Source organism: Rhinoraja longicauda, chromosome 24 (genome assembly GCF_053455715.1).
Source record: "Rhinoraja longicauda isolate Sanriku21f chromosome 24, sRhiLon1.1, whole genome shotgun sequence".
NCBI lineage: Eukaryota > Metazoa > Chordata > Chondrichthyes > Rajiformes > Arhynchobatidae > Rhinoraja > Rhinoraja longicauda.
This window is the reverse complement of record NC_135976.1, coordinates 13,334,808-13,406,896: the sequence shown is the minus strand read 5'-3', so window position 1 is coordinate 13,406,896 and position 72,089 is coordinate 13,334,808. Positions and strand designations below refer to the sequence as shown.

Here is a 72,089-nt window from a genome sequence, read left to right as displayed (position 1 = left end):
GAATGGCGGTGCTGGCTCGGAGGGCCGAATGGCCTACTCCTGCACTTATTTGCCTATTGTCTATTGTCTATCCATCAGCTGCCAACATGTTGGAAGGTTAAAATCAAGCCTTTGGCAAAGTTACGAAAAATAGCTTTGCAGCTTTTCAGTTTCATTACACTGAAGGATTACTGTTACAACTTGCAACCAAGGATTGGCCTGAATAATTGACATATCACAAGTTGCACTTGAATGCTTCTCAATTGACCTGCAGCAAACAAACACAATAACAATGCAATAGTTAAAGGCTGGGGAGAGTGGAAAATGGATTCACTGAGTCATGTACACTCCCTTTTCATGTGACTCTACCAACTACACCAGAGTGCTACAACAAAAAAAGGGTTGCACAGGTCAGCATAACCTATTCACACTAGTTGCACGATATCCCGCTTTCTCATCCACTCCCTACACACTAGGAGCAATTTACAGAGGCCAATTAACCTACAAACCCGAAGGTTTTTGGGATGTGGGAGGAAACCGGAACACCTAGAGAAAACCTACACGGTTACTAGGAGAACGTGCAAACTCCACACAGGCGGCATGACAGGGTCAGGTTCTAATTCTGGTCTCGAGTGCATGAGGCAGCAGCTCTACCGGTCTTCCTTAATGAAAATGTTTCATGTTGCAAAGGTTCAGTCATGTCTGGTCTACCCCAACAGCTGCTGACCGCTGCACCTTAGAGAGCATCCTAACACATGGCATCCCTGAGTGGTACCTCAGCTGCACGGAGGCAGAGAGGAAAGCTCTTCAGCGGGTTGTCCATTGAGCTCAGAGGACCATCGGAACACAGCTACCAGCCTCGGAGGGCATCTACAACACACGATGCCTCAGAAAAGCCACCAGCATCCACAAAGACTCTTCACACCCCTGCAACAGTCTGTTCGAACTCCTTCCATCGGGAACTCCTATTCCTTCTACGCCCGCACCTCCAGACTCAGGAACAGCTTCATCCCCAGGGCCATAGCTGCTATGAACCGGTCCTGCTGAGCCGGATGGTCACATCGCACAGTGATCCGGCACAGATCTACTTGCACTTTATTCTGTTTTAAAACTGTTACAATTTGTTTCATTGGGTTGTTTAAATGAATACTGACTAGCTAATTAAATTATTGCATCGTATGGGAGGCGCATTCCCAATTTCGTTGTACCCCTGTACAATGACAATAAAGATATATTGCATTGTATTGTATTGTATGATATATTAAACAGAATTCTTGCCCTTCTAACTGATTCTTAATGATAAAATGAGTACAATTTTCAAAAAGTTACCCAAAAAGGCAAATCAGTAGAGTTATAGACAAAGGCTTCTACATGTACCCATGGTTCTTGTAATTGCGTGCATATACTCTGTTGAAAACAAATTAAATTATATTTGAAATGAAAGAGAGCCTTTGAATACCAGTGTAAAGAATTTAAAGTTGCAACTGTTGACAAATGCATGCCTGTAATCAATTGAGTTCTTATTAACAAGAACTCTTGCACAGTGGCACAGTGCAGTGGCAGGCACAGTGGTGCAGCAGTAGAATTGCTGCCTTACAGCGCCAGAGACCCGGGTTCGTTCCTGACCATGGGTGTTGTCTGTATGGAGTTTGCGCGTTCTCCCTGTGACCGTGTGGGTTTTCTCCGGGTGCTCGGGCTTCCTCCCGCATTCCAAAGACGTGCGGGTTTGTAGGTAGATTGGCTTCTGTGTGCGGGATGGAACTTAGTGTGTAGGATGGAACTAGTGTGCGGGGGATTGTTGGTTGGCATGAACTCGGTGGGCCGAAGGGCGCTGCTTCTGCGCTGTATCTCCAAACTAAAAACTCATGTTCATTTGATTTAGTTACAGTTTAGAATCACTTTCCGTACAGAATGAAAATTAAAACAAGTTCTTTTGCTCGTTACCTTTTGGAACTTTGTCTCAAACAGAGCTATCAATGCCCTGCACAGCGAACAACCCAAACTTACAAAATAGAAAGAAATCAGCAGAACACACCCAAAGGGTGGAGCTACACTGGCATGCATCCAAACTGACTACTTTGGACATTTGCCAACCTTTAAGAATAGGAATGAATCACATCACTGGGAGCATTCACTTGAAAAGCCGCCACAGCATTGTGTAGGCCAAGGCGTTGGTCAGGGAAGTATTCTCAATACAGGAATTCCTGAGAGTGGTGGAGTCGGAGCAAGGGATAACATTTTACTGACCAGGTCACACACCCCCCTAGATTGGCAGGGGGTTGGGATCTCATGCCGGACAGAGGCATGTGAGAGGCTAGAAGTTGGTATGGAGGGTGGTGTGGGAAAAGTTAGTGGACGGAATAGGCAGGTGAAAGGTGGAGAGCGAGGAAGGAGGGTTGGTTGAAACTGCATGTATTTTAACGCAAGAGGCCTGACGGGTAAGGCAGATGAGCTTAGGGCATGGATAGGTACGAGTGACTGGGATGTTGTAGCCATGACTGAAACCTGGTTAAGGGAGGGGCAGGACTGGCAGCCCAATGTTCCAGGGTACAGGAGCTTCAGGAGAGACAGGGGTGAGGGAAAAAGAGGAGGGGGGTTGCATTGTTGGTTAAGGAGGATGGCACGGCTGTATTCAGAGGTGACATTACAGATGGTTCATCTAGTGAGGCTATATGAATGGAGCTGAGGAACAAGAAAGGGATTGTTGGGGGTGTACTACAGACCCCCGAATAGTCAACGGGAATTAGAAGAACAAATGTGCCGGGAGATGGCAGACAGCTGCAGGTCAAATAAGGTTGTTGTAGTAGGGGATTTTAACTTTCCCAAAATGAACTGGGAAAATCATAGTGTGAAGGGTTTAGATGGGGTGCAATTCCTCAAAAGTGTTCAGGATAGTTTTCTTAAGCAGTATGGGGAGGCCCCCACGCATGAAAGCGCTATGCTGAATGTAGTATTGGGAAATTGGGAAATTAATGAAGTGTGTGTGGAGTAGCCTTTTGGGACCAGTGACCACTGTTCGATTAGGTTTAAGGTAGTTATGGATAGGGACGGAGAGGGCCCACATGTTAAAATGCTCAACTCGGGTAAGGCCAACTTTGAGGGTATGAGAGAAGGTCTCGCTCAAGTTGACTGGAGCAGGTTTTTTTGAGGGGAAAGGAACATCGGCCAAGTGGGATGTTTTTAAAAGTGTACAGAAGAAAGCTCAGGATGCGTATGTCCCCGTTAGAGTGAAGGGCAAAGCAGGCAAACGTAACGAAGCTTGGCTGACGAGGGAAATTGAGGCGTTAGTCAAAAACAAGAAGGATGCATGGGACAGGTATAGGCAGCTGGGATCAAGTGCATCCTTGGAGAAGTTTTGGGAACTAAGGAGTAAACTAAAAAAGGGAAATCAGAAGGGCAAAAAGGGGTCAGGGGATAGCATTAGAGACAATCCCAAAAGATTTTATAAACACATAAGGGGGAAAAGGGTAACCAGAGAGAGAGCGGGACCTCTCAGGAATCAAAGCGGTCACCTCCGTGTGGAACCACCATAGATGGGCAAGGTCCTCAATGAGCATTTCTCCTCATTATTTACTGAGGGGAAAGAGTAGGATGGAGGAAATTGGAGCAGTCACTGGAAGTGTCTTGAGAGCAGTCAGGGTTACTATCAAAGCAGTACTGAAGTTACTGTCATATTTGAAGATAGACAAATCTCCGGGGCCAGATCAGATATAGCCGAGGACATTGCAAGAAACTAGAGAGGAAATTGCGGGAGCCCTGGTTGAAATTTACGAGTCGTCCTTAAATACAGGAGAGGTGCTGGAAGACTGGAGGGTGGCAAATGTTATGCCTCTTGTCAAGAAGGGCTACAGGAAAATGCTGGGAACTATAAGCTTAACATCTGTAGTTGGTAAGTTACTGGAGAGAATTCTGAGGGATAGGTTATACAGGCATTTGGATGGGCAAGGGCTGATTAGGGATAGTCAGCATGGTTTTGTACGTGGGAGGACGTGTCTCACAAACCTGATTGATTTTTTGGAAGACGTGACCAAAAAGGTCGATGAGGGCACAGCTGTAGATGTTGTGTACATGGACTTCAGTAAGGCATTCGACAAGGTTCTGCATGGTAGACTGGAAGGTTAGATCACATGGGGTCGAAGGAGAGATAGCTGAATGGATACCAAATTGACTCTATGGAAGGAAGCAGAGGGTGATGGTGGAAGGTAGCATCTCAGACTGGAGGCCTGTGACAAGTGGCATGCCTCAGGGTTCGGTACTGGGAGATAATGAAGATGGTTGTGAAAGATTGCAACAGGATCTGGATCGATTGGCCAGGTGGGCGGAGGAATGGTTGATGGAATTTAATACAGAAAAGTGTGAGGTGTTGCATTTTGGGACGTCAAACAAGGGCAGGACCTACACAGTGAATGGTAGGCCTCTGGGTAGCGTTGTATAGCAGTGGGATCGAGGAGTATAGGTGCATGGTTCCGTGAAGGTTGAGTCGCAGGTAGATTAGGTGGTCAAAAAGGCTTTTGCCCCTTTGGCCTTCATCAGTCAGAGTATTGAATATAGAAGGTGGGATGTCATGTTGCAATAAGATGTTGGTGAGACTGCATTTAGAATATTGTGTTCAGTTCTGGGCACCATGTTATAGGAAAGATATTGCCAAGTTTGAAAGGGTTCAGAAAAGATTTACTCCAACATTTTGTGTCTATCTTCGGTGTAAACCAGCATCTGCAGTTCCTACCTACACATTAGATCAAGTATGCAGAACAGGATTGAGGGACTGTACGTCATATTCATACAGCTTAATCTTATCTTATATTTTGTTTGGATGTGTCCCAACCACAATTTGCTTTATTTAATGACCTTTATCAGCAATAAAAATAACCCAAGAATATCTAACACCATAGTTCTTAAAATAATGCATTAAACTGCATACAGTTAAGATACCCAAGGAAATTTCCCTTGGGAAAAAATAATCTTTAATCATAAGTAGAATTATCAAGTCAATAGACAATAGACAATAGGTGCAGGAGTAGGCCATTCGGCCCTTCGAACCAGAACCGCCATTCAATGTGATCATGGCTGATCATCCACAATCAGTACCCCGTTCCTGCCCTCTCGCCATACCCTCTGACTCCACCATCATTAAGAGCTCTATCTAATTCTCTCTTTAAAGCATCCAGAGAATTGGCCTCCACTGCCTTCTGAAGCAGAGAATTCCACAGATTTACAACTCTCTGAGTGAAAAAGTTTTTCCTCATCTCCGTTCTAAATGGCCTACCCCTTATTCTTAAACTGTTGCCCCTGGTTCTGGTCGTATACATTCATGTTGTTTCAGTTGTGCTATTGACACAATGCAAATTCTATTTTATAATACACATACCTATACAAATAGTCCTCAAATTAAAGTGGCTAGCTTTGTTGTTGAAGCAGACACTGGCCATATATTTCAGATTGCATTGATTTAAAGTTAATGTATAATGAAGGATTGTCACAAAAGATGCTGAAACAATGGCAACAATGTTCATTTTGCATTTTAAGATATGGTAGATGCATTAATAAATGATTGATTTTTTTGGGAAGAAAGGGATTGAATTAGCCTGCCCTCTGCACTTATGCAAAGTTGGGCTTATGCAAAGTTTTTGATGATCTACTGCAGCATGAGTGAACATCACTATCAAGTAGTGTAAAGGTCATGGAGAAGATACCCTCATGAGAGCCACGTACTAGGATACCCTGGAGAAAACCCATGCGGTCACAGGGAGAATGTACAAACTTTGTACAGACAGCACCACATTAGGCAGGAAATGGTTTTGGGTAGACTGATGGAACTGAAGGCTGATAAATCCCCAGGGCCTGATGGTCTGCATCCCAGGGTACTTAAGGAGGTGGCTCTAGAAATAGTGGAAGCATTGGAGATCATTTTTCAATGTTCTATAGATTCAGGATCAGTTCCTGTGGATTGGAGGATAGCAAATGTTATCCCACTTTTTAAGAAAGGAGGGAGAGAGAAAACGGGTAATTATAGACCAGTTAGTCTGACATCAGTGGTGGGGAAGATGCTGGAGTCAATTATAAAAGACGAAATTGCTGAGCATTTGGATAGCGGTAACAGGATCATTCCGAGTCAGCATGGATTTACGAAGGGGAAATCATGCTTGACAAATCTACTGGAATTTTTTGAGGATGTAACTAGGAAAATTGACAGGGGAGAGTCAATGGATGTGGTGTACCTCGACTTTCAGAAAGCCTTCGACAAGGTCCCACATAGAAGATTAGTGGGCAAAATTAGAGCACATGGTATTGGGGGTAGGGTACTGACATGGATAGAAAATTGGTTGACAGACAGAAAGCAAAGAGTGGGGATAAATGGGTCCCTTTCGGAATGGCAGGCAGTGACCAGTGGGGTACCGCAAGGTTCGGTGCTGGGACCCCAGCTATTTACGATATACATTAATGACTTAGATGAAGGGATTAAAAGTACCATTAGCAAATTTGCAGATGATACTAAGCTGGGGGGTAGTGTGAATTGTGAGGAAGATGCAATAAGGCTGCAGGGTGACTTGGACAGGTTGTGTGAGTGGGCGGATACATGGCAGATGCAGTTTAATGTAGATAAGTGTGAGGTTATTCACTTTGGAAGTAAGAATAGAAAGGCAGATTATTATCTGAATGGTGTCAAGTTAGGAAGAGGGGATGTTCAACGAGATCTGGGTGTCCTAGTGCATCAGTCACTGAAAGGAAGCATGCAGGTACAGCAGGCAGTGAAGAAAGCCAATGGAATGTTGGCCTTCGTAACAAGAGGAGTTGAGTATAGGAGCAAAGAGGTCCTTCTACAGTTGTACCGGGCCCTGGTGAGACCGCACCTGGAGTACTGTGTGCAGTTTTGGTCTCCAAATTTGAGGAAGGATATTCTTGCTATTGAGGGCGTGCAGCGTAGGTTCACTAGGTTGATTCCTGGAATGGCGGGACTGTCGTATGTTGAAAGGCTGGAGCAATTAGGCTTGTATACACTGGAATTTAGAAGGATGAGGGGGGATCTTATTGAAACGTATAAGATAATTAGGGGATTGGACACATTAGAGGCAGGAAACATGTTTCCAATGTTGGGGGAGTCCAGAACAAGGGGCCACAGTTTAAGAATAAGGGGTAGGCCATTTAGAACGGAGATGAGGAAGAACTTTTTCAGTCAGAGAGTGGTGAAGGTGTGGAATTCTCTGCCTCAGAAGGCAGTGGAGGCCAGTTCGTTGGATGCTTTCAAGAGAGAGCTGGATAGAGCTCTTAAGGATAGCGGAGTGAGGGGATATGGGGAGAAGGCAGGAACGGGGTACTGATTGAGAGTGATCAGCCATGATTGCATTGAATGGCGGTGCTGGCTCGAAGGGCTGAATGGCCTACTCCTGCACCTATTGTCTATTGTCTATTGTCACCCAGAGTCAGAATTGAACCCAGGTTTCTGGCGCTTTAAGGCAGCAACTCTACTGCTGCACCACTGTGCTGCCCCGAACATGCTATCCAAACAGATCAGACATACTATACCTAAATACAAACTCAAGGGAGAAAAGATGAGGTACGAGGGTAAATTAGCCAATAATATAAAGGAGGATAGTAAAAGCTTTTTTAGGTATGTGAAGAGGAAAAAAATAGTCAAGGCAAATGTGGGTCCCTTGAAGACAGAAGCAGGGGAATTTATTATGGGGAACAAGGAAATGGCAGACGAGTTGAACCGGTACTTTGGATCTGTCTTCACTAATGAAGATACAAACAATCTCCCAGATGTTCTAGTGGCCAGAGATCCTAGGATGACGGAGGAACTGGAAGAAATCCACATTAGGCAGGAAATTTTTTGGGGTAGACTGATGGGACTGAAGGCTGATAAATCCCCAGGGCCTGATGGTCTGCATCACAGGGTACTTAAGGAGGTGGCTCTAGAAATTGTGGACGCATTGGAGATCATTTTCCAATGTTCTATAGATTCAGGGTTAGTTCCTGTGGATTGGAGGGTAGCTAATGTTATCCCACTTTTTAAGAAAGGAGGGAGAGAGAAAACGGGAAATTATAGACCAGTTAGTCTGACATCAGTGGTGGGGAAGATGTTGGAGTCAATTATAAAAGACAAAATATTAAGGGTATTGGAGAAGTCAATGCAGCGCCGGAGACTCAGGTTCGATCCTGACTACGGGTGCTGTCTGTACGGAGTTTGCAAGTTCTCCCCGTGACCTGCGTGGGTTTTCTCCGAGATCTTCGGTTTCCTCCCACACTCCAAAGACGTACAGGTATGTAGGTTAATTGACTGGGTAAATGTAAAAATTGTCCCTAGTGTGTGTAGGATAGTGGTAATGTGCGGTGATCGCTGGGCGGCGCGGTCTCGGTGGGCCGAAGGGCCTGTTTCCGCACTGTATCTCTAAAAATATATATATCATTTTTCATTTGATTGGCAAATCATTCAGGTTCAGTCTGTGATTGTAGATTGTAAGAATGTACTTACTCTGCATGCCTCAGCAGTATACATGTGCATAGCTTGCTGACAGCTAGATTGGGGATAAAGGTTGAGATAGAACAGAACAAGGGAGTCATTTCAATGGAATCTAAGCTCAGCTATTTCAGTAAGTAGCTGACACAGTGTTAGAGAGACCAAAGACATGAGGATAACAAGGATTGCGGTGATTTATTTGACTCTTAATAAAATAAATTAAGGCTGGATATTTTGAAGACTGTATTTTAATACCATGAACGGAAGTTTACATGACTAATGATTTAAATTTTTATTTGATAAAATACTTCTTAGAGCTACTAAGTAATTGTGCTAAATAGTAGCAGTTACTATTGCCAAGAAGTGACTGTAAATACTAATAAATCCATGCATCTATTGGCAGAGAGATTGACGTCTTAAAAGCAACTGAATGATCCATGTCATAAAATCTTGATTCTGGTAGAGCTGCTATCTGTGTGGAGTTTGCATGTTCTTCCTGTGACCACAATCCCAAAATGGCGGTGCTGCCCTAGCAGCTGCGGCTTCCCTGCGGTCCGTTTGTCTTTGTGTTTTGTTGTTTTTTTTGTCTTAATTGTAGTTGTGATGTCGTGTTTTTGTGGTTGTGTACTATGTGTGTGTGTGTGTGTGTGTGTGTGTGTGTGTGTGGGGGGGAACTGTAAAATTGTAAATGTGTCCCTTCCTGAACGGAGACCCGACCTTTGTTTTCTGGGTCGGGTCTCCGTTCCTGCTGCGGCCTACCATCGGCCCAACTCCTGGAGCTGGCGGCCTCCAGGGCTCTGGTTCGCAGAGCCCGCGGACCGGACTCACTATCAGCGGAACTGGCCGTCCTCGGAGGCTGCGGGAGCGGCTGCGATTCGCCTTAGGCTCGGGCCGCGTGGATGCCGACATCAGGAGCTCCGGCAGCGGCAGCGTGTTTGCCCGCCCCGGATCGCGGGGCTTGGGTCGGCCCACCGCGGACATTTCACCGTCCCGCGCGGCCTGAAATAGGCCGCGGGATTTTTCTCTGCTCAGCGGGGGGTTCAATGTCGGGAGCCATGACCGCCCCAACGTGCAGCAACAGCGGCAGCATGGATTTACCAAAGGCAAATCATGTCTGACGAATCTTATAGAATTTTTCGAGGATGTAACTAGAAGAGTGGATAAGAGAGAACCAGTCGATGTGTTATATCTGGACTTTCAGAAGGCCTTCGACAAGGTCCCACATAGGAGATTGGTGTACAAACTTAAAGCACACGGTATTGAGGGTTCAGTTTTGAGGTGGATAGAAAATTGGTTGGCGGACAGGAAGCAAAGAGTAGGAAAAAACGGGTCCTTTTCGGAATGGCAGGCAGTGACTAGTGGGGTACCGCAAGGCTCAGTGCTGGGACCCCAGTTATTTACAGTGTATATTAATGATTTGGACGAGGGAATTGAATGCAACATCTCTAAGTTTGCGGATGACACGAAGCTGGGTGGCAGTGTTAGCTGCGAGGAGGATGCTAGGAGGCTGCAGAGTGACTTGGATAGATTAGGCGAGTGGGCAAATGCATGGCAGATGCAATATAATGTGGATAAATGTGAGGTTATCCACTTTGGCGGCAAGAACAGGAAAGCAGAGTATTACCTGAATGGTGACCGATTGGGAGAAGGGGAGATGCAACGTGACCTGGGTGTCATGGTGCACCAGTCATTGAAAGCAAGCATGCAGGTGCAGCAGGCAGTGAAGAAAGCGAATGGTATGTTCGCATTCATAGCAAGAGGTTTTGAGTTTAGGAGCAGGGAGGTTCTGCTGCAGTTGTACAGGGCCTTGGTGAGACCGCACCTGGAGTATTGTGTGCAGTTTTGGTCTCCTAACCTGAGGAAAGACGTTCTTGCCTTAGAGGGAGTACAGAGAAGGTTCACCAGATTAATCCCTGGGATGGCGGGACTTGCATATGAGGAAAGACTGGATAGACTGGGCTTGTACTCGCTGGAATTTAGAAGACTGAGGGGGGATCTTATAGAAACATATAAAATTCTTAAGGGGTTGGAGAGGCTAGATGTGGGAAGATTGTTCCCGATGTTGGGGGAGTCCAGAACCAGGGGTCACAGCTTAAGGATAAGGGGGAAGTCTTTTAGGACCGAGATGAGAAGACATTTCTTCACACAGAGAGTGGTGAGTCTGTGGAATTCTCTGCCAGGAACGTGGCAACGACAACGGCCTGACCGTGGGAGAAGACGGCAGGCGAAGGGAAAAGACATTCTGGCCTTCCATCACAGTGAGGAGGTGACTGGAGGAGACTCACTGTGATGGATGTTTCTTTTTTTTGTGTGTGTTGGTTGGGGTTGTGTAATTTGCTTATTTTATTGCTTTTATTGTTGGACTGTGGGTGACTAAATTTCGTCCAAAAAACTTGTTTTTTGGATGACAAATAAAGATATCTTGAATCTTGAATCTCTTGAATGGATTTACAAGACATTTGGACAGGTACATGGACAGGAAAGGTTTAGAGGGATATGGGTCAAGTGCAGGCAGTTAGGACTAGTGTAGCACATTGGCCAGCATGGGCAAGTTGGGCCAAATTGCCTGTTTCCGTGTTGTATGACTGTATAACTCCATGATCCTATTTCCTCCGGGTGCTCTGAGTTCCTCCCACCTCCCATGGACGCGAGGGTTTGTAGGTTAATTGGCTTCTGTAAATTGCCCCTTGTTTGAGGGCAGGAGATGCAAAAGTGGGATAACATAGAAATAGTGTGAGTGGGTGATCGATGGTCGGTGTGGACTCGGTAGGCCTGTTTCCATGCTGTGTCTTTCAATCTATCATATTAACACTGCAGTATTTTCCAGTGAAGATAGACACAAAATGTTGGAGTAACTCAGTAAAACAGGCAGCATCTCTAGATAGAAGGAATGGGTGGCGTTTCGGGTCGAGACCCTTCGTCACACAGTAATTTCCAGTGTTTTGATCCTATGGACCCAACTGAGATTAAACACAAAATGCTGTAGTCACTCAGCGGGACAGGCAGCATCTCCGAAGAGAAGGAATGGGTGACGCTTGGGTCGAGACCCTTCTTCAGACTGATGTCAGGGGAGAGGGAGACACATAGATAAGGAACTGTAAGGTGTGAAAACAGGACAACGGGAATGGAGATCAAGGAAACTGTAGAATAGATCATTGTTAGCTGGGAGAAGCTAACAGAAGAAAGCAAACAGAGATAAGACCTGCTGAGTTACTCCAGCATTTTGTGAATAAAGAGATAAAATGTAGTTGGAGACAGGTCGGAGGACTAAGTTCTTGGCTTTCTTTATTTGCTGACATGATGCATTAGTGTTTTGTATTAATCTTTATTAAAAAAAAGCCGCCATTAGGAAATAACCTTCATTAGTCTGGGAATGACTGAAATCTTTAAAAATCTGCCAACCACACCAATTTTTTTTTTGCTCCACCCGCCCTCTTGGTACAGGGCTGGGCGGGGCTGGGCAGGGCTGGGCGGGGCGGGGCAGGGCGGGGCAGGGCGAGACCAGAGCTGCTACGAAGCGCAAGGCAAAAGCTGGTGAAAGAGTTGTTGTGAAGCAGCGGAGAATTTGCAAAGAAGACGCTGTGACCCAAAAATGGCTTATCTCCGGACTGTGACAGCGGGCCAAACATTCAACAAACAGGACAACTCCACGCTGGCTCTGCCGCCGGCCAACAAGTTGAGCACCTTGGGCCGGGTGGACAGTGAGAAGCGAGTTAACAGCCAAGTACGACTGATGATGCAGAATAAGCACGAGACAATCAGAAGAGGTAACGCGACCGCTCCCTCCCCCTTGTCCCCTTTGTGATAAACCATTCGTATCCCCTCTGACTGAGAAATGCACTTGGGAAACTGAAGTTTACCTTTAAATTAAGCTGTCGCTGTTTAAAACATCACGGGTGATATTGTAATCAATACCAACACATTATAATACCTGAGATCAATTGCAGCACGTTCCTATTTTAATTTGAGACGCAAAATGTGTGTTGGCAATTAAAGCTTGTCGTGTGTGCTTAAACATTTTAATTTCAGTCATTTTGCCTATTTAATTAATTCGCAGGAAACGTGCTTGATAAAAGGGATCCGTTTCTTAGTTGCAGGTTACGTGTGTGTATTTGACATCTTCCATTAGTATAAGAAAATAACTGCAGATGTTGGTACAAATCGATTTATTCACAAAATTACATCTACCATTATTGTACTGCTCCATAAAACTAGTGTTACAATAAAGTAAATATTGACTGACTGAACACATATAAAATGAAAAACTTCAAATGCTTTTCAAAATATTGATTAACTTTATTTTGTTCAAAGAACCATTAAGGAAATATGCATGCCAATAGTACTTTAAAAAAAAAAAGTGATGTATTTAGTTTAGATATGATTTTAGATTTAGTTTGTTTTAGATTTTACAGGATTTGGGCCATTAATATAATTCCCTAAATGTACCCATTAGTTTAACAGACTATTAATTATAATATTCATTATCTAACTGCTCTGGTTTGGATCTTATGATTTGCAAAAATCCGGTGCCCCATGAATTGATAATGGAATGCAGATTAGTAATTTTTCTAATGTGGAATAACATTTGAGAATAATGCATTGAAAAAGTCTGTTCTCTGGTATTTTCTGTTATGTAGACACATCAAAAGATCAATGGAACACCAACCAACAAGACATTTTCAACCTTGGAAATAGAATACAAAATATGTCCATGGGGAGCCATGGGTCTCGGAGGCATAAGGTAATAGTTTTGAAATATATACTTTTTTTTTGTTTTGTTGACAAGCTTTTATAAACTAAATTGGTGATATGGATTGGGGTTAAAAATCAGTCTATGTTGCAGCCCTAATGTGAATAGAATCCACAACAGAATATTAATCAACTGTACCATTACAAAAAAATACTTTGGTTTGTTAGTAACAAGGAACTGCAGGTGCTGGTTAATAGACAAAGTGCTGGAGTAACTCAGCAGGTCAGACAGCATCCCGGGGTGAAGTTTCAAGTCGAGACCCTTCTTTAGACTGGGTCTGAAGAAGGGTCTCAACACAAAACATCACTCATCTATGCTCTCCAGAAATGCTGCCTGACCTGCTGTGTTACTCCAGCATTTTGTATACTTTTGGTTTATGACTTTCAATAAAATAAACATTCAAAATACTCTTCACTATTATAGTTAAATACATTAAGTTTAGGTTAATTAAGTTTATTGTCATGCGTACCGAGGTACAGTGAAAGGCTTTTTTGTTGCGTGCTATCCAGTCAGTGGAAAGACTAGACATGATTACAATCAAGCCGTCCACAGTGTACAGATATGGGATAAAGGGAATATTGTTCAGTGCAAGATAAAATCCAGTAAAGGCAGATTAAAGATAATCCGAGGGTGTCTAATGAGTAGAGGTTTAAAAGAGTGGAGTGATGGTAATGAACGATTGCAGATCCACTTCTGAGACCAGCATGCTGAGATCCGCCTGGCTTGGGCGCCATAAGCAGAAATTCAAGTGATTTGTTTGATGAAATAAACTATTTGGGTAATTCAAGGGGTGGAGTATGGAACTATGATGGTAAAATAATAAATTGAGCAGCTTTGTGGTGAACCATGCAGATCAAGGCAATGAAGCTTGCTATCACAAGATCCGTAGGAGGTAATAGGAAAGTTTATTCTTGAACTGTTGAGTTTGTTTTGTGATGAAGTTTTCGGTTGTGGGGGATAGATTTGTATTTTCATGGTCGCTTGTGAAATATAACTACTATTCTTCCTGCAAAGGCAATAACTAATTCGCACAGAACAAGCTCCTGCAAAAAGACATGATGTATCATCATTTGGTTTTGCTCATAGGAGGAAAATTGGCCATGTTCCCTTAAAGTTGCAGTTATTCCAATTTGTATCTGACGCATATGATAAACCAACACACTTGACTTGAATACATGGATACCTTTTCCAATTGTGCAGTGGAATTTTTACTATTCACTAGGAAACCGTCAGATTGGGTATCTGTCTTGAAAGATGGAAACTTTGAAAATGCTGCAGTTTTCTGTCAGAGAGAAGTGTCAGTTTAGTTTAGTTTATTATTGTCACATGCACCAAGATACAGTGAAAAGCTTTTTTGTTGCGTGCTGTCCAGTCAGCTGAAAGGCTTTGCTTGGTTACAATGAAGCTGTCCACAGTGTACAGATACAGTATAAAGGGAATAACATTTAGTGCAAGAGAAAGTTCGATCAAAGATAGTCTGTGGGTCTCCAATGAGGTAGAAACATAGAAAATAAGAAAATAGGTGTAGGAGGAGGCCATTCGGCCCTTTGAGCCTGCACCGCCATTCAATATGATCATGTCTGATCATCCAACTCAGTATCCCGTACCTGCCTTTTCTCCATTCCCCCTGATCCCTTTAGCCACAAGGGCCACATCTAACTCCCTCTTAAATATAGCCAATGAACTGGCCTCAACTACCTTCTGTGGCAGAGAATTCCACAGATTCACCACTCTCTGTGTGAAAAAAAACTTTCTCATCTCGGCCCTAAAAGACTTCCCCCTTATCCTTAAACTGTGACCCCTTGTTCTGGACTTCCCCAACATCGGGAACAATCTTCCTGCATCTAGCCTGTCCAACCCCTTAAGATGGTAGGACAGGGCTGGTCTCCAGCTAGTGGTAGGATGGTTCAGTTGTCTGATCACAGCTGGGAAGAAACTGTCCCTGAATCCAGAGGTACGCAGTTTCAAACTTCTGTACCTTTTTGCCTGATGGGAGCGGGAAGATGAGGGAGTGACTGGGGTGAGATTGGTTCTCGGTTATGCTGGTGCCCTTGCCAAAGTGGTGAAGTGTAGATGGTGCCAATGGAAGCAAATTTGGTTTGCCTGATGAATGTAATGAATAATAGCCTTTTGCCGATCATGTTGCAGGATATCCTCTGCACTACTGCCTCTTTATCAACAGAAATGATTAAAATGACCATGTATTCTCCATTCTTTCTGAAGCTGCTCATCCTTGCAACTTGTAGTCAACCTTAAATGCAACTTCATGGTTCCTCGTATTCCTTTTGGTGACTTTATTTAAATTGCACAATTTAAGCTGCTTTACAAGTTGAATGTTTAACAAACAGAAATGACTTTGAATGAATGTTATATGGCAGCCATTTACGCAGTTTCAACAATAGAATATAACTGGTTGAAGTATTTTAAGTGACAAGCTAAATCAAAATGGAACAGTAACACTCGGCCTACCAAATTCATCGCTTTCCTTCATTTAATGAGTTTTACCTAAAGTCCGAAGAAGGGTCCCATCCCGAAACGTCACCAGAGATTGCTGCCTGACCCGCTGAGTTACTTCAGCACTTTGTATCTGTTCTTATGAGTTACTCTTGATCACAATATTGGAATTCACAACATCACCCAATAATTGTTACTTAATTTTTGCTTTCCTCGCTACTTACTCTGAATGAAACCCATATCAAAATGGTTTGCTCATGATAAAGATAACTAAAATCTATTAGTTATTGGTGAGTTTGATACCAGTAACAAACTCTGTCCATTAAAAATGATAGATTTTGCTTTATCCAGTTCTAAGTTAAAGGAAATTCTCCCGTTGGCTATTTCTGCTTTGTTTAGTGTCCAGTTTTAATATTCCCTCATGGCAGCATGTACTGTAAACATAAAACTTTATTAATAATGCAAAAGCAGAACATTCTTGTTGATGCTATTCGGAAACAGGTCAGTCACAAGCTGTTTTTTTTTCCATTCTCATGTTAACTAGCATCTGGATTTGGCTGCATGATAACACAAGATATTTTCAAAATATCAAATGGTCAATCTCTTTCATAATGTTTGAGTTTTTGAAAGTAAGATACTTTTACCTTAAAACAGCACTCGCAACTCTAATTATGGACGCATCTTAAGCTAATGAGATGCGTTAGTAAATTGGTATGTGTTAGTATGTTGGTAAATTGCATCATATACCCCTGACATGAATATTAGATGGAATAAGTTGTAAGAGCTTTAATCATTTAAAACTGTTTTCTTATCTGGTGAATTGATTCCCACATTTTATATTCACAAAGACTATGAACAATTAATAGTGGAAACAGCATTTAGACTTACTTTAGCCGTTAAAATTCAGAGAAACAGCTCGGAAACAGGCCCTTTGGCCCACTGAGTCCACACTGACCAGCAAACACCCCATATATTAGCACTATCCTTCGCACTAGGGACAATTTACAAATCGCAGAAGCTAATCAACCCACAAACCAGCATGTCTTTGGAGTGCAGGAAGAAAAGGGAGCACCTGGAGAAAACCACCCAGTCACAGGGGGGGGACGTACAAACTTCATACAGACAGCACCCAGAGTCAGGATTGACTCCGGCAGCATAAGGCAGCAACTCTACCACTGTGCTGTCCTAAACTATATATTTTTTACTTATCAAAACAAGTGTTGAAAACATCCTGAAAAGCACAAATAATGAGAGATAATGAATAATAGGCTTTTATTAAATGTGCTCTGATACTGGAGTTTGATCTATCTCAACTTCTTTCCTGTACTATCCCTATATTATTTGATTTTCCGTGAGTCTTTAATTTTTACTGATGGTTGTAGCTGTCATCGACAAACTTTAGTTTCCTTTATTAATACCATTTATTATAGATGGTGATTCACCTTCTTAATCCTCTGAAGTCTGTGCGATAGGGTTACTCCCACGGTGGTAATACACAACTTTCAAGGATCCTCAGCCTATGTCAGCTGAGGATAGGACATGGAAAGGGCGGTGGATGATGCATCGGTTCTTAATGGTAGAGACTGCAAACTTAAGTGCTTTCATAAGAGCGTTGGCAAATCTGTGCAGTGTGCTTGTTTAGTTTAGAGATACAGCACATAAACGGCCCACCAAGTCAGTGCCAACCAGCGATCTCCGTACACTAGCACTATCCTACGTATAAGGAACAATTTACAATTTTTACCAAAGCCAATTAACCTACAAACCTGTACGTCTTTCGAATCTGGGAGGAAACCGGTGCACCACGGAGAAAACCCATGCGGTCACGGGGAAAATGTGCGAACTCCGTACAGACAGTAACCGCAGTCAGGATCGAGCCCGGGTTCCTGGCGCTGTAAGGCAGCAGTTCTGCCACTGCGCCGCCCTCGTGAATGACGAAATGCATATTTAGAAGTTTTTAGATTTAGATTTAGAGATGCAGTGCGGAAACAGGCCCTTCGGCCCACCGGGTCCGTGCCGCCCAGTGATCCCCGCACATTAACACCATCCTACACCCACTAGGGACAATTTTTACATTTACCCAGTCAATTAACCTACATACCTGTACGTCTTTGGAGTGTGGGAGGAAACCGAAGATCTCGGAGAAAACCCATGCAGGCCACGGGGAGAACGTACAAACTCCGTACAGACGGCGCCCGTAGTCAGGATCGATCCTGAGTCTCTGGCGCTGTATTCGCTGTAAGGCAGCAACTCTACCGCTGTGCCACAAGTTAGAGAGTGTTCCAGTCTTGCAGGCCACTATATCCAGGATGATGTTGGATTGTTCATTCAAGCTGTTGGAAAGTATTTCATCACACTTGTGACATATCTTTCGAGAAGTTGGAAAAACATTGGGAATCATTCAGTGCATCATTACGCAGAGTAGGTGCAATTTCTATTCTTGTAAGCAAGGCCCCCACCACCCATCAACTCCATGTACACTTCACACTACTTTGCAAAAGCAGCTAAGACAATCTAAGATTGTCAATCTGAAGACCAGTCGTGGCCCAAAATGTTGCCTATCCATGTCCCCAATAAATGCTGCCTGACCTGCTGAATTACTCCAGCATTTTGTGTTTTATTCAAGATTCCACATCTGCAGTTCCTCGTGTCACTGTTTTCATCCTGGTCATTCCCTCTTCTCCTCTCCTATCCAGCAGAAGGTACAACAGCTTGAAAGCACGTTCTACCTGAGTCAGGAACGGCTTCTTCCCCACTGTTACCAGACCACTGAATGATCCTTCCATAAGCTCATGTGTAGTCCCGATCTCCCACCCTACCACATCATGGACCTTGCACTTTTGTAATTGCAGTATCTCTGCAACCATAACACTATAATTCTATAGCACTATATTCTGCACTCTATTTTATCTTGTGGATGACTTGATTATACTTGTCTATAGTTTGATACTAGACCAAGTGGACCCGTTGGGCCCAAACCTCTCCTGCATTGGTGCAGCACCCTCTTCTCCCCCCCCCTCTCCCCCCCCCTCTCCCCCCCCCTCTCCCCCCCCTCTCCCCCCCTCTCCCCCCCCTCTCCCCCCCCTCTCCCCCCCCTCTCCCCCCCCTCTCCCCCCCCTCTCCCCCCCCTCTCCCCCCTCTCCCCCCTCTCCCCCCCCTCTCCCCCCCCTCTCCCCCCCCTCTCCCCCCCCTCTCCCCCCCCTCTCCCCCCCCTCTCCCCCCCCTCTCCCCCCCCTCTCCCCCCCTCTCCCCCCCCTCTCCCCCCCCTCTCCCCCCCCTCTCCCCCCCCTCTCCCCCCCCTCTCCCCCCCCTCTCCCCCCCCTCTCCCCCCCCTCTCCCCCCCCTCTCCCCCCCCTCTCCCCCCCCCTCTCTCCCCCCCCTCTCCCCCCCCTCTCCCCCCCCTCTCCCCCCCCTCTCCCCCCCTCTCCCCCCCTCTCCCCCCCTCTCCCCCCCCTCTCCCCCCCCTCTCCCCCCCCTCTCCCCCCCCTCTCCCCCCCTCTCCCCCCCTCTCCCCCCCCTCTCCCCCCCCTCTCCCCCCCCTCTCCCCCCCCTCTCCCCCCCCTCTCCCCCCCCTCTCCCCCCCCTCTCCCCCCCCCTCTCCCCCCCCTCTCCCCCCCCCTCTCCCCCCCCCCTCCCCCCCCCCCTCTCCCCCCCCTCTCCCCCCCCTCTCCCCCCCCTCTCCCCCCCCCTCTCCCCCCCCCTCTCCCCCCCCCTCTCCCCCCCCCTCTCCCCCCCCCTCTCCCCCCCTCTCCCCCCCTCTCCCCCCCTCTCCCCCCCTCTCCCCCCCTCTCCCCCCCTCTCCCCCCCCTCTCCCCCCCCCTCTCCCCCCCCCCTCCCCCCCCTCTCCCCCCCCTCTCCCCCCCCTCTCCCCCCCCTCTCCCCCCCCTCTCCCCCCCCTCTCCCCCCCCTCTCCCCCCCCCTCTCCCCCCCCTCTCCCCCCCCCTCTCCCCCCCCTCTCCCCCCCCCTCTCCCCCCCCTCTCCCCCCCCTCTCCCCCCCCTCTCCCCCCCCTCTCCCCCCCCCTCTCCCCCCCCCTCTCCCCCCCCTCTCCCCCCCCTCTCCCCCCCCTCTCCCCCCCCCTCTCCCCCCCCTCTCCCCCCCCTCTCCCCCCCCTCTCCCCCCCCTCTCCCCCCCCTCTCCCCCCCCTCTCCCCCCCCTCTCCCCCCCCTCTCCCCCCCCTCTCCCCCCCCTCTCCCCCCCCTCTCCCCCCCCTCTCCCCCCCCTCTCCCCCCCTCTCCCCCCCCTCTCCCCCCCCTCTCCCCCCCTCTCCCCCCCTCTCCCCCCCTCTCCCCCCCTCTCCCCCCCTCTCCCCCCCCTCTCCTCCCCCTCTTCTCCCCCTCCCCCCTTCCCCTCCCCCCCACTCCTTCCCCCCAACCCCCCTTATCCTCCTTCCTCCTCCCCCTCCCTCCCTCCCCTCCCTTCCCCTCCCTCCCTCCCTAGGAGATAGATTTAAACAAATATGAACTTAAAAAATATAGCACCAATTTCAATAAAACTGCCATTTTTACCATTAAAGTGACGATGGTGAGTAAGGTGGGCCTAAAACTGTCGCGCTATTGTGTGCGGTTTTGGCTGAAGTTCAGTCACAAACAAGATAACAAACGAGAGCTTTAGTATATAGATGACTAAGAGGGCACAGAGAGAGCTCTTTCTGTTGCCAGTACACATGACAACAATAAACCAATACCAATATTTGTGTGACAGGCCCATTTCAGTTTCCAGTCAACAATAGTCTATGATGATGTATCATATAGCTCGAGGTTAGTGTCAGCATTTTTATTTCCCCAGCTCTATCTAGACTCTTGGTTTCAAAATAATTTTGGAGTGATTTTGTGCCCTTGACTTTAAAAGCAGATGGAACAAAATGTTTTACTGCACTCTTACTTTCTTATGCTTTTTTTTGAGTTAGCATGTCCTCTTGCACGCCAAGGGAATATTCCTTCTACCTTTATTACATCTGTTCTCCACCCACTTCTTGGGCGTAACATTTATTAAGAATGTGATCCATCTTCTATTGTCATGTAACTAGTTTTGCAAGAAATCAGTTGAATGCATTTAGCTTTCATTCATAGCGAGGAATTTCAAACTTTTTCTTCGGATAACTGTTGACTGTGTGTCTAAAGATATGTGTATCATAATGCAGAGGTGGAAGGCCATTATATCCATCAATTTGCACTGGCTCTTTAAAAGAGCAGATTCATTTTACTCCCTTGCATTGTCTTTCCCAATAGTGCCTTCAGATTTTATTTCCACTGGGTTGTTCTTGAAAGGAATTCAGTAAATACAACTTTTCGTATTGATTGATTGAGAGATACAGAATGGAAAGAGGTATCACAAAATGCTGGAGTAACTCAGCGGGTCAGGCAACATCTCAGGAGAGAAGGAATGGGTGACTTTTCGGGTTGAGACCCTTCTTCAGACTGATGTCAGGGGAGGGACAAAGAAAGGATGTAGTTGGAGACAGGAAGACTGGGAGAACTGGGAAGGGGAGGGGAAAGAGAGGGACAGAGGAGGTATCTGAAGTTGGAGAAGTCAATGTTCATACTGCTGGGGTGCAAGCTGCCCAAGCGAAATAGGAGATGCTGTTCCTCCAATTTACAGTGGGCCTCAATATGACAATGGAGGAGGCCCATGAGAGAAAGGATCGAACTCGGGTCTCTGGTGTTGTGAAGCAGCAGCTTTGTTTTTAGTTTAGTGTAGAGATTCAGTGTGCAAACAAACACTTTGGCCCACCAAGTCTGCATCCATCAACAATCAATCATACACTAGCTCTATCCGACACACTAGGGGCAATTTACAAAAGCCAATTAACCTACAAACTTGCATGTCTTTGGAATGTGGGTGGAAACCAGAGCACCCAGAGAAACCCACGCGGTCCCGGGGAGAACGTTACAAACTCTGTACAGACAGTGGTAAGGTGGCAGTTCTACCATTGAGCTACTGTGCCGCCACCACTACGCCACTAAGCCAATCCTTGACAGGCAGACGCTTCCATAGGTGAAGTTGTCCCTGGCCGTTGGATTGGGGAGTGTGTTGCTATTGCCATTGATCATTTTGTGGCATTGGTGTCTGTCCTCCATGGTCTTCAACCACATGCTGTCACTGTGTTTCATACCTGCCTGGAGGTCCTTTCTCCACTTCCTCCCATCCTCAGCAGCCATTTCCCAGTTGTCAGTACCAATGTTAAAGTTTGTTATGTCTCTTTGGATTGTAATGTTAAAATTGTTCATGTCTCTTTTAATCATCTAAGATCTATTGAGGACAAATCAAAGGTTTCAAAGGTCTTTTTATTGTCACGTTTACCAATTAAGGTACAGTAATAGTCGTATTACCATACAGCCATACTAAAAAAAGCAACAAGACACCCAACTGCATAAAAGTCACCATAAACATCCACCACAGCGGATTCCCCACATTCCTCACTGTGATGAAAGGCAATAAAGTCTAATCTTCCCTCATTTTTCTCCCATGGTCGGGGCAGTCGAACCATCCGTTGTAGTGATCGAAGCTCCCGTGTTGGGGCGGTCGAAGCTCCCGCGTTGAGGCGGCCAAAGCTCCTGTGGCTTGGAGTTCCCGAAGTTGGTCTCTAACCAGAGACCGCGAGCTCCACGACGTTAAAGTCTGCAGGCACCCGCAGTTGGAGCTGAGAGGTCGATCTCTGGCAAAGGGATCACGCGCTCCGTGATGTTAAATCTGCAGGCTCCCGCGCTGGAGCTCTCGAAGTCGGTCTCCAGCAAAGGCTGCCAACACCTCGATGTTAGGCCGCAGTGCGGACGGAGATACGATACAGAAAAAACATCGCATCTCCGTCGAGGTAAGAGATTAGAAAAAGTTTCCCCGCAACCCCCTCCCCCACCCCCCACATCAAACAAGCTAAAGAACACTAAAGACATACATTTAACACATATTAAAAAACAAGGAAGAAGGAAGGGGCGGACAGACTGTTGCCGAGGCAGCATTGTTGAAATGTTTTTGAGGTTCCTTGTCTGTAAAGTGCCTTGTGATCTTTTGCAATAAAGTCCTCTCTTTCCCTTTAATTACAGTTTTATTGCTTCCTGATTTTGAATGGCTATCACATTTCCTCATTGCCAATTTCCATGCTTTATATTCTTAAGGAAATGAAAATGATCAAATATTTGCCTTTTCACCATTTTGACCTTGGAAGGAATATGCCTAAAATGAAGATACTCAAAAAAAGCTGGAGTAATTCAGAGGGTTGAGCAGCATCTCTGGAGAAAAAGAATAGGTGATGTTTCGGGTCCAGACCTTTCTTAAGACTCTGCCTAAAATGAAGCCTGTCCAATTTTCTAATCCGCTGTATAAGAAAATAACTGCAGATGCTGGTACAAATCGATTTATTCACAAAATGCTGGAGTAACTCAGCAGGTCAGGCAGCATCTCGGGAGAGAAGGAATGGGTGACGTTTCGGGTCGAGACCCTTCTTCAGACTGATGTCGGGGGTGGGACAAAGGAAGGATATAGGTGGAGACAGGAAGATAGAGGGAGATCTGGGAAGGAGGAGGGGAAGGGAGGGACAGAGGAGCTATCTGAAGTTGGAGAAGTCAACGTTCATACCACCGGGCCGCAAACTGCCCAGGCGAAATATGAGGTGCTGCTCCTCCAATTTCCGGCGGGCCTCACTATGGCACTGGAGGAGGCCCATGACAGAGAGGTCAGACTGGGAATGGGAGGGGGAGTTGAAGTGCTGGGCCACCGGGAGATCAGTTGCGTTAATGCGGACCGAGCGCAGGTGTTCAGCGAAGCGATCGCCGAGCCTGCGCTTGGTTTCGCCGATATAGATGAGTTGACATCTAGAGCAGCGGATGCAATAGATGAGGTTGGAGGAGGTGCAGGTGAACCTCTGTTTCTAATCCGCTGGTTCAACGCAATTAAAATAGGGAATGATTTGTCAAGGATAAATGATTCAGGCTGTCTAACCAGAATTCTTATTTTATAATGAGGAGGTGTAACTGAAACATTAGACTTTATATTTCAACTGTTTCATTTCTTCGTTACTTGTATTTAACTTTGAACAAGTCTAGAAATAATGATTCTATGCAAGCACGGAGATTGCAAGACATGCAAGATCTTTGTATCTTCTCAAGCAACAAGCGAGATCTTAGAGAACTTGAGAATAGCCAATGTTGTTCCTTTGTTTAAGGAAAAAAAGTAATAATCCACTAAATTATAGGCCGCTGAGCCTTGTTCATTTGCGTGGAATTGTAGAGGGTTCTTCCAAGTAGGATTTCATCCCAGGCAGAAATCTTTGGGTGCATGGCACTCAGAAAGTGGCAACGCAAGTAGATAGGGTGGTGGCGAAGGCATATGGTATGCTTCCCTTCAACGTTCAGGACCTGGAGTACCAGTGTTGGGAAGTCATGATGCAGCTTATAGGACTTTGGGCCTGTTTCTGTCCTGTATGACCCTTACTATTATTAGCCCGAGTGCGGTAAGCTCGGGCTAATTTTCTTAATATTAGTTTTATTATTGAGTATGGCAAAATTAGGATCTGATATGCTTCTCCAGATCATCTATTCCTATGGGGTAATTCAGCATCTGCAGGTGTTTTCTGTTGTGTGGGAACTTGGCTCTGACTTGTGAACTGCTTGGGTTATGCATAGTTCTCGGGAGTGGAAACTTGCTATACATGGGGAGGATCTGTTTCTGAAAGTTTGTTAAAGCACCATTTTTACACAATCAAACAGTGTCATGGTACATCTTTGCCACCAAATAACACTAAGAGAAATGAAAAATATTGAATTGGTTGACAATTTATTCTAAAATTTAAGACTGAGAAAGCTTTGAACACACAGCAGGTCAGGCAGCGTCGATGAAAAGAGAAACGGTTAATCTTTCAGGTCAATGGTCTTTCATCAGAAAAGTCAAATTTCTGTTGAAATGTCATTGACACAAAATGTCTGACCTACTAAATATTCCCATTTTCTTCTATTTTGCTTCAAATTTCCAGTATCTGCAGTGATTTATCTTTGGATAAGTGGGATACATTTTGGCACATTGACATTTACTGAACTGAAAGATATGTAGCATTAAAAGATCATCAACTTCAGCCGAATGCGTGTTGTGGGATTTCAATTGTAATTGTAAACTCGCACTGATCCAAAACCCACACCAATTCCCAATCTAGTCTAATAATGAGGGCATTAGGTTTACGTTTGTGCCTGTTTTTTATTTGTCTGGCGAAATCAAGCATTGTAATGGACTGCAGCAGGGAATTTTATTGTGAAAGATATAAAGAGAGCAATTGTTCACTTTGCCAGGTGAAAGGGGAATGAATGATACATGAGACGTGACCTTTTAATGTTAAGCAGCCTCCTATTTCACGGAGAGAATTTGAGACACGTGGAGTACAGGGAACAAATTTTACTTTAAATCTAACATGGGTGATGGGAGTAATCTGAGCCCTTGAAGACTACACTATTTATTTTACCAACAGCACTTGTTTTGGAGTCTCCTAGTGTGCATTGCTATGCAGGAAACCTGAACAGTAGGAATTCGGTACGAAGGAAGATGGTTTAAACCGAAGATTGACACAAAATAATGGAATAACTCAGCAAGACCGGCAGCATCTCTGTAGGAATGGGTGACGTTCTAGGTTGAGATCCTTCTTCAGAGTCTGAGGAAGGGTCTCGACCCAAAACATCACCCGTTCCTTCTCTCCAAAGATGCTGCCTGTCCCCCTGAGTTACTCTGGCATTTTGTATCTGTCTTCAATTGGAATCTGGTGCGTGTTACTGCCCTCTGCCATTATGCCCGTAGCAAAGTCACAGTACAGTGAGGTTGCTTCTGACAGCTGGTATGGGGCAGGCAGGGAAGAAACGTCAGAAGCTTTCCCCCCCCCCCCCCCCCCCTCCTCATGTGGAAATGTCAAAGATTAGAGGACATAGTGTTAAGGTGAGAGGGGCAGGGTTTGTAGGAGATGAAACTGGAAAAGTATTTTTTACACAGAGTAAGTGATAAGTGCCTGGAGCTTGCCCCATCTACTCAAGTCCCGTGCTTGGCCCGTTACCGTCTAAACCTATCCTACCCATGTACCTGGTCAAACGTCTCTTAAATGTTTTGATAGTAATAATTGTAATAATTATATTTATAGAGTTTTTTAAAAAAAAATCAATATTGAAGGCTTAACGTGCTCAACTTATTTTCTCAGAGTATTCAATTTAATGGTATTACGAATGGGTTTTCCCTAAAGGAAGACGGCCAGAATTATGGACCGGGAATCACAAGAGGGACACGGCAACGGAACGTATTCAGTACGTACAGTATGAAGGGGAACCGATCGATCAGCACCCCGTCCTATCGCAAATACTCTGGCCCAACGAGTCCGCAGGGTGACGACGTCGATTTTCACGGCATTTCGACCAGCCGCAGTGAGCCGGACCTCGTAAACGTGGGGACTCTACCGGTAAAGAGGCGGGTGAGAAACAAGAGCCGAACTGTAAGCCGGACCAAGAGTCTTTTTGTGAGAAGACCCGGGTCATTTCACCCTCGTCAGCTTTCAGATAGGAGAAGCCCTGCTAATGTAAAGTTGGTAGGACATTCTCAAACTTGGAAGAAGGTTGGTGCCCAGAACCCAACAGAGGGAGTGCGGTGAGTTTTATTATGAGTTTGTTTTGATAAGATTTTGGACTCTAGAGATACAGCATGAAAAAACGGGCCCTAAGGCCCACCAGGGCTGCCCCGACCAGCGAGCACCCCTTGCACTAGTACTGTCCTACACTTCAGGGACAATTTGCAGAAGCCAATTAAGCAACAAACCTCTACGACTTTGGGATGTGGGAGAAAGCCCACGTGGTCGCAGGGAGAACGCACAAAACTCCATACTGACAGTGCCCGTAGTTTGGATCGAACCCGGGTCTCGCGCACTATAAGGCTGCAACTTTACCGCTGCACTACTGTGCCGCCCTTGATACTCAGGGATTTTCACTTAGAAAGAAGGAAGCCATTTGTTTCATCAAGCCAGTTTTGGGTGTCTGCAAGGGCAATGTAGTTTGTGTCATTTTTCCTGCAGCACTGGTTTTATTTTTCTAGATTAGTCCTGAAATTAGTGATTTAAAGGGCTTTCACCTCCCTCTCATGCCGTGAATTCCAGATACAAACTAACCTCCCTTGCATTAAGTCCTTCTACACCACGCCACCACGGCAAGGCCACCAGCATAATCAAGGACCTGTCCCACCCTGGAGATAGACACAAAATGCTGGAGTAACTCAGCGGGACATGCAGCATCTCTGGAGAGAAGGAATGGGTGACGTTTTGGGTCGAGACCCTTCTTCAAACTTTCATGTCGAGACCCTTTTTCACCCTGGAGACTCCCTCTTCTCCACTCTCCCATCAGACAAGAGGTTCAGATATGTGAAAATACACATACCTCCAGATTCAGGGACAGTACTTCCGAGCTGTTCTCGGTCTACTGAACCATCCCATCACCAACGAGACAGCGGTCCTGACCTACCATCTGTCTGGAGAAAGGTCCCGACCCGAAATCTCACCCATTCCTTCTCTCCAGAGATGCGGCCCGTCCAGCTGGGTTACTCCAGCTTTTTGTGTCTGTCTACCTTCTACCTCATTGCAGATCCTTGCACCATCTTTAATCAGACTATACTGGACTTTATCTTGCACTAAACAACACTCCCTTTCTCCTGCATCTACAGTGTGGATGGCTTGATTGTCATGATGTATAGTGTTTTCACTGACTGAACACAACAAAAAAAGCTTTTCACTGTAACTCGGTATGCTTGACAACAATAACAGACACTATAAGTGTAATGATAGCATTACGGAAGCTTTTGGGGCGATTTATGAGGTTCTTGTTAGAAATGGAGAACGTCACTTTACAGTTATGAGGAAAGGTTGATTAGGTTTGGAATGCTTTCTTTAAAACGCTGAAGGCTGAGGGGACATTTAAATGGTTTGCATAAAATGGCGAGAAACCTAGACAGCTTGATTGTAATCATGCATAGTCTTTCTGCATGCAACAGAAAAGATTTTCATTGTACCTCGCTCGGTACACATCACAATAAACTAAATTAAACTGAAATGTTCCTTAGCAGCATCCACCTATATTTCTGCCTAGCCATCAGAGTTGGCACTGGGCACAGCAAATATATTCAAGCACCTTTCTGGACAGGTGAATGAGTGATAGTGAAATATGGATCTTTACAGCAATGAGGGGACTTTAAGCATCCCACTTGTCTCCATTCATAACAGAATCAGTTTCTCCCAAGTTTAAGAGTACGTTGATTGCTAGTGATCAGATGTTATCATCTAAGGGGTTGGAGGTTTATGTTTTAAAAACCATTCTGCTGGGTGCTGCGATTGTGTGCTGGTATTTTGAACGAGCAATATGGCGACAATAATTAAAATTCCATTCATCTTCTCAATCAAGGGTCATTGTGTAATGTACAGAACCAAGACCAGAAATCCAGGATTTTATCAATCTAATTTGAATGTAGCATCCAAAGCTGTATCATGTGAAGGCTTGCCACTTTGAAGAAATCCTCTTGATTTCAATCCTAACTTTCAATCTTGTTAGAGTCGTAGTCATAGAGTGACACAGTATGGAAACCGGCCCAACATGCCCACACCGGCCAAAATGTCCCAGCTACACAAGTCCCACCTGCCCGCGTTTGGTCCATCTCCCTCCAAACCTGTCCTATGCATGTACATGTCTAAATGTTTCTTAAATGTTGGGGTAGTCCCTGCCCCAACTACCTCCTGTGGCAGCTTGTTCCATACACCCACCACCCATTGTGTGAAAATCAGAACCATTTGTTCCTAGTGTTTCGATCAAAGAAACAGTCTTCCCCATACCTACTCTGTAGAGCTCTCTGCACATTAATGCCTTGGTGAAGTTACCTATCATTCTTAACTTTTGACAATCAAGGCCTCATCTCCTTTAATGTGAATTAATATAGTGAATCTTTGCTCTATTTCTTCCGCAATCTATATTGCACAAGGAGTCCTGGTCTATGTAATGCTCTCTATAATTGTACCATGGCATCCTACCTCTTGTATTCAAAGCCTCTTACAATAAATCCCAATATACCATTTCCTCGCTTGATTGCCTGCAGTACCATATTAACATTCAATGACATGTGCACAAAGATAACTAACTCTCTGAGGATCAAATAGATTCCAATTGCTCACAGTTTTTTAAACACACAAACTCAATATTTGTATTTACAGCACAAGATAGAGCATGGAAACGGCCCCTTCAACCCGCGGAACCCACGCTGTCTATTAATCACGCATTCACACTAGATTCACACAGGGCGGCACGGTAGCGCAGCGGTAGAGTTGCTGCTTTACAGCGAATGCAGCGCCGGAGACTCAGGTTAGATCCTGACTATGGGTGCTGTACTGTAAGGAGTTTGTACGTTCTCCCCGTGACCTGCGTGGGTTTTCTCCGAGATCTTCGGTTTCCTCCCACACTCCAAAGACGTACAGGTATGTAGGTTAATTGGCTGGGTAAATGTAAAAATTGTCCCTAGTGTGTGTAGGATAGTGTTAGTGTGCGGGGATCGCTGGGCGGCGCGGACTTGGTGGGCCGAAAAGGCCTGTTTCCGCGCTGTATATATATGATATGATATGATATTCCAAGTTATCTCACTTTCGCACCCACTCCCGAAACCCAATTGCCAACTTCCAGCCAATTAACCTACAAGCCCACGCGTCTTTTGGGATGTGGGAGGAAACCGAAGCACCCAGTGGAAACCCATGTGGTCACAGGGAGAACGTGCAAACTCCACGCAGTCAGGATTCATTGGCGCTCTGAGGCAGCGACATTACCAGCTGCACCACCATGCCACACCACCATGCCACCTGTGCCAATAATCTCTCAGTTTCCCACATTGCGATGTTGCTGTCAGTCACTCAGCTCGCCTTTACACCTTTGAAACCTCAGCTTCTTCACTGCTCGCTTAGATTTTGCCTCATTGACAAACTTGGAAAAGCTACATTTGGTTTTCTTGGTTAAACAATCACTGTTGATTGGGAGAGCTGGGACTCAAGGACTAATTCTGATGGGACTATCCTTATCTCAGCCTGCAATCCTGTGAAGAGTCTGTCCACCTCTTGTGTGGAACCTGAATGAAAGCCTTCCAAAAGTCCACAAACAGCACATCTACTGGTTATCCCTCATTCCATAAAGATTAGTTGAATGTGATTTGACCCTTTCACAAACGTAGACACAAAGAGCTGCAGATGCTCGTTTCCAAAAAAGAGACAAAGTGCTGGAGTAACTCAGCTGGCCAGGTGGTATTCCGTGATGATATGGGCCAAACGCAGGCAGGTGGGGGACTGGTGTAGGTGAGGCATCTTAGTCGGCAGGGGCAAGTTGGGCCACAGTTTAAGAATAAGGGGTAGGCCATTTAGAACTGAGACGAGGAAAAACATTTTCAGTCAGAGAGTTGTGAATCTGTGGAATTCTCTGCCTCAGAAGGCAGTGGAGGCCAATTCTCTGAATGCATTCAAGAGAGAGCTAGATACAGCTCTTAAGGATAGCGGAGTCAGGGGGTATGGGGAGAAGGCAGGAACGGGGTACTGATTGAGAATGATCAGCCATGATCACATTGAATGGCGGTGCTGGCTTGAAGGGCCGAATGGCCTCCTCCTGCACCTATTGTCCATTGAAGGGTCTGTTTCCATGGTGTTTGATTCCATGACCGCGGAGCATCTGCATTCAGTGAGCAAATAGACCTCAGAGCTTCCTGATGCCCGCAACATTCATCCTCCATGTCATCTAAGCTACCTGTGGCTTTCTGTCACCTATAACAAGGTCCACCATAAATGTAAGGGGCAACACTCCTCCTTTTGTTTTACAATTTGACCGAAACCAATTAACCTCCAAACCTATAGGTCTTTGGAGTGTGGGAGGAAACCAGGGCACCCGGAGAAAACCCACGCGGTCACAGGGAGAATGTACAAATTCCATGCAGACAGTACCAGTAGTCAGGATCGAACTCGGGTCTCTAGCGCTGTAAGGCAGCAACTCTACCGCTGCGCCATTGTGCTGCCCTCACTCTGCAGTATTTTTTCACACATTTGCACCTCTGTCAGTAACTACTGCTGCAAATCCAATTACCTTCACATAGTCCCTTTGTTTTATCTATCTGCTCCACCTTCCTGGAGCACCCAAAGGAGGCCCACGTGATCAAAGGGAGAATGTGCAAACTTGCGCATACACAGGCAAGATCGAACCCGGGTCTCCGGTATTGTGAGGCAGCAGCTCTACCAGCTGTGCCACTGTGCCACCCTAGATTTGTTGAATCATATTGGAGATCAGGATCAGAGAGATCCCAGGCAACCAGCTAGGAGGAACAAGTGGTCAAAACCGAAGTGTTCTGCAAACCTCTTAACCTAACCGTATTTAGACTTCCAGGCATAGGAACCAACGACATACACAGCAATTGCACTTCTAATCATATACACAGACCTTAAACATTAGCTTGTTTCTCTGTGATTAGTTTTTAGGTTTAGAGATACAGCGTGGAAACAGGCCCTTCGACCCACCAAGTCCACGCTGATCAACCGTTTGCACTCGTTCTATCCTAGACACTAGGGACAATTTACAGAAGCCAATTAACCTACAAGCCTCTACGTCTTTAGAATGTGGGAGGAAATCGGAGCACCCTGAGAAAACCCACGCAGTCACAGGGAGAAATTACAAACTCCACACAAATAGCACCTGGAGTCAGGATCGAACCTGGGTGTCTGGCACTCTGAGGCGGCAACCCTCTCGCTGCATCACTGTGCCATCCGTTGTTTACTAGCAGCTAACATTATGTTACTGTTTATCTGGAAAGTAGCTAGCCTTGAGTAGGGGAGAGATGGGGAGAAGGCAGGAACGGGGTACTGATTGAGAATGATCAGCCATGATCACATTGAATGGCGGTGCTGGCTCGAAGGGCCGAATGGCCTCCTCCTGCACCTATTGTCTATTGTCTATAATACTTTATATCAAAAAAATAAACACTTGTATGTTCAGCTAAATACATTGCTAAGTAAAATCATGCATTGCAAAAGACACAAATTAAAGCTGCATATGTCAAAATTATATTTTAATTGCATTAATCTTTTATGATCTGTTGCAGCGAACTGGTTGAAGATATGAACCTAAGGAAAGCAGTGGGTCTTTTAAGCAACCAAGATCCCAATATTTTGGTCTATGCTTCTTCCTACATCCAACATGATTGCTTTAAAGAGGATAGTGCTAAAGTAGCGGTAAAGTATAACATTGCAATCATTTCTGGACAGAAGCTGCATTTAATGAACTAAGTAGAATGTTTTGCAGAAAAGAAATAAAGTCCACCTATTGCATAGTTTTCATTTTGCCAACAGTAAAAATTTTGGCTGTATGTTGTCCACTTTTAAATCTTTCTCTTCACTGATTGAACCGTTTGGTGGTAAGGCATGTTTGTTTTTAAGACAAGCTTGAGCAGGATTCCACTCCCTACACAAAAAGAAGAATATCTTCATTCCAGACCTTGTCAAGACATTATCCAGGATCAATACAGCAAGATAGTGCGTGCATACATTCAATAATGGATAGAAAATAGACACAAAGTGCTGGAGTAACTTGGCGGATAAGGCAGCATCTCTGGAGAACACGAATAGGTGATGTTTCGAGTCGGAACCGTTCTTCGGACTGAAGAAGGTTCCTGACCCAAAATGTCACCTAACCATGTTCACCGGAGATGCTGTCTGACCTGCTGCGTTACTCCAGCACTTCGTGTCTTTTTTTTGTAAAAACAAGCATCCGCAGTAAACTTGTGTCTTCAATAATAGGTGGATGTATTTTTACCTGATCATGTGTGATGAAGCAGGATTAATCAGTCTGAAGAAGGGTCTCGACTCGAAAGAAGTCACCCATTCCTTCTCTCCTGAGATGCTGAAGAAATCAGTCTGAAGAAGGGTCTCAACCCGAAACTTCTCCTGAGATGCTGCCTGACCCGCTGAGTTACTCCAGCATTTGTGTCTACCTTCGATTTAAATCAGCATCTTCAGTTATTTTCCTACACATAAGCAGGATTAATTGATAATCCCACTATACGGAATACTTTGGGAAGACTGATAATAATATGGTAACATTTCTTGTAGTAATATGGTACAGTTTGAGAGTGACAAGAGTTTTAGATTTGAGTTTACATGTAAAGGTAATTGTATGGGGATAAAAGGTGATTTGTCTAAAATAGAGGCTGAAGATATATTGAATGATATGATGGAAGATTTGCTGTGGCTGACATTTAAACAAATTTAGTTTAGTTCAGATATATCTAGCGCAGAAACAGGCCCTTCAGCCCACAGAGTCCACACTGACCAGCGATCCCTGCACATTAACACTATCCTACACGAGGGACAATTTATACATTTATACCTAGCAAATTAACCCACAAACCTGTATGTCTTTGGAGTGCGTGAGGAAATCGGAGCACCCGGAGAAAACCCACGCAGGTCACGGGGAGAGCGTACAAACTCTTTACAGACAAGCAAGCTCCCATAGCCCGGATCAAACCCGAGTCTTGGGTACATAACTTTGGAGTATTCGTTTAAATAATTTGATTTGTTATGTTACTGCTAGAGACATACAAATATCTGGATTAATTCAGTTAGAATTAGGGTGGCTGAGTGGCACAGCTGGTACAGCTGCTGCCTCACGATGCCAGAGACCCAGGTTTGATCCTGACATCGGGTGCTGTCTGTGTGGAATTTACACGTCTCTCTGTGACCGCGTGGGATTCCTCTGGGTGCTCCGGTTTCCTCCCATGCCCCAAAGTCGAGTGGGTTTGCACGTTAATTGGCCTCTGTAAATTGCCCGTGTCTACAGGGAGCGGATGCGAAAGTGGGATAATATAGAAATGGTGTTAATGGGCGGTCGACGGTCGGCTTGGACTCGGTGGGCCAAGTGCATGTTTCCATGTTGTATATTTAAACTAATCTAAAGCTAATATGTCGTCCAATCAAATTTAATAAATGTTTATTGGTTTTATTTCAGATTTACCAAATGGGTGCGATCCCTCAACTGATTAACCTTTTGAGAACCAAAGATGTAAATGTTCAGCAGTCTGCATGTGCAGCCCTTAGAAATGCAGTGTATAAGAACGTCATCAATAAAGTGGAAGTGAAGAGGAATGATGGGATCAAGCAAGTACTTCAGCTCCTGAGAGAGACAAGGGATCCCGAAACAAAGAAGCAAATAACTGGTACAAACTTCTGTACAATTTTAGTGTTTTTATTGTTGTGGGTTTCCATTCCCCAAACATTTACATTACCCGGCTTCCTTCCTTTTTTAAAAATTTTTATTTAAATTTTTTTTAAATTTATTTATAGTATTTTCAATAGGAATACAAAAATACATAAGTGGATAAATATAAGGGAATACATAAGCATAAGCAATGGCAATGTATAACATAAATATCCCCAGGTTGTGTAAAATAAATTGTTATCTATACCTAGAAGATATGTCGGTATATATATGAAAAAGATAAGGATAAAAGAAAAACGAAAAGAGAGAGAAAAAGAGGAAAAAAAAAAAGAGAGGAAAAAAAAAACAAACAAAAAAAAAACAGACTGTACCAGGTGGTTAACGAAAACATAGTAGTGTCGCCCGCTCCAATCCCCTCTACCTGCATAAAGCAATATCAAGAAGAACGAAAAAGGTTGGAATAAGGTCACATTACATGATATGAAAATATTGAATAAATGGCCTCCAAGTCTGCTCAAAGTTGATCGAAGGTTCGTAAACAGTACTTCTAATCTTTTCCAAATTTAAACATGAAATAGTTTGAGAAAACCAATGAAATAAAGTAGGAGGATTGATTTCTTTCCAATTCAACAAAATAGATCTTCTGGCCATTAATGTAAGAAAAGCAATCATCCGACAGATGGGGGGAGATAAACAAGTAGAGTCTATCATTGGTAAACCAAAAATTGCAGTAATGGGATGGGGGCTTCCTTCCTTTATCTCTCGTTCTCAAACTCCATCTTGTAAGCCTCCTGCAAACATCCACCCTGAAAGTAATGTTATTATCTGTTCAAAAAAATGAATTGGTGTTGAGGCATGGGCAAGAGTTGACATTGGATACCATAGAACACTACTGCATTTAGTCAAGTCAACTTTATTTGTCACATACACATACAAAATGGGCAATGAAATGAAAGGTCACCCACAGTCCAGCAATAGAACGATAAAAATAAACAATTTCACACACAATCACAACCAACGCAAAACAAAAAAAAGAAACATCCATCACAGTGAGTCTCCTCCAGTCACCTCCTCACTGTGATTGATGGAAGGCCAGAATGTCTTTTCTCTTCCCCTGCCGTCTTCTCCCGCGGTCAGGCTATTGACGTTGCCACGTTCCAGGCCACGCCGGGCGGTGAAAGGTCCACGGCGGGCCGACCCAAGCCCCGTGATTCGGGGCGGGCGAAGACGCTGCTGCTGCCGGAGCTCCCGTTGTCGGCCCCCACCCAGGGGGCTGTGAGCTTCCGACGTCCAGATGGTAGGTCCGGTCCGCGGGCTCTGCCAACCAGAGCCCAGGTGGTCCCAGCTGGAGGCCGCCAGCTCCAGGTGTTTGGCCGATGGTAGGCCGCAGCGGGAACGGGAGACACGACCCAGAAAAAGGTTGCGTCTCTGTTCGGAAGAGACAATTTTACAGTCCCCCCCCCCCCCCCCCCCTCATAGTACACAACCACAAAGAAACACTACATCACATCTAAACTCTACAATCAAGACAAAAAAAAACCCATAAAACACAAAGACTGACGGACTGCAGGTGAGCCGTAGCTGCTAGGCTCTTGCAAACGCTAGTACAGGGTTCCAACCCGAAACGTCACTGATTCCTTTTCTTCAGAGATGCTACCTGACCCACTCCAGCATTTTGTGTCATAGGGTCTTACAGCATGGAAGTAGGCCCTTCGGCCCAACTTGCCCACACCGGGCAACATCTACACTAATCCCACCTACCTGCGTTTGGGCCATATCCCGCTAAACCCGTCCTATCCATGTACCCATCTAAGTGTTTCTTAAACGTTGTGATAGTATACGCCTCAACTACTGCCTCTGACCGCTCGTTCCTTGCACCCACCACTCCTTCTGCTACCCCTCAAGTTCTTAAATCTCTCCTGTCCATCTTCTTTGATCAGAGATTGATTGTGCGAATGATATCCAAGTTGGGGTGGTTTGAGGTATGGTTGTGGTGAAGAGAAAGATCAGGAGATCAAATGACATGGGAAGGGAGCTTCAAATGATTGCCTGACCTATTGGCACACAAAGCAATCTGTTGGGTCAAGGGATGCGAACTCTTCTGCAAAGTTCCCCCTTAAAGAAGTGTGGTCGAAGGAATCCTTTTTTTGGGGAGGGGGGGGGGGGGGGGGGGGGGGAAGAAGGGGTGCGTTGATGAGGATAGAAAGAAATGAATGCTTCAAATAAATGTTTTTTTCTTCAATGTGTTCCATATTTAATATGGCAATTGTTTTACATTGTATTAGGACTTCTGTGGAACCTTTCATCATGTGATGATCTAAAGGAGGACCTGATCAATGATGCTTTGCCCGTGCTGACTGAATACACAATCATTCCCCACACTTCACAAGGACTTAAAAGTCTAGAGACCCTGGATTCAGATACCTTTCACAATGCTACAGGGTGCCTGAGGTATGGGGACCCCCTTCCATGCTGTTCGCGGAACAAATCTTGGACATTTCTGTGGAAAGTTAAACAAAAAATTAACATTTAGGAAGAAAGACCCTTTGTGAGCTTTCTGATAAATGGTCCTTCGCTTGAAGCGTTAACTCTGTTCTTCTTTCCACCACCATTGCCTGATCGGTGGAGTATTTTCAACTCTTACTTTAGACAATAGGTGCAGGAGGAGGCCATTCAGCCCTTCGAGACAGCACCGCCATTCAATGTGATCATGGCTGATCATTCTCAATCAGTACACCGTTCCTGCCTTCTCCCCATACCCCCTGACTCCCCTATCCTTAAGAGCTCTATCTAGCTCTCTCTTGAATGCATTCATTTAGTGGCATTTCATTGATTTCAAAATGTTTGTGTAAATGATTGTGTGTAACCTATTGCATTGGGAGCATTCACCTGTTCCATATAAAACATCTCATCTCCCTTTCTAGTGAGCAGTTTTCTGACAATGTTTACTATTAAGATCTTGGGTTTGCAGTCTGCCCAACAAGAAGGGTCTCGACCCGAAACATCACCCATTCCTTCCCTCCAGAGATGCTGCCTGTCCCGCTGAGTTACTCCAGCTTTTTGTGTCTATCTAATGCTCTGTGACTGGCAGTGAGAGACTTTTCCAATGCATTTACAGTCAATCCCTGTGTTGGAAGTATCTGGAGTGGCTAATTGCATTCTTGAATATAGAAGTCAAAGTGGAGTGCGATTTATGCACCACTGTTATTGTGTATTTATTGATAAAGGAGTAAGATGGTGTGATGGTTTTGTTTTATCATTGTGCATGCTTTACAGTTTTGGTTGATCTTTGTTTAAATGGTGTACATCACATGAGAAACTATTAAAGTTTGTGATGCAAGCAGGACAATTGTGGAGGAAGCAGGGTGTGATCATTGTGATCAGCTTGATCGCTCCACTTTGCTCTGCTCCCGCTCCGCCCCACCCTCACTCCCTCCACCCTGCCTTCCTTGGGACTGGTCCTGATCCATCCCTGTGTAGGAAGGAACTGCAGACGCTGGTTTAAACCTAAGATAGACACAAAAAAAACTGGAGTAACTCAGCGGGACAGGCAGCATCTGTGGAGAGAAAGAATGGGTGACGTTTCGGGTCGAGACCCTTCTTCAGACTCGTGGATTCCATTTCGGGCCGAGACCCTTCTGAAGAAGGGTCTCGACCCGAAACGACACCCATTCCTTCTCTCCAGATGTGTTGCCTGTCCTGCTGAGTTACTCCAGCTTTTTGTGTCTATCTCTGATCCATCCCTGTCTCCTCTCTGACCCTGTCGTGTGTGCTTTCTCTTCAGGAACCTGAGCTCGGCCGGGGAGAGTGGTCGGCAGCGGATGCGGAACTCTCCTGGTTTCATCGATTCTCTCATGTCTCATGTTCAAACATGTCTCGCTGCAAACCAAGCCGATGAAAAGGTAACAGTTAATCCAGATCATTTAACTTTAGTGTGGAGTTGGTAAGGACGCATATATTCTACATATAAGCATATCTGGTAGGACTTTAGTAGAGATAGTAACGTGCAATAAGCTATATATATAATATAAGGCATATAATAATGACACACAGACCATTTAATTAACATGTTGATCGGGATTCTTATATAATGCATGTAAGTCTATCTAATAAGTTTTGTATGTAATATATCATATACAATAGGTTTTAAATATAATATGTAACATACTGCATATGCATACACATTGTATAAGGATGCATATAAAATTCAGATCATTTAAATATAATGTGATGAGGATACTTAATTGTCTAGAATTAATCTAAATCATTTAAATACTATGTTGATAAGGATGTGTATATGTGTGTGTGTGTGTATACACAAACACTATCAAGTTACAAAAAATGAGGTACAACTTAATATCTTTGTTCCAGAAGCTTTTAGCACTTGTGTGAGATATTCATATTATTTGGGCTTTCTGCAATGGGATGACAGATTTCTTATCCTAGTTATCCGAAGTGGTGTTGTTTGCTGGGGGAAAAAAGTCTTATATGCTATGAAAATTCCTTTCTGTCCAGTTCTCCATTTGATTTAACCTGTCAGGCAATGCTAAGGTCAGGAAGAAGACAAAAAAATACCGAAGGCTCTGTATCAAATTATCTGTTATTAAATGCATCTGTTATCTTTTGGGGTGGCACAGCGGTAAAGTTCCTGCCTTACAGCGCCAGAGATCCAGATTCAATCCTGATAACTGGTCCTTCTGTATGAACTTTGTATGTACTCCCCCTGACCTATGTGGTGCTCCAGTTTCCACCCACACTCCAAAGACGTACAGGTTTGTAGGTTAATTGGCTTGGTTAAATTGTCCCTAGAGGGTGTAGGGTAATGTTAGTATACGGGAATAGTTGGTCGACGTGGACTCGGTGGGCCGAAGGGGCCTGTTTCCGCCTTGTATCTCTAAGCTAAACTGAATCTAGAAAATATGTCCTATTTTGGCTGTCACAAAGAAGTACCAAGCCTTTTAATGAGCAATGATGCAGGATTTTTTTTTGTTATGACTTGTTTTGTTTTTGAAGTAAATGCAACTTAATGTGTTTTGAAAGGTAACTCTTGGTATCCACTCTTCAGCTTGAGCATGGTGCTCTTGATTGCGACAGAAAATGTTGAACATAGAACTGGACATAATGCTAAACCAGACTGTGGATTCTTTTATACAATGCATATACTAGTTTAGTATAAACCTACTGTATTTTAATAGATGGGTGGCACAATGGCACAACGGTAGAGTTGCTGCATTACAGTGCCAGAGACCCGGGTTCATTGCTGATTAAGGGTGCTGCAGGGCCGTCTTTACAGCATTATGGGCCCCGGGCAAAGCAGTGTACTGGGGCCCCTCCCCAATCCCACTCTGCCTCCTCCCATCCCCACTCTCTCCACCTCCCACCCTCCCCGTCGCCCCCACCGTTACTCTCCCCACCCCCCTTTCCCTACCAGCCCCCCCCTGTCGTGCCGGCGAAAAGCACTTACCGAAAAGCACTTAGCGATGGAATTAGGGTGCTACATTGTTGTGAAAAGCACTTACAGATCGCTGTGAGAAGCACTTGGGGATGGAAAATGTTGCGAAAAAAGCACTTATTGAACCTACATTTTTAAAGTAGTATTTAATTATTGCAAGTCACTTAACTTACACACACAGATCAGCATGGGGCCCCGGGCAAGTGCCCATCAGGCCCATGCGTTAAGACGGCCCTGGGGTGCTGTCTGTACAGAGTTTGTACATTCTTCTTGTGACCACGTGGGTTTTCTCGGGGTGCTTCGTTTCCTCCCACGTTCCAAAGACTTGCAGGTTTGTAGGTTAATTGGCTTCCGTAAATTGTAAAATTGTCCCTAGTATGTAGGATAGTGCCAGTGTATGGGGTGATAGCTAGTCAGTGCGGACTCGGTGGGCCAAAGGGCCTGTTTCCACTATATCTCTAAAGTCTAATCTTTCTTTGGGTTTTCTCATTTAGTCAGATCATTGCTGTTCATACCTCAGCATTGTGTGTTTCTTTGGTTCATAAAGTGTGCTCGCTTGCTTCAAAGAATCATTTTACAGCATTATGTTAAGACTGTGGTTATTGATTTACAATATAGTTCACCAGCTAATCTTGGATTACCTACAATTTGATGATGATAGCGATATAATATTTTAATATTGTGATATAATTGAACTAACATTTAGGTGACATCCTTATTATTGATGAGTCACCAGCTTGAACGTCAAAGGAAATGTTCCCTTTATGTTAACTCTGTACTGTCTCGATTTCTCCCAGTCTATTGAAAACTGTGTCTGCATCCTCCACAACCTATCGTACCACTTGGACTCGGAAGTGCCAAGTGCCTTTGCCCACATAAACGAGAATGGAAATTCGCAGCAAACGAAAAAAATGTCAAAGAGGTCTTCTGCGGGCTGTTTTAGTCCAGGAACAGATCACTTAGAGGAGGTAACTAGACCTGTAATCCACTTAACAAAATGGCACATTTGTTTGGATGGCGACAGTAAATACTGTATGTGAATGAATCTTGCCTCTTGATGTTACTTGCCTCTGGAATATTTGGTTCTATTAACTTCAATGGAATGTCCAGAGTGTTATTAGTGCACACTTTGAACAGTGGTGATCAAAGAAAAATGTGTCTCTTGGTGTTTTATTTTATTCATATTTCAGCTAATTATGAATTGCTTTAAGGTATCATGGTGTTGAACTAGGACTGAAATGAGGAAGAACTTCTTCACCCAGATGGTGGTGAATCTTGTGGTTTCTTGATCTTGGAGGGTTTCAGTCAGGGTTAATTTAGTCATTCAGCACGGTAACAGGTTCTTCGGTCCAACTCATCCATAGCAACCAAGATCTAAGTTAGTCCCATTTGCTGCGTTTGGCATATATCCCTCTAATGCTATCCTATCCATGTACCTGTCCAAGTGCCTTTTAGATGCTGTTATAGTACCTGCCACATCTACCTCCTCTGGCAGCTTGTTCCATATACCCGCCACCATCAGAGTGATAATGTTGTCCTCGGTTTTGTGTTAAATCTCAACTTTCTGAGGAGACTAAGGAAATTTGGCATTTCTCCAATGCAAAGGTCGACAAATGCACCTCGGAAAGCACACTGTCTGGTTGCATCGCAACTTGGTCTGGGAACAGCTCTGCCCAACACCACAAGAAATTGCAGAGAGTTGTGGATGTAGCCCACTCCATCGCACAGGCCAGACCTCCCACCATTGATTCCATCTACACTCATGCTGCTTCGGAAAAGCAGCCAACATCGTCAAGGATTTGTCCCACTCTGGTCATTCATCCTTCTCCCTGTTCCCATCCAGCAGAAGGCACAAAAGCTTAAGTCTGCTCCACCAGTCTGCAGATAAGCCACTTCCCCTCTGTTATCAGGCTTCTGAATAGTCCTTCCATAAACTAGGGTCCTGTCCAATTCATTGTGGACATTGGACTTTGTCCATGAAACTAATCTGCTACAATGCTGAGAACTATATTCTGCACTCTCTCTCTTCCATTTTGCTCTATCGTACTTGAGTTTAACTTGATTGTATTCGTGTAATTTGTTGGTAGTATATCTGATAGGTTGGAATAGCATGCAAACAAAGATTTTCATTCTACCTTGGTACATGTGACAATAATAAACCTAAACCTAAATGCTCTCACCTTGAACTTGTGTCCTTTGGTTCCTGGGTAAAAGACTGTGCATTCACCCTATATGTTAAAACAGATGGATATATTCATGGTTATTAAGGGAATGGGGAGATATGGTAATAATGCAGGAAAGTGGTTTTGATCTCTATTAGTTATTTATTCACAAAATGCTGGAGTAACTCGAGAGAGAGAAGGAATGGGCGACGTTTCGGGTCAAGACCCTTCTGGGACCCTTCTGGGTCTCGACCCGAAACGTCGCTCATTCCTTCTCTCCCGAGATGCTGCCTGACCTGCTGAGTTACTCCAGCATTTTGTGAATAAATACCTTCGATTTGTACCAGCATCTGCAGTTATTTTCTTATATTTATTCTTAAATCAGTTGTCTTGTGATGTTCACCTTTGTTGCCCATGTGTCTAATGTTCGATCTCGGGAGAGAAGGAATGGGCGACGTTTTGGGTCGAGACCCTTCTTCAGACTTGATCTTTATGAATTCAGTATTTGTTTAAAGAAGAGAATACTTTGTGCCACAAAATCGACAAGCCCCCTTTTGGAGTATTGTGTTCAGTTTTGATCACCCTGCTTTCAGAAAGGGATTGTTAAGCTGGAAAGGTGGCAGAGAAGATTTATGAGGATGGAAAGACATTCTAGCCTTAGAGGGAGTACAGAGAAGGTTCACCAGATTGATCCCTGGGATGGCAGGACTTTCATATGAAGAAAGACTGGATAGACTAGGCTTATACTTGCTGGAATTTAGAAGACTGAGGGGGGATCTTATTGAAACATATAAAATTCTTAAGGGGTTGGAGAGGCTAGATGCGGGAAGATTGTTCCCGATGTTGGGGAAGTCCAGAACCAGGGGTCACAGCTTAAGGATAAGGGGGAAGCCTTTTAGGACCGAGATGAGAAAACATTTCTTCACACAGAGAGTGGTGAGTCTGTGGAATTTCTGCCACAGCAGGTAGTTGAGGCCAGTTCATTGGCTATATTTAAGAGGGAGTTAGATGTGGCCCTTGTGGCTAAAGGGATCAGGGGGTATGGAGAGAAGGCAGGTACAGGTTACTGAGCTGGATGATCAGCCATGATCATATCGAATTGCGGTGCAGGCTCGAAGGGCCGAATGGCCTACTCCTGCACCTATTTTCTATGTTTTCTATGTCACCAGGACTTGGGGGCCCGAGTTATAGGAAATGGTTGGGCAGCCAAGGACTTTATTCCTTGAAGTGTACGGGGACGAGGGGAGACCTTATAGAGGTGGATAAGACCATGAGAGGAATAGGTGCACAGAGTCTTTTACCCAGAGGAGGGGAATCGAGGACCAGAGGATATAGGGTTGTGAGAAGGGAAAGATGTAATAGGAACCTGAGGAGTAACTTCCTTACACATAGGCTAGTGCGTATATGGAACGAGTTGTCAGAGGGAGTAGTTGGGACAGGTACTCTAACGGCATTTAAAAGATATTTGGACAGGTACAAGGATATGAAACGGTGAGACGGATATGGACCAAATGCTGGCAGGTGGGACTAGCGTAGATAGGGGACTTTTGTTGGCATGGGCAAGTTGGGCTGAAGGGACTGTTTCCATGCTATATGACTCTGACTCTATGACTCCTCTGAAATGATAAATAATAATAATAATAATAATACATTACATTTATATAGCGCTTTTCATATACTCAAAGACGCTTTACAGGGATTTGGAGAACATAGGGAAGTGAATAAATAGATAAATAAGTAAACGAACAGAGAAAGGAGACAGAGGGTGGGGTGACCTTCAGTGGTTGAAGGCAGTACTGAATAGGTGAGTCTTCAGTGATGTTTTGAATGTGGTGAGTGTGGAGGAGTCTGACGGTTTGAGGTAGTGAGTTCCATAGGGTGGGAGCAGCGATGGAGAAAGCCCTGTCCCCCCAGGATCTGAGTTTGGTCCGGATGTGGGGGGATAGGAGATTGGCAGCAGCAGAGCGGAGGGTGCAGGTGGGAGTGTGCCTGTGGAGGAGGTCGGTCAGGTAGGATGGGGCCAGGTTATGGAGGGCTTTGTAGGTCATGAGGAGGATTTTGTACTGGATTCTCTGGGGGATGGGGAGCCAGTGGAGTTTGTAAAGGACGGGGGTGATATGGTCACGGATCGGGGTGTGGGTGAGTAGACGGGCAGCGGAGTTTTGAATGTATTGAAGTTTACTGATGATTTTTGAGGGTGCGCCATAGAGGAGGCTGTTGCAGTAGTCCAGACGGGAGGTGATGAAGGCGTGGATGAGGGTTTCTGCAGCTGTGGAGGAGAGGCATGGACGGAGACGGGCAATGTTTTTGAGGTGGAAGAAGGCTGTCTTTGTGATGTGTTTGATGTGTTTGTCGAAAGAGAGGGTTTGATCAAAGATGATTCCAAGATTCCGGATGTGAGGGGAGGTGGATACTGGGAGACCATCAATGTTGAGGATGAAGTTTTCGGTGGATTTGGTGAGCGTTTTTGGACCAATGATGATGATTTCAGATTTGTTGCAATTGAGTTTGAGGAAATTTGATTGAAGCCAAGATTTTATTTCAGTAATGCAGTTTGTCAGTGTAGAGTGTGTGGTGGGGGAGATTGACTTGGTGGAGATGAGGAGCTGGATATCATCGGCGAAGCAGTGGAGGTTGAGACCATGACGGCGGATTAATTGACCAAGGGGGAACAGGTAGAGGATGAAGAGGAGGGGGCCAAGGACTGAGCCTTGGGGGACACCTTGGGGGAGGGGAGCGGTGGGGGATTTACAGTTGTTAATGGAGATGAACTGGTGTCTGTCAGAGAGGTAAGATTTGAACCAGGATAGGGCTGTGCCGGTGATGTTAAAGGAGGTTTCAAGTCGGGTGAGGAGAATGGAGTGATTTATGGTGTCAATACTGCCCTTTTATCTATTTTCAAGTATCCGCCATGGTAGAAAGCAGGATAATCTGTGTTTTCAGTACATTTTATACTGGAATAAAATGATGTTTACAGTAAACCCTTGCATTTACGGGCCTCTTTATAATGGGTTTTGGTTATAACAGACTGACCCCTACCGAGGCCTACCCAAGGTCACTTCCAGCTCGCGCCACCTGCCCTTCTACTTACAATGCTAGCTTCCCACAGCACTCCCAGCTCACCACTACTTGTACAAAGATAATACCTTACGCCGTTACAATTGGCAATAACGGACACCATCTCCCCCACCCCATGGTCTGTTTCAACGAGGATTTACTGTACTTAGTTTCTTGTAACATTTTTACTGTAACTCGGTTTAAATTTATTTCCAATTCCAATATTAGCAGCCGCCAACTCTTCTAAATACAGAGGTGTTGGAGAATAATTTTCACATTTAGTGTGGGTATTGTTAATATTTGCAGTTCAGATTTTTGTCATAAATCTCAGTTGACGTGTGGTTTCTATTGGCTTCAACGGAACTAAAAGCCCTCAAACCTCAGCAAATAGTTGCTCCCTTTTCAATTGTTAACAATTAACTTTTAGAATTGAAGTATTTTCTTTTTGTTTCACAGGCTGATTTATCGAACTTGTATTTCTCTCAAGAGGAAAATAATCCCAAAGGTGTTAACAACCTCTTCCACTCGAAAGCCGTCAAAATGTACTCAACTCTTTTGGAGAAATCCAAGTGTGATGCCACGTTGGAAGCGTCCGCTGGAGCCCTGCAGAATCTCACAGCCGGCAACAAAGTGGTACGGCATGTTTTTAGACGGAAGCGGGAGAGATTTTTACCCGTTTGGTTCCCCATCTTCTACTCTCAATACCAATTTCCTTCACCAGTGGTGCAGGGTGACTGCAGTGTGCACTGTCTACCAGTGGCGGCGCCAGTCGAGTTGCCGCCTCTCAGTGCCGGAGACCCAGGCTCAATCCTGATCTTGGCAGCTGTCTGTGTGGAGTATGCATGTTCCCCCTGTGACTGCGTGGGTTTACTCCCACATCCCGAAGATACGCAGGGTTTGTAGGTTAATTGGACATCTGCTGCAGGCACTCCGTAAAAAGCATTTTATCGGGATGCGCCACAGCATGGTTTGGGAAATGGCTCCGTCCAACGCTGCAAGAAATTGCAGACAATTGTGTACGCAGCCCAGACTATCGCACAAACCAACCTTCCTTTCATTGACTCCATCTACACTTCACGCTGCCTCGACAAGGCTACCAGCATAATCAAGGACCAGTCTCATCCTCTTCTCCCCTCTCCCATCAGGCAAGAGGCACAGAAATGTGCAAGTGCACATCTCCAGATTCAGGGATAGTTTCTTCCCAGCTGTTATCAGGCAACTGAACCATCCTACAAAACAACTACAGGGCGGTCCTTAGATGCTGATTGGAGACCTTCGGACTATCTTTAATTGGACTTTACTGGGCTTTATCGTGCATTAAACGTTGTTCCCTTTATCGGGTATCCGTACCCTGTGGACGGCTCAATTTTAATCATGTACAGCCTTTCCACTGACTGGATGGCGTGCAACAAAAAGCTTTTCATTGTACCTTGGTACACGAGAAAATAAACTAAACTGCCACAAGTGCGTAAAAGTGGGACAACACAGAACTAGTGTGAACGGGTAATCAATGGTTGGCGCGGACTGGATGGGCTGAAAGGTCAAAATTCGATTCCAAATGTTTTTCTTGTCTTTTCCAGTCATCGTATCTGATGAGTTCAGCATTGGTGGACAAGGATAGGGCAATTCCCCAAGTGGCAAAGCTTCTACTCTCCACCAATCCGGATGTACAGAAAACAGCTGTTTCATTGTTGAACAACGTGTCAAGGCACAGTAATCTTCAGCCACAATTAGGTAAGGCAGATGCTTATCAAACTGTCTCCCAAAAAGGCAACTGACTCTCCAGTCAATTGACTGTACCTACCAAAACTGCGGTAATGTTCCTCCACAGATGATTCCAACTATTTAATCTGCATTTAATCTACAAACCTGTATGTCTTTGGATTGTGGGAGGAAACTGGAGCTCCCAGAGAAATCCCGCGCATGTCATGGGGAGAGCATACAAACTCCGTACACACAGCGCCCATACCCAGGTTCGAACCTGGGTCTCTGTAGTTGTAAGGCAGCAACTCTACCACTGCACCACCCTGTTGTCCTTATTGAAATTGAAATAATGTTATTTTAAGTGACGCAGTGGAATGCCGATTAGCATTGAGAAGCTGCAGAAATTGTGCTTGATACTGACTTTGGGAGTGTGGAGTCTGTACGTTCTGTGATCGCATGGGTTCTCCATGCATAGTTTCCTCCATGCATGCTTACGGTTTTGCTGATTGGTAAATTAATTGGCTACAATCAATGTGAGGTTATCCACTTTGGTGGAAAGAACAGGAAGGCAGATTATTATCTGAATGGTGTCAAGTTAGGAAATGGGCTGGGTGTCCTTGTTCAAAGTGGACCATGCAGGTACAGCAGACAGTGAAGAAACCTAATGGTATGTTGGCCTTTATGACAAGAGGAGTTGAGTATAGGAGCAACAAGGTCCTTCTGCAGTTGTACAAGGCCCTAGTGAGACGGCACCTGGAGTACTGTATGCAGTTTTGGTCTCCAAATTTGAGGAAGGATATTCTTGCTATTGAGGGCATGCAGCGTAGGTTCACTAGGTTAATTCCCAGAATGGCGGGACTGTCGTACATTGAAAGACTGGGGCGACTAGGGTTGTATACGCTGGAATTTAGGATGAGAGGGGATCTTATTGAAACATCAACAACCAACAAACATCAACAAAACTTTATTGTCACTCGGCACAACACCGAACAAAATTTCAGTAGTCACACAAAACACAGCAAAAAAGAAAAGAACACAGGACACCCGACCCCAACACAAACATCCATCACAGTGACTCCAAACACCCCCTCACTGTGATGGAGGCAACAAAACTTCCCCTCTCCTCCCCCCGCACCCACGGACAGACAGCTCGACCCCCACCGATGCAACCGACACGCACAGCCCCTGCAAGGGCACGGAAGGCCCCCCGGCCGAGCCGCACCGGGCACCGAAACGTCCCGCAGCCGCACCGGGCGATGTTAAGTCCAGCGGCCGAGCCGCACCGGGCACTGAAACGTCCCGCGGCCGAGCCGCGCCGGCGATGTTAAGTCCCGCAGCCGAGCCGCACCGGGCACTGAAACGTCCCGCGGCCGAGCCGCGCCGGCGATGTTAAGTCCCGCAGCCGCGCCGGGCACTGAAACGTCCCGCAGCCGAGCCGCACCGGGCACTGAAACGTCCCGCGGCCGAGCCGCGCCGGCGATGTTAAGTCCAGCGGCCGAGCCGCGCCGGGCGATGGAAGGCCCCGCGGGCGAGCTGCGCCCCGGGGAAGAGACCCAACAAAAGAAAGGTTTTCTCCCCCCCCCCACATACCCACCCCCCCCCCACACACCCACTCCCCCCCCACACATACACAGCCAAAAACAGAAACAAAAACCATCCCAACACCGACACAAACAAAAAAAAGAAAAAAAGACAAACAGACTGCCAGAGAACCGCAGCCGTTAGGCGCAGCCAACTCCTCCCATATATGATTATTAAAGGATTGGACACATTAGAGGCAGGAAACATGTTCCCAATGTTGGGGGAGTCCAGGACCAGGGGCCACAGTTTAAAAATAAGGGGTAAGCCATTTAGAACGGAGATGAGGAAAAACTTTTTCAGTCAGAGAGTTGTAAATCTGTGGAATTCTCTGCCTCAGAAGGCAGTGGAGGCCATTTCTCTGGATGCTTTCAAGAGGGAGCTAGATGGAGCTCTTAAGGATAGCGGAGTCAGGTTACAAGGAAATAAATCGCAAAATGAGACTGATAGGAATGCACTGGGAGATTCAATGGGCTGAATGGTCTCCTAACATCTTTGCTGTCAGGAGGGTTCTTGAAAATCATCTTGATTCTCTTCTCTTTGTTCTAGATATATCATGTTCAAATGGTGTTATTCTAAGAATAGACATAGAAACATAGAAAATAGGTGCAGGAGTAGGCCATTCGGCCCTTCGAGCCTGCACCGCCATTCAATATGATCATGTCTGATCATCCAACTCAGTATCCCGTACCTGCCTTCTCTCCATACCCCCTGATCCCTTTAGCAAAAAGGGCCACATCTAACTCCCTCTTAAATATAGCCAATGAACTGGCCTCAACTACCTTCTGTGGCAGAGAATTCCACAGACTCACCACTCTCAGTGTGAAGAAATGTTTTCTCATCTCGGTCCTAAAAGACTTCCCCCTTATCCTTAAGCTGTGACCCCTGGTTCTGGACTCCCCCAACATCGGGAACAATCTTCCCGCATCTAGCCTGTCCAACCCCTTAAGAATTTTATATGTTTCTATAAGATCCCCCCTCAGTCTTCTAAATTCCAGCGAGTACAAGACTTATTATAAATGTGATTTCAGTATGAAACAACTTATTTAGAACCTAGTAGTGGTTCTCCAATATATTAATAATATCGGCTGATTCTCATACCTGATGGTGGACCACAAATATCGCTGACAGAGAAGGTTTTTGTATTCTAATCTTCGTATTGTAAGTGTTTTTGCAGTAATCAGTAAATGTTAGCAGTAGCGCAGTGGTGTAGTGCATAGAGCTGCTGCCTCTCAGCACCAAAGACCCAGGTTCGATCCCTGCCTCGGGTGCTGCCTGTGTGCAGTTTGCTCATTTTCCCTGTGACCACGTGTTTCGTCTAGGTGCTCCGGTTTCCTCCCACATCCCAAAGACCTGCAGTTTGTCGGTTCATTAGCCTATGTAAAATAGGCCTCAGTGGTTGAGAAAGTGCGATAACATGGAACGAGTGTAAGCTAAGCGAAACTAAACTAAACATAGCACAAAAAGTAAGGAAATTTGTGTTTGGTAGATTATTTCTTTGTTGTAACAATGATTCTTGGCAATAAATCTTATACCGTTGGAAAGCCTGTTTATTTCCCTTTTAAATGGTGCCACATTTGTAAGGAACATGCATTTGTGGGATGAGCAGCAGAGCTGAGTATATGGGTTGCGCCCATGAAAAATTTGCCAAATCTTCTCTGCCGATGCCAAACAGCTTATTTTGCCATTGACTCTTGTTCGGTGTTGTTTGGTGGATTGGATGATTGAAGTCTGAAGAAACAAGACATATTGGCAATTTAACAATTTATTCATTTAATAAGCAGGAGCCACAGTAGCGTGTGGAAGAACCATACACAGCCACAACAGCCTGGCACCTCCTCCTCATGCTGGTCACCAGCCTGGTCACACACTGTTGTGGGATGGCATCCCATTCTTGTCAGCACCTGGGGGTACCAGAAGCTCAAAACAAGAGTTAATAGCAACAGCTGTTTGGCATTGGCAGAGAAGATTTGGCAAATTTTTCATGGGCGTAACCCATATACTCAGCTCTGCTGCTCATCCCACAAATGCATGTTCCTTACAAATGTGGCACCATTTAAAAGGGAAATAAACAGGCTTTCCAACGGTATAAGATTTATTGCTAAGAAGCATTGTTACAACAAAGAAATAATCTACCAAACACAAATTTCCTTACTTTTTGTGCTATGTTTATATAATGAGCCTGGGCTGGAGACAGGTCCAGACACGAAACGTCACCTATTATTTTTCCTCCCGAGATGCTGCCTGGCCCACTGAATTACTCCAGCATTTTGTGTCTATCTTTGGTATAAACTAGCATCTGCAGTTCTTTGTTTCTTAACTAAACTAAACATGTGCGCGTGAAATGCACTTTAATGTCAACCTTTTAAAAATGGCCGAATGTTACGTAGTTTATTTGTTATTGTAACCATGGCTGTTAGTTTAATGCAGGTCCGCTGATGATTTTTCAGCACCCTTGGTTCCAGAGCCTTGCTGTATTATCAGTTCTGCCAGTAACAGAGGTCACGGCCTTGGGGGCAATAGACAATAGGTGCAGGAGGAGGCCATTCGGCCCTTCGAGCCAGCACCGCCTTTCAATGTGATCATGGCTGATCATTCTCAATCAGTACCCCGTTCCTGCCTTCTCCCCATACCCCCTGACTCCGCTATCCTTAAGAGCTCTATCTAGCTCTCTCTTGAATGCATTCAGAGAATTGGCCTCCACTGCCTTCTGAGGCAGAGAATTCCACAGATTCACTACTCTCTGACTGAAAAAGTTTTTCCTCATCTCAGTTCTAAATGGCCTGAGATACCGGCCCAAGATACCGGCCCACAAACACGGCCTCTGAGGTCGGCTATGGGAACGGCTCTGCTGGCTTCCAGAGCCCTGGCCGCAGGGGGCAAATTCGACCCGCTGATCAGCGTGGTAGTCCCAACGAGGTCATGATTGGCCACCTCACCTTGCCTTGGCACCACATTTTCAGGGGGACATCTGGGGGAGGGGGGGGATTTCAAGTGCACTCTCGCAATTTTGTCACGATTAAAGGAGGTTCCTTACCAACAGTTGCTGGAAAATCGGTGGTGGACGTAGAGTGATAGTCCTACAGCGTGGAAACAGGCCCTTCAGTCCAACGTGCCCACACTGGCCAACATGTTCCATCTACATTAGTCCCACCTGCCTGCGTTATCCCTCTGAACCTGTCCTATCCGAGTACCTGGCTAAATGTTTCTTAAACATTGCGAGAGTATCTGCCTCAACTACCTCCTCTGGCAGCTTGTCCCATAAGCCCACCACCGTTTTGTGTGAATCTGTATGTTATTTCAAAATAGGTTAAGTATTTTAACAGTCTTTTAATATTCCTCAGCTTCTCAGACGTTGCCATACCTAGCACGGCTTCTCCCTAGTGCAGGCAGTTCTGCCACGTCTTCGGACGACACCATCGCTTCAGCCTGTAACATCATGCGAAATCTGGTTCCCAAAAATACCACCTTGGCCAAAACTGTGCTGCAGGGCTCCATGTTGAAAAACCTGATTCATCTCAGCAGATCCAGGTACCAGTTCAATATTTATCCACAACTGTTGCCAAATCGTCCAAGCTGCTGTTTAAAATTTTCATTGTATCGCTGCCTATTAAAAGTTTCAAATTTGAATGACTCACCGAAAATAGTAAAGATTCTCAAATATGAAATAACAAAGGGCGACACGGTGGCGCAGCGGTAGAGTTGCTGCCTTACCGCGCCGGAGACCCAGGTTTGATCGTGACTGCAGGTGCTGTCTGTATGGAGTTTGTACATTCTCCTCATGACCGTGTGGGTTTTCTTCGGGTGCTCTGGTTTCCTCCCATAATCCAAAGACAAAAATAAAAATAAAATAGAATAGAATAGAATAGCCTTTCCGTCCGAAGCAATCAAAATAACCAACACACTCACAAAACCAACATAAAACAAAAAACATCCATCACAGTGAGTCTCCTCCAGTCACCTCCTCACTGTGATGAAAGGCCAGAATGTCTTTCTCTTCCCTGCTGTCTTCTCCCGCGGTCAGGCTGTTGAAATTGCCACGTCGGGGCAGTCGGGGCTCCCGACATTGAAGCCCCCGCCGGGCGGCGAAAATCCCGCGGCCTATTGCAGGCCGCGCCGGACGGTGAAGGTCCGCAGCGGGCCGACCCAAGCCCCACGATTCGGGGCGGGCGAAGACGCTGCCAGAGCTCCCGAGGTCGGCCCGCACCCAGGGACCTGCGAGCATCTGATGCCCACGCGGCCCGCGGCCGAAGCCTCCGGAGCCTCTGAAGGTGAGTCGCAGCCGCACTCGCAGCGCCACCACAGCCTCCGAAGGCAGCCAGCTCCGCAGTGATAAGTCAGGTCCGCGGGCTCTGCGAACCAGAGCCCAGGTGGTCCCAGGTGGAGGCCGCCAGCTCCAGGTGCATAGCCGATGGTAGGTCGCAGCGGGAACGGAGACACAATCCAGAAAAAAGGTCGCGTCTCCGTTCGGAAGAGACTCCGTATGGAATTTTTAATAGTTTCACCCCCCCCCCCCCCACACATAGCACACAACCACATAAAAACACTACATCACATCCAAACACTACAATTAAGACCAAAAAACCCCACAAAAGACAAACGGACTACAGGCGAGCCGCAGCTGCTGCGCAGTGCCGCCACTTCCTGGCCCTGTCATGCATCACATTGTGATATATTTGTTTAGTGCAGTGTATCATTGGCTGCTTCTTGTCATGGCATGTCTTGCCACTAAACAAACAGCATCTGTTTCTGAATTGCAACTGGTTACGTATCTGCAGTAAAAATGATCACAAAGTACTGGAGTAATTCGGTGGGTCAGGCAGTCTGACTCGCTAAGTTACTCCAGCACTCTGTGTTTTTTGGGAAACCATAATCTGCAGTTCCTTCTGATTTACTTTACTTTTACTTTTTGACTTCTCCAACTTCAGATAGTTCCTCTGTCCCTCTCTTCCCCTCCCCCTTCCCAGATCTCCCTCTATCTTCCTGTCTCCACCTATATCCTCCCTTTCTCCCGCCCCCCTGACATCAGTCTGAAGAAGGGTCTCGACCCGAAACGTCGCCCATTCCTTCTCTCCCGAGATGCTGCCTGACCTGCTGAGTTACTCCAGCATTTTGTGGATAAACACTTTACTTTAGAGATACAGTGCAGAAACTGCCCTTTGGCCCACCTGTTCCTCACTGACCGGCGATCACCCCGTACACTAGCACTAACCTACACACTAGGGACAAATTACAACTTTACCAAAGTTAATCAACCTACAAACCTTTATGTCTTTGGAGTGTGGAATGAAACTGGAGCACCCAGAGAAAACCCATGCAGGTCACGGGGAGAACATGCAAGCTCCCTACAGACAGTACCCAATGTTTGAATCGAACCCGGGTCTCTGGCGCTGTAGGGCAGCAACTATACTGCAGTGCCACTGTACTGCTGTTTTTACAGGAGAGGTGCAGCTGGAAAAGACAGGTAATAGGTGGATACAGGTGAGGGAGGGGGGGGGGGGGGGGTTGGCAGATGGGTGGAGATAGTGATGAAGGCTAGAGGTGAAAAGGAGACGAGGAAAGAAGGGGAGGAGTGAAATGTCAATCCAGAAGGAGAGAGATGAGATGGAGAGAGAGAGGAAAGGAAAATGGGGGAAACAGGAGATGGGGGGGTAAGTGGGGTGTGGGAGATGAGCGTGCAGGAGAGGGGCAGAGAGAGAGGGGGCTAGGGGATTCTTTTACTCCTCCTCTTGTTATCTGACACCCTTTTGTCTCCTTTTCACCTCTAGCCTTTGTCACTTACTCTACCCATCTGCCGGTCACGCCTCCACCTCCCATCCTCCTCCACCTGTATCCACCTATCACTTCACCCCTCTTTTCCACATTTCTACCCTCCACTCCATCAGTCTGAGGAAAGGTCCTGACCGATACATTGTCTGACCTCTTCCTTCCGTCGATGCTGCCTGACCCACTGAGTTCCTCCAGCACTTTGTTGATCGCTCAAAATTCCAGCATCTGCAGTCTCTTGTGTCTCCACCGTGTATTGTCAACAGACACTTGAAACACAAATTGCAGATGTACATCTGGTCCCAATGTAAACCAGATTAATAAAGTTTAATAATGCACTGAATGTTACTCCCTTTATCCTGTATCTGTGCACGATGGATGGCTTGGTTGTAATCATGTGTAGTCTTTTCATTGACTAGACAGCACACAACAACTGCTGACTTTTATTATTTTTCACTGTACCTTAGTACACGTGACAATAATAAAAATTAAATAGAATTGAGATTTTTTTTTTTTAATTCATTTTCGCACACTGCACTGCAGAATGCATGCAAATATAGCGTTTTTGATCACAACTGTCTATATGCAAGTTCCTCCATATATTAATTAATTTACTGTTCATATTTTTTATAGTACAAATCCTGCATCTGGTAAAGCTGCCTGCCTTTTCCTGTATGAAATGTGGAACCAGAAAGATCTACACAGTTTTCTCAGAAAGGTACGCGTTGTTCTTTGACGGCACTTCATTACTGTTTAACACTTGCATGAGTGTTAATTTGCTTTGCATGCCACTTCATGTTGTGAATGTACAGTGATATGTACACAAATGGCTGACGCATCCAGTTAGTCTTTCAATTTCAGAGGACAGTGAACTCCAATGGTGCATGCTTTTATTTTCCTCAGGGGGTGAGTTTTCATTGTTATCTTATAGAAACTTACAAAATTCTTAAGGGGTTGGACAGGCTAGATGCAGGAAGATTGTTCCCGATGTTGGGGAAGTCCAGAACAAGGGGTCACAGTTTAAGGATAAGGGGGAAGTCTTTTAGGACCGAGATGAGAAAGTTTTTTTTCACAAAGAGAGTGGTGAATCTGTGGAATTCTCTGCCACAGAAGGTAGTTGAGGCCAGTTCATTGGCTATATTTAAGAGGGAGTTAGATGTGGCCCTTGTGGCTAAAGGGATCAGGGGGTGTGGAGAGAAGGCAGGTACGGGATACTGAGTTGGATGATCAGCCATGATCATATTGAATGGCGGTGCAGGCTCGAAGGGCCGAATGGCCTACTCCTGCACCTATTTTCTATGTTTCTATTCTCAGCATTTATAACGTGTAGCCATTGCTCTGAACATGTGGTGCTGACTTTTATTCTTAAATCGAAGGTATTTATTCACAAAATGCTGGAGTAACTCAGCAGGTCAGGCAGCATCTCGAGAGAGAGAGAGAAGGAATGGGCGACGTTTCGGGTCGAGACCCTTCTGGGACCCTTCTGGGTCTCGACCCGAAACGTCGCTCATTCCTTCTCTCCCGAGATGCTGCCTGACCTGCTGAGTTACTCCAGCATTTTGTGAATAAATACCTTCGATTTGTACCAGCATCTGCAGTTATTTTCTTATATTTATTCTTAAATCAGTCGATTTTTGAAGGAGTGTGTGCTGCATTTTCGTAAGTTCAAATGTTCCAGGAGCAGAATTAGGACATTCGGCCCATCGTTTACTTCCCACATTCAATCATGGCTGATCGACCTTTCCTTCTTGACCCCATTCTCCTGCCCACACTCGGACATCCGTACTAGTCAACAATCTGTCAATCTCATCCATTGACTTGGCCTCCACAGCCTTCTGTGGCAATGAATACATGTAAAATACAGGCACCTCACGCTTTATTTGGGTGGTTTCGGGCTTGCAAAAATAACGCGTAAATCAAACATATGGGAGGCAGCACACATTGGAAAAAGCCAGATTCCATTAAACATAAAACCTAATAGCTGCAGATGATCATTTGTTTTTTATTTATGTTAAGCAAAACTGATCTTACACGGTAACTTTGAAAACTGATGTATAAGTTTACCAGGTATAAATCTGAGCTCGTTATTCCAAAATTAGAATTGTGTAAATCAAAAGTTGGTAGTAATTAGACAAGCTTGTTTTTCTAAAAACGCATAAATCAAGCACGCGCAAGATACAAGGTTCCTGCACCCGGTCAGGTCTCGACTGATGAGACAGCCGGGTGGCTGTTCCTCAGATGTTCAGATTCAGGGGCTATAACTGAGGATAATGGGAATGCCATTTAGAACTGACATCAGGGGAAGATTAGTGTTAACAAGGACAAGCAGATGCTGGTTTATACCAAAAGTAGACACAAAGTGCTGGAGTAACTCAGTGGATCAGGCAGCATCTCTGGAGAAAAAGGATGTGTTATGTTTCGGGTCGCGCCCATCCTTTCTCTCCATAGATGCTGCCTGACCCGCTGAATAACTCAAGCACTTTATGTCTATAGGGAGAAGATAATTCACCCATGGGTGGTGAATGTCTTGGACAGAAGGTAGTGAAGGAGGTAGAATTATTTTCTTAAAGCTAAATGGACCATGGGAGGGGGTTTGGGGGGAGTGGGAAGAGGGTACTGAACTAGATGAGCAGCCATGATCATATTGACTGGTGGAGCCAGATCCAAGCACTGTACGACTGAATTAGCTCTCATTTTAGCAGCCTCGGTAAGGATTCATTGGGTTGATCAACAATGTTTAAACTTGTATTAACACAATGTACTTTTGTTTGTACATTTGTGTTTCAACAGGAAGGATTTGCAAAGAAAGACTTTGTAAATAATTTAACATCAGCTGCAGTCAAAGTGGCTCAGCAGAATGTCATGAGTGGCCTAGGCAAAAGGTTCATGATGTGAAATAACAGGTAATTAAGAAATAATGCATTTTCACTGGTTTTGAATTGAAATGTGCTCTGTTGCAGATGTGTCCCTGATAAATGGGAACATGGAATAGCATAGGAACAAGCCTCTGGCCCACAGCCAAGAAGGCGCGACATGATGGCGCAGCGGTAGTGCTGCTGCCTTGCAGCACCGGAGACCCGGGTTCGATCCTGACTATGGGTGCTGTCTATATGGAGTTTGTACGGTCTCCCTGTGACCTCGTGGGTTTTCCCCGGGTGCTCAGGTTTCCTCCCACACTTCAAATACATACAGGTTTGTAGGTTCATTGGCTCTGGTATGAGTTGTAAATTATCCCTAGTGCGTAGGTTAGTGTTAGTGTATGGGGTGATCGCGGACAATATGCCGAAGGGCCTGTTTCCGTGCTGCATCTCTAAACTAAACCAAATTGAAATATCTTTCAAGTCCAAAATACCTGTTTAAATTTCAAAACATCAATATAACTCCCTTATGGCCAGTTAACAATTTCTTCCCTTTATTTCTCCCGTTTGTTCATTGTCGATGTCTCTGCCTCTGCTTGTAAACAAATGTCATCGAGTTCAAGGGATGGCTCTTAAAGTGAAAGTAATTTTAAGGAAACAAGCATGACTTGTCCAAATGTGCTGGCTCGAGTGACAAGGACTGGGCAATGATTGTTACCATTTATTTACTCTGCACTGAACCAACATTTTACAGTTTGATTCCTTTTCGGCCATTTTTTTTAAGCAAATACAAAGGGAACATTGCCTGAGCTTTGGACTCCTAGGTTGCCACGTGAGGCTCCACTGGAATATCTCAACTAAAATTAATATTATTAGTGCACCAATCTTTTCTCAAGCCTTTCTTTCAGACACACAAGTTCAGTAGAAAGACTTTTTTCATTCTTTTATCCGTCAGCAGCGACCCATCAGAGCTTTCCCCTGACTTTTGTTTACTCTCATTAATCTACCCAATGACAAATGGATTAAAAAACCTGAGTGATTATCCATTTGTGTCCTTGTGTTGCTGTTTCATGTAAAAGTTTACATGCACATCAGCCAAGGTTAGCCCCGCCCGCAAATCAGAAGTCAACTGATCGGATAAGGAAGATAAACACGAAGTGCTGGAGTAACACAGCGGGTTAGGCAGCATCTCTAATCTCAGTGATGTTTTGGGATGGAACCCTTCTTCAGACTGAAAATAGTGGGGGAGGGGAGGATCTAGAGGTAGGTAGGAAAAGGCCAGCACATCAGGGTAGCAACAGGTGACCAAGGAATTATGGAACCCATAATGGTCCATTGTTGACTGGGGCAGTGGTGATCAAGTCTGGGTTTAAACATGGTGGTAGAGCTGGGGGGCAATAGGAATCACAGAGGGGGAGCAGTGGGAGAGGGTTTCACAAAAACATCTGTTGGAGAGAGAAGGAGAACTTCTTCAAAGTCGGCATACCTTGAGGCAGTGGAGCAGACAAAATGTGCAGGAAGGAACTGCAGGTAGACACAAAATGCTGGAGTAACTCAGCAGGACAGGAGCATCTCTGGACAAAAGGTAAGGGTGATGTTTTGGGTCGAAAACCTTCTGGTCTTCTGGTTCAGACCAAGACCTGGAGGTGCTGGTTCATACCAAAGATAAGCACAAAATGCTGGAGTAACTCAGTGCGGACACAGGGGATAAGGAGATACACTACCAGCCTTGAGCCTCGTGTGCGGTTGAATTTTTGAATGGAGGGGCCCTCATGCTGACCATGAGTTGGCTGTACAATTACAACATCTTTTCAAATGTCAAAACATTTCCAGCCAAATATGTTTTTTTTAATTAAATAGATAAAGAATGATGGTTGGTGTGCACCCTAACTAACACCACAAGGATTTGGGATGATCAAACTTTTAGTTCATGGAGGCCTCTGAGATTTTTTTAATATGTCATTAATTTCCAATAGTTTAATATTTAGATAACAAAACAGCTTTACTGCACTATCAGTTGTGTTTAAACATACATATTTGAAGCATTTTTTGCTGTGAACTGTTTTGGCAAATATTCATGATTAATATGTTGTTATCTTGAATAAGGACACCATAAGTTAATTGACTGCAATTGAAAGAATCAATTTTATTTCCCAGGCGATTTGTTTCCCGAACGATTCTTCAACAAAGTTCCAGTAACGTGGAATGAACACTGAAAAAGATTAAAACCTCATGGGTTTACAGTGGGGCGAGAGAACCTTTAAAAACAATAGCAATCTATTTTTTAACTTTTGCTTTAGTTTCTAGAATTGTGTTGCAGGCTCACAGTTCAAAATGTACTGTGTGAGTTTGGAGTAGCAAATCTCAGTAATTTTAACATGGTCTTTAGAGCATCTTTTCATCTAAGATCAGAGCCATCAGCTAATACTTTAGGGTGTTGTTCTCTCTGGGGTATATTGGATGCCAATATGTTCATATCTTGAGAAGATGTGTCTAAAATAATTTCAGCTAATTGTGTCAATAGCTCAATAATAAAAAACTAAGTTTAATTTTTTTATGTACTTAAATGTGGCAGATAGCTCAGATTAGTAAAAAAATAATAATTTTATTGTATATCAGTAATCAACAATTTAATATTTGCTTCTGAAAACATTGCTTAAGAATGCTGGAATAAGGAATTGCCATAGACAGATATGGCAGTCGAAATTCTATGCCTTACAATGATCTCATTGTAATTCAAAACTACCAAATGATATAGCAACTTTTTTGATATTTGTGGCTTTGTTCGATCTAATGTTTGCTTTTGATAGAAACATCACACCTATACTTTGGACTTTAGAGATACAGAGCGGAAACAGACTCTTCGGCTCACCGAGTCTGTGCCGACCAGTGATCACTCCGTACAATAACACTATTCTACACACTAGGGACAAATTTACCATTTTTACTGAAGCCAATCAACCTACGAACTTGTATGTCTTTGGAGTGTGGGAGGAAACCAGAGCACCTGGAAAAAAAACCCACGCGGTCACAGGAAGAACGTAGAAGCTCCGTGAAGACAGCAGCCCTAGTCAGGATCTAACCTGGGTCTCTGGCGCTGTAAGGCAGCAGCCCTGTGCTGCCCTGCACACTGCATTGCATGATTAGGAAATGTTCATTTTTAAAACTGCTATGTTAAAAAATCACCCGAAATACACATTTGTCAGGTTTGTAGCTTCGTAACATTTTGATTTCTGTGGGATTACCATACCACAGGAAGATAGTTCAGTACGAGTGGAATTCTTTGGAAAAACGTGGAGAAAATTAGACAGATAGAAATGCCCTGAGGACTGGCATTGACTCAACTGGCTGAATGGCCTGCTATGTTGTATGAAGAATAAGAGCAATACAGAATACCTTTATTGTCATTCGATACCGAACGAAATTCATTTACCAGCAGTCACAGAGCAAAAAAAAAAGAACACAAGACACACAACCCCAACACAAACATCCATCACAGTGACTCCAAACACCCCCTCACTGTGATGGAAGGCAAAAAAACTTCCCCTCTCTTCCCCCATGCCCCTCCCACGGACAGACAGCTCGACACCTACCGAGGCGACCGACCCGCACAGCCCCCGCAAGGAGATGGAAGGTCCCACGGCCGAGCCGCACAGGGCGCTGGAAAGTCCCGCGGCCTTACCGCGCGATGGAAGGCCCGGCGGCCGAGCCGTACCGGGCGATGGAAGGCCCGGCGGCCGAGCCATACCGGGCGATGGAAGGCCCCGTGGCCGAGCCGTACCTGGCGTTGGAAGGCCCCGTGGCCGAGCCGTACCTGGCGTTGGAAGGTCCCGTGGCCGAGCCGTACCGGGCGATGGTAAGTTCCGCAAGTAAGGCTCTTGCACATGAGCCTAACCAAGAATGAACAGAAGCAGCTACGCAGTCATAGGGTGATTTAACATTGGATCCTTTGAAGCATGCAACCCAATAATCGATAATTATAATTTTTATGACAGTTGTAAATAAGCGTCAATATTTCTGTTTATTTTAAAGCCTTACATCCGGTGTTCTTAAGAGTGCAATGAAAGACCAACTATGATTCTACTCAATTCCAAGTTAATTTCTCATTGTAAAAAGATAGACACAAAATGCTGGAGTAACTCAGCGGGACAAGCAGCATTTCAGCAGGGCAGGAGAGAAGGAATGGGTGATTTCTCGGGTCAAGACCCTTCTTCAGACTGAGAGTCAGGGGAGGAACATGTCTGGATGATGTAAGAAATAAGGAACTGCAGATGCTGCTTTGGTAGACACAAAGTGCTTTGGTAACTCAGCGGGTCAGGCAGCATCTCTGGTGACGAAGGATGGGTGACGCTTTGGGTAGGGACCCTTTTTCAGACTGGATGATGTGGCTGTATTTAATATGTAGCTCTAAAAGTAGCAGAATGGCCCTGACTACTTTCGCTGAAGAGCAATGGATTGTGTTGGAATTGGAAGGATTTGAACTGGGAAGCATTTCAAACAAAATATTTTAAAACCAGTTATTCTATTGCAAAAATATAAAATTATGTTTGTTGATTTTCCATATTATACATTTAATTGATAAAATTAAAGGTTTACTTACCGAGAAACTTGGTAAATGTACATTGGACGAGATGATTGAAAACTTTTCATGAAAACTTACACATTTTTCTTTCAAGTTTGCAACGTAAAGTTCAATATTTACTTAATGTTCAAAGCTTTCTATTTTAAATGCTGACTTTTTTTAGTTATGGGAAATATATAGAAGCTTCATAATATTAGTAACACTGCTTATTTTTGGAAGTATTTGCCTGTGTTAATGAATTTATATTTGCTATGGACTTTATTTACTGTGTCAGCTGTCACGTTAGACTGTCTTTTGAGAACTTTTCAGGAATCTAATGTAATTACTTGTACAATGTATAAATCACAATTAAAGTTTTAAGTGTTCTCTTTGAGCCTGATTAATATTACATCTGTAACTAGTCCTCGTATAAGTAGCCATTTTCTCCAGATCACAGATAGCGATCAGGTAGAGGTAACATAGAGTCATCCCTATATCGTTTATTGTAAAACATCCTCTGGGCAATTAAGAGCCTCTTCCGTGTCTGATATGTGAGGGGTTGCTTGATTTCACTGGTTTTGCTTTCACAGTGACTCACCATTCATCATTATGAAGCCAGACTAAAACTGCCTCCATCCAAGAGTGTCTGATGGAAAGTATTAGTTTGGAAAGCAGAGTACAACAAAAACATATTGTCACTTAAAATATTGTAGGAAGGAACTGCATGGTGGCGCAGCTGTAGAGTTGCTGCTTTTCTGTGCCCGAGACCCTGGGTCAGTCCTGACTATGGGTGCTGTCTGTACGGAGTTTGTACGTTCTTCCCGTGGGTTTTCTCTGGGTGCTCCGGTTTCCTCCCACACTCCAAAGACGTACAGGTTTGTAGATTAATTGGCTTTGGTATAATTCTAAATTATCCCTTATGTTTGTAGGATAGTGTAAGTGTGCAGGGATTGCTGGTCGGCGCAGAATATTTCCATGCTGTATCTTTAAACTAAAAGTAAATATGTTGGTTTATACCAATGATAGACACAAAGTGCTGGAGTAACTCAACGGGGTCAGGCAGCATATCTGGAAAAATAGCTTGGGTGACATTTTGGGTTGGGACCCTTCTTCAGGCTGAAAGGGGGATGGGAGTGGGAGGGGAGAACTCTATGAGAAAAGACCAGGACAAATGAGGGCCAGCAAGAGATGACCTCGAGCAAGGTGGCTCCCTGATCGCATTGAATGGCGGTGCAGGCTCGAAGGGCTGAATGGCCTACTCCTGCACCTATTGTCTATTGTCGGGCAATTGTTAGCTAGGGAAAGTGTATCTCAACAGGGATACATTATTGCAAACTGGAACTGGTTAAATGACTCGGGTGGAGGAGGGATGGCAGGGGAGGGTGAAGTGGAGGGGAGGGAGTGGTAGTAGAGGTTACTTAAAATTAGAGAAATTAGAGAATTCAACGTTCATACTGCTGGGTTGTATTACTGCTGATGCAATGTTAATAAAATACTCCATGAATTGATTAAGTCATGGGTGACACAGTGGCGCAACTGGTAGAGCTACTGCCTCTCAGCGCCTGACACTCGAGTTCGATCCTGCGTGCTACCTGTGTGGGGTTTGCACGTTCTCCCTGTGCATATCTAATCTGATCTCCCATATTGTGCATTTAATTGATGATAAAATTAAAGGTTTACTTACAGATAAAGTTGGGCAAATGAGATAATGGTTGAGTAAATGAGTTGAGATGAAATATAGCAATGTGAAAAATGGTGGAAGAGCTCATTGCGAAAGTTCAAGGCAAATTGCCTGAATAGAAAGGATACAGTAAACCCTCGTTATACCGGACCGTTGGGAGGGTCCGTTATTGCCAATTGTCCACTATAACCGAATAAGGTATCATCATTCTATAAGCAGTAGAAACAGACAACTGCAGTTACTGGTGAATACACAAAAGGACACAGTGCTAGAGTAACTCAGCAGGTCAGTCATCATCTCTGGGTCTGACGAAGGGTCTCGGGTTTGAGACGTCACCCATTCCTTCTCTCCAAAGATGCTGCCTGTCCCGCTGAGTTACTCCAGCATTTTGTGTCTATCTTCGGTTTAAACCAGCATCTGCAGTTCCTTCCTACACATCTCTGGAGAACATGGAGAGGTGACTTTTTTGGGTTGAGACCCTTCTTCAGTCTCTCGGTCTGGAACTGGGCCTGGAATCCAGGTGAGTTGAGGGCCGTGACCTGCTGGCGGCCGGGGGAGAGGAGAGGATTGTCGGAGTTGATGGTTGCGGGCGATCGAAGTGCAAGAAAAGGTCTGTGCTGGGGACGATGGGCACGGCCTGTAAGTGGTTTGGGAGGCGGCCAGGGTGGCATCTGCAGGTCCCTCTGCTATCACCAAAATCATTATAAATAGGTCTGTCGATTTCAAAATGCATGGAGAAATGGGACTGAAAGTGGGGAGCCACCTCATTGTGCCCATGGCATCTCTAGATATTATAAAACATGTTCACAAATCTTTCATTGGAAACTATCCAGGCAGATTCACATTGGCATAATTGAATAATCTACGTGTAGGAAAGAACTGCAGATGCTGGGTTAAATCGAAGGTAGACACAAAATGCTGGAGTAACTCAGCGGGACAGGCAGCATCCCTGGAGAGAAGGAATGGGTGACGTTTCAGGTCGAGATTCTTCTTCAGATCGCTGCTGTTTTAAGCTATTTTAATCTGTTTTAATCTATGCTGAGTCAAGATGAGAATGATTTCAACGGAGTTTTGGGTGTTGAAAGTTACCACACCTTTCCACCAAGTAAACTGATATTGACCAATATGTGGCTCACTTTGTTTTGTCTGACAAATATACTTGGATCGTGTACAGCTAATCACCATGTCTGAAGATCTATTACAAAATCTTCATAAAACAACTTAAAACAAGGTGTTTTATTAGTTTGTTGACTTTAATTGACAATTAACAAGTTGTTGAGAGGCATGGTTGCTGCTTTGTAGTGCCAGAGACCTGGGTTCGATCCTGATCTTGGATACTGTGTGTTAAGTTTGAACTATTTCCTTGTCCTCCAGTTTTCTCCCACATCCCAAAGACATGTGTTTGGACGTTAATTGGCCTCTGTAAACTGCCCCGAGTGTGTAGTGAGTGGGTGCAAAAGTGGAATAACAAAGAACTAGTGTGAACGGGTGATCGATGGTGGGCACGAAGTGAAGGAACTATTTCTAAAGTAAACTAAACTAAACTAAACTCTCTAAACTAAACTCTAAACTAAACTCTGAAAACTAAACTAAACTCTAAACTAAACTCTAAATTAAACTTCTGCAGCACAGAAATAAGCCCTTTGGCCATCTCTCATCCCTGCCAACCATGATACATATCAATGCCCATTTGCTCGCCTTAGGCCTATATTCCTTGACTTATTTCCCACCCAAGTACCTGTACAAATGCTATTTTAAGCACTGTAATTGTATCTGCTTCAACCTCCTCCTCAGGCACCTTGTTCCAGAAAACCACCACCCACTGTGTGGGGATAAAGCTTCTCAGATCTCCTTCCAAATTTCTTTCCTCTCACCTTAAATGTATGCCATCTAGTGTTAGACTCGGCACCTCTGGGAATAAGACTATCCACCCTGTTGAAGCCCCTTGTTATCTTTTAAACCTCTGTAAAGTGATTCCTCAATTTTTTAGGTTCACCTGCACCTCCTCCAATTCCAACAAATCATCCGCCAACATTTCCGTCACCTACAACGGGACCCCACCACTGGCCATATCTTCCCATCCCGTCCCCTCTTTGCATTCCGCAGAGACCGTTCCCTCCGTAACTCCCTAGTCCACTCGTCCCTTCCTACCCAAACCACCCCATCACTGGGCTACTTTCCCCTGCAACCGCACGAGATGCAACACCTGTCCATTTACCTCCCCCCTCAACTCCATCCAAGGACCCAAACAGTCTTTCCAGGTGAGACAAAGGTTTACCTGCACCTCCTCCAACCGATTTCTCCTCCATTTTTTACGCTCTCGTTCAGTTTAGTTTATTGTTTTTGTTGTGTGCTAACCAGTTAGCAGAACGACAATACATGATTACAATCGATCCATTTGCATGGAGTCATAGAATGATAGAGTGTGGAAACAGGCCCTTCGGCCCAACTTTACCACACCGGCCAACATGACAAGGGAATAACATTTAGTGCAAGGTAACGCCAGTAATATCCAATCAAAGATGGTCCGAGGGTCATCCAAGAGGTAGCTAGTGGTTCAGCACTGCTCTCTGGTTGTGCTAGGATGATTCAGTTGCCTGATAACAACTGGGAAGAAACTGTCCCTGAATCTGGTTGTGTGTGTTTTCACACTATACCTTTTGGCTGATGGGAGTGGGGAGAAGAAGGAATGGCCAGGGTGCGACTCGTCCTTGATTGTGTTGTGGGCCTTGCCGAGGTAGCGTGAGGTATGAATGGAGTCAAGGGAGTTGTGTGATGGTCTGGGCTGCGTCCACAATTTGCTGCAATTTCACCCGTTTTTGGATGGAGCTGTTACCAAACCAAGCTGTGATGCATCCTGATAAGATGCTTTCTACAGTGCATCTAGGGGACAGGACAAACATTCTAAGCCTTCTATGGTAGTAGATGCATTGGTGTGCTTTCTTGGTCATTGCTTCAATATGGGTGGTCCAGGAGAAGTTGTTGGTGATATTGATTCCTTGGAATTTGAAGTTTTCGACCATCTCTACTTCAGTGCCATCAATGTAAACAGCGGTATGTGCACCACATTGCTTCCTGAAGTCGATCGTTATCTCCTTTGTCTTGCTGAGACTGAGACAGGCATGTGAATTTTCCGCGTTTCTGCGGATTTCCGCGTTTTAAAAATCAATTTTCTGTGCTTTTTGCATGATTTCCGCGTTTTTCACTTTGCCAAAATCGCGCTTACCAACGGAGAAATCGGATCGGGAAAAAAAGAAAATAAACGATGTATAGACTTGTAATGAACACTATGGTTCCACTAGAGCTTGCTAGGGGTTCCGTGAGAAATCCCCCGCGCCCTGGAAGTCTCCCTGAAAATGGGGCACCTAGGCTGGGCAAGGCAGCCAATCTCAACCTCGTCGGGACTTCCACGGACGATCGGTGGGTTGAATTTGCAACCTGCGGCTGGGGCTCTGGAACTCCAGCCCAGTTGGAGCCAGCACATCTATCCACATAGCTGACTTCCTTGGCCTGCTGGATAAACCAGCAAAGCTCTGGAACCAAGAGTGCCAGCAGATCAGTGGTAGAACTGTAATGTGTAAATATTAAAATTAAGTGCAAGATTATGTATCTAAATTAATTAAGTTAAAATATAAAACACAGCAGAAAAGTTAATTACTGCCTTTTTGGGCGGATTATCAATTAATGTGCAAATTTACTGAAAAATGTTATTAGTACACAGTGACATATTCACGTTATTTTGTAATGTCCGTTTTTACTTTAAAATGCAGTAAAAGAGATAAAACTGGTAATTTTGTGTGTAAATGTTTTGACCCCCACAATTGCTCGGCTCTTTTCCTCTTGTTTTTTTTTACCTCACTTGCATGCCTGTTGAGAGAGAGAGAGAGGTTGTTGTCTCGACCCCAGGACACGAGGTTCTCAATCCCCTTCCTGTACTCTGTCCAGCCCACAATGGTGGTGTCGCCTGCGAATTTGAAAATTCTAGTAAGAATGAACACAGCATATCCAATTGTCCCTTGGAAAGAAAGCCACCCTTCTTCTATATATTAAAACTCCCGTTTGTTTGTTTGTTCGTTCCTGAACTACAGCCAAAACGGTACGCGAGAGTGCGACAATTTTAGGCCTACCTTACTCACCGTCGTCCCTTTGGTGCTAATGGAAGAGGTTTCATTGAAATTGGTGTTATATTTTTAAAGTTATTCACATTTTAAAGGTTAAATCTATCTCCCAGGGAGGGAGGGATAAGGGGGGTTGAGGAGAGAGGGAGGGGGTGGATGGAGGATAAGGGGGGTTGAGGGGGATGGAGTGGGGAAGAGGGGGATGGGGGTGGAGGGAGGGGAGGGGGGGAGGAGGGGGGAGGGGGGAGGAGGAGGAGGGGATGAGGAGGGGATGGGGAGGGGGAGGAGGAGGGGGGAGGGAGAGGAGGAGGGGATGAGGAGGGGATGGGGAGGGGGAGGAGGAGGAGGAAGAGGGGAGGGTGCTGCACCAATGCAGGAGAGGTTTGGGCCCAACGGGTCCACGGTCTAGTTCCAACTGAACCTCTGCTGAACGTTTCTTTTCACTTTGTGATCTAATGCTACCACACCCATCCTGCAGTGCAAAACTCATCTGCATGGGTGGTGCAAGAATTCTGACTGAAATGCCTGACATTGTGGTTTTACTGGATCCGAACGAACTGGTTTGTCCAGTTGCATTTTCTTTCTTAAACTCATTGGCTGGAGCTAGAAATAGATTTCTAAAGTGAAAGCTGATGATTTAGGCTGAAAACCAACAGTTAGCAATCCTGATTACTGAGAGGACAGAGAATTATTGATGGTAGACACAAATTGCTGGAGTAACTCAGCGGGTCAGGCAGCATCTCAGGAGTGAAGGAATGGGTGACATTTCGGGTCGAGACCCTTCTTCATGATCAGTCAGCGAACTACATAACCAAGTGGCACAGCGGTAGAGTTACTGCCTTACAGCACTAGAGTTCAACCCTGACTGCAGTCCGACGTTCTCCATGTGACCACGTGGGTTTTCTGTAGCTGCTCCGATTTCCTCCCACATCCCATAGATTTGCAGGTTAATTGGCTCCTGTAAATTGCCCTTAGTTGTTAGGATGGAACTAGTATACGGGTGATCACTGGTGGGCCAAAGGGCCTGTTTCCATGCAGTTTCTCTAAACTAAACTGGAAAATACGAGAGACTGTGCAGATGCTGGAATCTTGAGCAAGACATGTACCCAAGATACACCCACCCAAGATGGCATCAGGGCGGGGGATTGGATGTATCCTGGATGGGGATTGTAATATAATTGTATAATAGTTTCAATTGGTATATTTGTTTGTATAGTATTCTGGTGGTGGGTTCTGTTTTGGTTTTATTGTATTGTATATATTATTTTAATATTTGAATAAATATTTTTGATTTTTAAAAAAAAGAAAAAAAAGATGGCATCAGGGTGTGGCAACTCTTTGCCTGCTGGTCCCAGAGAAGGATCGACTGTCATCCGATACAATTGCTCGATTAAATGTCTTTTCTACCTGTAAACCCAGCACCATTACTAGTTATTTTAAGATGATTCTTACCATGTCTTATCATCTTATTCCTAGCATGTATCTTTACGCTGAATGGCTCGGTTGTATTTGTGTTGTCGAGGTACAGTGAATGTGTTGTCTTTCCACTGACTGGTTAGCAGGCAACAAATGTTTTTCACTGTACCTCGGTACACGTGACAATAAACTAAACTAATCCTCTACCCTCTTTGGCCTTTGTCTCTGGAACCGATGTGCTACATTGCTGAGAACTCTATTCTGCACTCTGCTTCTTTCCCTTTGATTTACCTATTGTACTTGAGTTTGGCTTACATTGTATGAATGTATAGTATCATCTGATTTGATCAAATGGCTTGGAAAACAAAGCTTTTCACTGTTCCTTGCTACACGTGACTTAATAAACCTAATCATAACTGTTGGAGGAATTCAACGGGCCAGCCGGCATCTGTGGAAGAAAATGATCAGTCTGAAGAAGGGTCACGACACGAAACGCCTCATATCCATGTTCTCCAGAGATGCTGCCTGACCCGCTGAGCTACTCCAGCGCTTTGTTACTTTTCTTTTCCTGACTATAAAACATCGCCTGTTTTGTTGATCTAACGTGAAAGTGGGGAGATGGAAATATAAAGATGGTGACTTTAAATTGTTCGATCCGATTAAGTATTCTTAATCCTTCTGGAGGAAGGAACTGAAGATGCTGGCGTACACCGAAGCTAGACACAAAATGCTGGAGTAACTCAGCGGCACAGGCAGCATGAAGCCAGTCTCAAGGGTCTCGACCCGAAACGTCACCCATTCCTTCCATCCAGAGATGCTGCCTGTCCCGCTGATTCACTCCAGCATTTTGAGTCTACTTAATCCTGCTGTTTAACAAAACATTCCTTCATGCAGATTTTTTGTCCAAACTTGACTCTGCTTGTTAGTCAAACCTTTCTAGTTTGTTCATTGTTTTTTGACAACTTGAACACCTGTATGTATGATGCTTCCAAGTTCTAAAACAGCAACCCTGTCCAAAACTGTTACAACTGTTTCGTTTCGTTTCGTTGGATTGCTGCTGTCTAAATTACCTAAATTATTGCATCGTATGGGAGGCGCATTCCCAATCTCGTTGTACCCCTAGGTACAATGACAATAAAGATATATTGTATTGTATTGTATTGTATTCCGTTCTTTCAGTATGAACTGGCTCATTGAGCTTTAAAAGGTGTGTCACACACAAAGTCTGGACTCAAAATTTGAGACTCAAAGACAAAAAACAATTTGAAACTGATCAAAGTCCAAGTATTTATATTTGTTTATCCCCATACCTGGCCCCAGCTTCACTATGAATATACCAATCTTAAAAATATAGTTCACATCCCAGTAACATGAGGCAACTTTTCCTGACCATGGTTAAAGTACTTGGCCAGGCCAAGCCAAACCAATCGTGTAGGATTGCTTAGAATATATACCCATTGATCTAAATCTGATGCATAGTCAGTCCCTTTAGACTTGGCTCAAGTGGCTAACATGGAGAGTAGATGAGGTATGGTTTGGTATGTTATATTATTGTCGAGGTACAGTGAAAAGCTTTTTTGTTGCCTGCTATCCAGTCAGTGAAAATACTAGGCATGATTATAATCAAGCCATCCATAGTGTACAGATACAGGTGAAGGAACAACGTTTAGTGCAAGGTAAGGTTTAGTAAAGTCAGATGAAAGACCACCTTTGGAAGAAGTAATCTCAGATAATAACTTCCTGGAGTAAGTTGGAAGAGATAATTTGTTGACACAAGGCTGATCTTATATCCCAAAGAAAAGAGTAAGGAAGTGGATGATGCCGATAATTAGTCAATATGGTGAAAATTATAGTTTTTTTTTGATGGGTGGGGTTCAAAAAGGCATGTTTGCATCATGGTTTTACTCAGGGCCAGAATGGACTCAACGGGCCAAATGGCCAAGTTCTTTCCAAGATGTAAGTCTCTTGTGATTCTATGAGCAGGAAGTAACAGTAAATTTCCTTTCTAGTTTAGTTTAGTTTAGGAATACTGCATGGAAACAGGCCCAACGGCCCACCGAGTCCACACCAGCCAGCGACTCCCGCACGTTAACACTATCCTACACACACTGGGGATTTTACATTTACATCAGGTCAATTAACCTACATACCTGTACGTCTTTGGAGTGTGGGAGGAAACCGAAGATCGCGGAGAAAAGTCACGGGGAGAATGTCCAAATTCCGTACCGACAGCACCCGTGGAATTCTTTGCCACAGAAGGCTGTGGAGGCAATGTCTGTGGATATTTGTAAGACAGTGATGGTTAGATTCTTGATTAGTACAGGGGTCAGAGCTTATTCAGAGAAGGCAGGGGAATGGGGTTAGGAGGGAGAGATAGATCAGCCATGATTGAATGGTGGAGTAGACTTGATGGGCCGAATGGCCTAATTCTACTTCTATCACTTATGACTTTATGACTTTATTCGGGAACAATCCTGAGTCTCTGGCGCTGCAAGCGCTGTGAGGCAGCAACTCTACCGCTGCGCCCAAACACAATTTTTTTGTCTCCTTTTTTTTTAACCTTCATTTGCTGTTCTTTGTTTCCACAATTATGAACCACCAGCTACAGATTTTTAGTTTAGTTCAGTGTAGAAATACAGGGCAGAAACACGCCATTTGGCCAACCGAGTCCACGCCGACCAGTGATCCCCACACACTAACTCTATCCTACACACACGAGAGACAATTTGCAATTATACCAAGCCAATTGATCTACAAACCACTACGCCTTTGGAGTGGTTCTTTACACTAAAGTAAAGCTTGCAACCTTGACTGCACTGTGTTAATAGCTGAGGAATCACTCAGTTATAGAAGGGAATAATATGATCGATGAAAACATCTGGCTTCGCAGGGAACATCTGGAGAAGAAATTAAAAGATACATTTAATCTGAGCAATGTTTATTAATGCAGCATGGTTACAGGACCTTTGGCCCACCAAGTCCATATCAACCGATGATCACCCGTACACGCAGGGGACAATGAAGAATAGGGTCTGTAGAAGGGTCTCGACCCGAAACATCACCTCTTCCTTTTGTTGCTGCCTGACCCGCTGAGTTACTCCAGCATTTTGAGTCTATCATCGGTGTAAACATAGAAACATAGAAAATAGGTGCAGGAGTAGGCTATTCGGCTCTTTGAGCCATTCAATATGATCATGGCCAATGATCCAGAATCAATACCCTTTCCTGCTTTCTCCCCATATCCCTTGATTCCGTTGGCCCTAAGAGCTTCATCTAACTCTCTCTTGAAAACATCCAGTGAATTGGCCTCCACTGCCTTCTGTGGCAGAGAATTCCCCGGATTCACAACTCTCTGGGTGAAAAAGGTTTTTCCTCATCTCAGTCCAAAATGGCCGACCCCTTATTCTTAAACTGTAACCCCTCGTTCTGGACTCCCCCAACATGGGGAACATTTTTCCTGCATCCAACCTGTCCATTCCATTAAGAATTTTATGTGTTTCTATAAGATCTCCTCTCGTCCTTCTAAATGACAGTGACTATAAGCCCAGTCAATCCATTCTTTCATCATTAAAAGCCAGCATCTGCAGTTTCTTCCTACACTTAAGTCAAAGTCAAAGTCAAAGTCAATTTTATTGTCAATCCTCAGCCAGTTTACACAGACAGAAAATCGAAATACCGTTTCCCACAATCCCGAGGAACAAAGTGCATAAAACTAAGTTAAAATTAAAAAGGCACAGCAAACAACAATCAACATAAAATATAAAATATAAAATATAGTCACTTCAAATGCGTTAAAAAAAATTTTTTTTTAAAGTGTCTGGTGCTGGATGTGCGTGTGTGTGGGGTGTTAAAGTCCAGGTCCAATAGGGGCAGGG

The 72,089-nt window shown here is 44.9% G+C and overlaps 1 protein-coding gene across 1 annotated transcript; it reads left to right on the top strand.

Annotated features, from left to right (window-relative positions):
• Positions 1–11,978: 11,978 nt before the first annotated feature.
• LOC144605273 (plakophilin-1-like) lies at positions 11,979–59,001 on the top strand. Its single transcript, XM_078420371.1, has 14 exons — positions 11,979–12,204; positions 13,075–13,178; positions 25,809–26,248; positions 31,751–31,880; positions 33,652–33,859; positions 36,147–36,312; positions 37,646–37,763; positions 40,111–40,281; positions 44,989–45,165; positions 46,113–46,266; positions 51,159–51,345; positions 54,214–54,298; positions 56,371–56,483; positions 58,596–59,001. The coding sequence occupies exons 1-13, from the start codon at positions 12,030–12,032 to the stop codon at positions 56,473–56,475; spliced, it is 2,220 nt and encodes a 739-aa protein (XP_078276497.1). The 5' UTR covers positions 11,979–12,029; the 3' UTR covers positions 56,476–56,483; positions 58,596–59,001.
• The last annotated feature ends 13,088 nt before the right edge of the window (positions 59,002–72,089 follow it).

Excerpts from the sequence above, each read along its gene's own strand:
- LOC144605273 (XM_078420371.1), top strand. The coding sequence starts at position 12,030 with ATGGCTTATCTCCGGACTGTGACAGCGGGCCAAACATTCAACAAACAG. Across the intron at positions 31,881-33,651 it reads AGGATAGTGCTAAAGTAGCG|ATTTACCAAATGGGTGCGAT; the intron begins GTAAAGTATAAC and ends GTTTTATTTCAG. Across the intron at positions 37,764-40,110 it reads CAAACCAAGCCGATGAAAAG|TCTATTGAAAACTGTGTCTG; the intron begins GTAACAGTTAAT and ends GATTTCTCCCAG.